We start from the raw sequence: 72,089 nt of genomic DNA, 5'->3' as shown, positions 1-72,089 counted from the left end.
ATTTTTATATATCTGATGGCCCAGATAATTATCTCTGGAGGCCAGAGTTAATCAGAAGCTGGGAGGATTGTTTGCCCGTGAGTCATTCCTCTTAGGAATAGTTTATCAGTGAGGATGCTTCCAGCTGCAAGTAATAGAAACCTCAACTCAAATGGCTTAAACAAGAAGAAAATTTATGATCTCCACATAAATGGAAGCCCTGCTTCAGAGCATGCTGTAGGGTCAATTGAGTTAGCAGATTGAGTCAACAGACACCCATGTTCTTTCCATCTCCCGCCTTGGCTATCCTCAGTATTTGCTTCATGCTCAGGCTGATGATAGAACAGCCTCCGATGATCTTTCTTGTGGCTCTCTCTTTGGAGAGGAAACTTCTCCCAGAGGTCCCTCAGCAGACAGCCGCTCACATTCCATTGGTGAGAACAGGGTCACATGTACAACCAATCAGACTGGGGGCTGGGATTATCCCAATGTCTTAGACTTATCATGGGGGTGGGATGGACATGGAGAAGTCCACTCCAAAGCTCCCCAGAGAAAGCCATGTAATTAAATGAAAAGTGTCAGCTTTCATTTACAAGCATGCTTTACATTACTAAATAGTAACAAGAGTTATAAACAGTGGAGATATGTGGCTGAACATACTGTTGGAGATTCAAGGTTAGAGGCAAGAAAGTAACTCTGTGATGAAAGAATAAATTGACTGCAGCAAAATAAACAGAGCAGCTTTTGCTCTTTCTCCTCTGAACGTCAATGATCCTTCCTGTCTGAATTGCCTCTTTGGGTACTGAATCATAAACTTGTTTTTGTTTTTTGTTTTTTTTTTTTTTGAGACAGAGTCTCGCTCTGTAGCCCAGCTGGAGTGCAGTGGCGTAATCTTGGCTCACTGCAACCTCTGCCTCCCGGGTTCAAGCGATGCTCCTGCCTCGGCCTCCCAAGTAGCTGGGATTACAGGCATCTGCCCAGAGAATTTTTGTATTTTTAGTAGAGATGGGGTTTCACTGTGTTGGTCAGCCTAGTCTCGAACACCTGATCTCGTGATCTGGCCCCTTCAGCCTCCAAAAGTCCTGAGATTACAGGCATGAGCCACTGCACCTGGCCATAAACATCTATTTTTTAAAATTATTGGGATAGTGTCTGTTACCAGTTGTGTTAAGAGTGTTAAGCATTGACATAATGTTTCAGTCCAATTTAGGACAAGCCCTACCTCTTCACAAGTCACATGATGACACGCAGTGTACAATGGGCATGTCATTTAAATGCTGCAAGGTGTGCAAGCCGTGGCTCCTCCAAAGAATCCAGGTCCCTTCACTTACCTTGATAATACCCAGTAGCCATTCAGTTGCCCTAGATGTTTGAATATTCTCTCACATTAAAAGCCCAATTTTTACAATTAAAAATTGCTACCATTAAAAGCACAGTGGTGGCCGGGCATGGTAGCTCATGCCTGTAATCCCAGCACTTTAAAAGACTGAGGTGGGTGGATCACCTGAGGTTAGGAGTTTGATAACAGCCTGACTGACTCGGTAAAACCCCACCTCTACTAAAAATACAAAAATCTGGTGGGCATGATGGCATGCATCTGTAGTTCCAGCTACTTGGGAGGTTGAGATGGGAGAATCACTTGAACCTGGGAGGCGGCGGTTGCGGTGAGCTGAGATCATGCTATTGCACTCCAGCCTGGGTAACAAGAGTGAAATTCCGTCTCAAAAAAAGGCACGGTGGCTCATGCTTATAACCTCAGCATTTTTGGAGGCCAAGGCAGGATTGCTTGAGCTCAGAAATTCGAGACCAACCTGGGAAACATAGAAAGACACCATCTATACAAAAAAATTTTGTTTAAATTAGCAGGTATGATGGTGCACATCTATAGTCACAGCTACTCACGAGACTGAGTCAGGAGGAGCGCTTGAGCCAAAGGTTTGAAGCTGCAGTGAGCTATGAATGCGCCACTGTACTCTAGCTTGGGTGAGAGTGAGATACTGTCTCTTAATAAATTAAAATTTAAAAATCAATTTTTTCTAAAGAATATTATAAATATGAGTCATATATGTATCAAATGAATCATGTCAATATTTAATAATTTAATAATACATGTATTAATATTTGACTTATTAAATACCTCAATATTTCATAAGTATATGTCAATATTTAATAAGTCAAACATTCATGAATGTATTACTATTTATATTCTCAAGGTAGCTGAGAATGTAACACACTTCCATCACTTTTTTTTTTGAGATGGAGTCTTGCTCTATTACTCAGGCTGGAGTACAGTGGTGTGATTTCAGTTCACTGAAACTTCTGCCCTCCTGAGTTTAAGCAATTCTCTTGCCTCAGCCTCCCGAGTAGCTGGGATCACAGGCATACACCACCATGCCTAGCTAATTTTTGTAGTTTTAGTAGAGATGAGATTTCACCATGTTGGCCAGGCTGACCTCATGTGATCCTCCTGCCTCCACCTCCCCACATGCTGGGATTACAGGCGTGAGCCACCATGCCCGGACCCCATCTCTTTTATCAATGTGCTAGTCACATATTATTTGAACACTAGATGAATTCCTGTTGGAAGAATCTGTCACCGAAGAAGATCTGGATAGGTAAGCTACACTCAGTAGTGAAAAGCGATCAAAACATTGATAGGTACAATAGTGATATTTTTGTGTTAAATGGTAACATGTATATATATATAGATGATAGGACAATTAGGTTTCAAAGATAAGGCATCATACTATATATGTGTGTGTGTACATACATAGATACCGATATCGATATCGATATGTTGTTGTTTTTTGAGATGGAGTCTCACCCTGTTGCCTAGGCTGGAGTGTAGTGCTGCGTTTTTGGCTCACTGCAACCTCTGCCTCCTGGGTTCAAGCAAGTCTCCTGCCTCAGCCAACAGAGTAGCTGGGATTACAGGCGCCCACCACCACACCCGGCTGATTTTTGTATTTTCAGTAGAGGTGGGGTTTCCCCATGTTGGCCAGATTGATCTTGAACTCCTGACCTCAGGGGATCTGACCCAGTTGGCTTCCAAAGTCCTCGGATTACAGGTGTGAGCCACTATGCCCAGCCAAGAGGTCTTTAAATAATCATTCACAGAAGATGAATACACAAACTGATATTATACTTACTATCAGCAAGAAAGGATGAATACCAGGGCAATTCCAATTGAAGGGTAAAAAGTTCAGCATATCCTTCAGAAAAATATTGACTGTGAAACTAACATTCCTGAGGAAGATTTTTTTTTTACAATTGTTTTTAAGATTTTAATTGCACTATATTTATAAGGCATTGTATCAGCACAAATATTATAAATGTTGTATCTAATAGGCAAAGTTCTAATATGAGAAGGTACAGCAATAATATTTGATTTTGATGGGCCTACCCCTACCCAAGTTTTAGAAAATGTATTCCTTTCTACAAAGTAAAAATATAATATATTGCCCAATTATCAAATATTTTGGTTGTTCTTATGATATGCAATAGCCATTCAGTATTCCCAGGATGTTTAAATTTTCATTCTTCTTAGAATTCCAATTCCTTTTCAAGAATAACATAAGAGTCCTATACATTTTGCTGTTCATTCTTATGTCAACCAGAAATGTATCTTTTATTTGTAACTCAATACTACTTTACTTTGCTTTTCAGTATAGGTCAGGCCTTCTTGAAAGAAGTTGAATATTTCATGATGTCAAGACCCAATATAGCCAAGCATCCTCTAATAAGGACCCTTAATGTTACAAAGAAGCCTCTGTTAATTTGTTCTATGGAGGTCAGATGAAGGTTGTAGAGATTTTAAAAGGGACGCTCTTTTCTACCATACCAGCAGAGTGGACATTTTTCACTTCTGTTTTGCTAAAACTACTCCCAGCCAAGCAATCCAATGGATTCTGAGTATCTTCTATGTGTAGGGCATTGCACTGTGAAATGGTTTGGCTCTGCATCCCCATCCAAATCCCATCTTGAATTGTACTCCTATAATTCCCAGGTATTGAGGGAGGGACCCAGTGGGAGATAACTGAATCATGGGGGTGGTCGCCCCATACTGTTGTTGTGGTAGTGAATAAATTTCAGGAGATCTGATGGTTTTATCAGGGGTTTCACTTTTTTTTTTTTTTTTTGAGACGGAGTTTCACTCTTATTACCCAGGCTGGAGTGCAATGGCGCGATCTCGGCTCACCGCCACCTCCACCTCCTGAGTTCAGGCAATTCTCCTGCCTCAGCCTCCTGAGTAGCTGGGATTACAGGCACGCGCCACCATGCCCAGCTAATTTTTTTGTATTTTTAGTAGAGACGGGGTTTCACCATGTTGACCAGGATGGTCTCGATCTCTTGACCTCGTGATCCACCCACCTCGGCCTCCCAAAGTGCTGGGATTACAGGCTTGAGCCACCGCGCCCAGCCCAGGTTTTCACTTTTGGGTCTTCCTCATTCTCTCTTTGCCTTCTGCCATCCATGTAAGACCTAACTTGCTCCTCCTTGCCTTCCACTATGATTGTGAGGCTTCCCCAGCTGCATGGAACTGTAAGTCCAACTAAACCTCTTTCTTTTGTAAATTGCCTAGTCTCGTGTATGTCTTTATCAGCAGTGTGAACATGGACTAATACACACTGGGATAGTGAAGGAACACAAAGTAAGAATACTGCCCAATCTCTGCCCTCAAGAGACTCCCAGTCTAGTTGGGAAGACTAACACAAAAACTATTCAGTGCCAAAGAATGACATGGCACATGTATGACAGGGACTCAGGGAAGGGAGAATTCAGTTGGAGTAGATGAGAGGGATGTGAGGTCTCATGGAGAACGTGGGACTTAGGCTGGTCTTTGAAGCCTGGATGTGACTTAGTTAGGCGGACATGGTAAATATGCTGCCTGTCTACTGCCACTCTCTTCATGCCAACATGGCTCCACTTTCTGCCAAGCTCAGATCCAACCCAGTGCTCTAGGCAACTCAGGCCCATCCACTGCAACCAGAATTCAAGACAAAACTCATTTGACAATAGAAATGGTTGGGAGTGGATGTTGGATATTGGCTCATGGAAAACAATGCTCAGAAGTACACGTGGTAGGAAAGAACATGGTGGGAGAAAAGACAATGGATGCAGCCGGTCAAAAGTAGGTTCTCTAGGTAATAAAATCTGATAGGTAGCATTGGGTCAAGTCATAGAAGATATTGAAAAACAGGCAGTTCTCAAAGAATGTTTAATAGAGAATAGCTTAGAGGCCAGGCACAGTGGCTAACACCTGTAATCCCAGCACTTTGGGAGGCCAAGGCGGGTGGATTACCTGACATCAGGGTTCAAGACCAGCCTGGCCAACATGGTGAAACCCTGTCTCTACTAAAAATACAAAAAATTAGCTGAGTGTGGTGGCAGGCGCCCGTGGTCCCAATTACTTGGGAGGCTGAGGCAGCAAAATCACCTGAAACCAGGAGGCAGAGGTTGCAGTGAGCCAAGATTGTGCCACTGCACTCCAGCCTGAGCAATAAAGCAAGACTCTGTCTCAAAAAAAGAAAAGAAAAGCTTGGAAGGAATATGAATAGCAAATACAGAAAACAGTATGGGTGCATCCACTTTTTAAAAACAATCTCAATTAGAAAAAACTCAAACCTCTGAACAGACTTAAGAGTGATAATTTGTAATTCTTATGAGCAAATTATTTCTTAAGTGATGGGATTACATTATTCATTTTAAAATATGTAGGCCAGGCACAGTGGCTCACGCCTGTAATCGGCACTTTGGGAGGCCGAGGCGGGTGGATCACGAGGTCAAGAGATCGAGACCATCCTGGTCAACATGGTGAAACCCCGTCTCTACTAAAAATACAAAAATTAGCTGGGCATGGTGGCGTGTGCCTGTAATCCCAGCTACTCAGGAGGCTGAGGCAGGAGAATTGCCTGAACCCAGGAGGCAGAGGTTGCGGTAAGCCAAGATCGCGCCATTGCACTCCAGCCTGGGTAACAAGAGCAAAACTCTGGCTAAAAAATAATAATAATAAAATAAAATAAAATATGTAAAGAATTATGTGACTAAAATGATTTCTACTTTCCAGATACCTGAGAAGAGGTACACAATATTGGATTTGGGATGCAAAACATCCAGTTCTGCAGTGAAATAGGCATTCTTAGATCTTGCTTGGTGGGACAGTAAATTGTGCCACTCTTAGAAAGTAGTTAGTAGAACAGAGACTTAACAATATACATATCCTTAGACTGGATAACTTCAGAGCAAGAAATTGATCCTAACAAAAAGGAAAGATGCATAGAAAAGGCTTTCAATGGTTTTTTTTACAATGTTGCTTATAATTTCTAGAAGTCTTATTCTCTGAATGTTCCTTTTCTTTTTCTTTGTCTTTTTTTTTTTGAGATGGAGTCTTGGTCTATCACACTACACTGTTGGAGTGCAATGGCGCAATCTCAGCTCACTGCAACCTCTACCTCCCAGATTCAAGTGATTCTCCTGCCTCAGCCTCCCAAGTAGCTGGGACTACAGGTACCCGCCACCATGCCTGGCTAATTTTTGTATTTTCAGTAGAGATAGGGGTTTCACCATGTTTGCCAGGCTGGTCTCAAACTCCTGACCTCAGGTGATCTGCCTGCCTCGGCCTCCCAAAGTGCTGGGATAACAGGTGTGAGCCACCATGCCTGGCCTGAATGTTCCTTTTCTAAAATACCATCCTATTGTATGCATGGAGACAATGTCATCTCTCATCTCTTTGACATTATCAGCTTGTTGTTTTGTTTTCCCCCCTTAAGTTTTCTTTCTGCATTTCATTTTTCTATTTTGTTTTTTTCTTTTTTCTATTTTATTTTGGTCTCTATCTTTCATGGGAAGGCTTTCCAAAAATGATTGATGGCCTTTGGCTATACATGTTTAGGCAAGTTACTCAAAAAATTTGGGGGCCGGGCACAGTGGCTCACACCTGTAATCCCAGACTTTGGGAGGCCTGAGGCAGGTGGATCACTTGAGGTCAGGAGTTCAAGCCCAGTTTGACCAAAATGGTGAAACACCATTTCTACTCAAAATATACAAAAAATCAGCCACATGTGGTGGCGGGAGCCTGTAATCCCAACTACTAGGGAGGCTGAGGCAGGAGGATCACTTGAACCCAGGAGGCAGAGGTTGCAGTGAGTCAAGATTGTGCCACTGCACTCCAGCCTGGATGACAGAGTGAGGCTTTGTCTCAAAAAAATAAAAATCAATTAATTAAATAAATACCTTTTGGGATGCTTTGCATTGGCAGAGCTTGTTGATTGAAGGATTTCGTTGAAGCATGACCATGGGAAGCCCCTAAATGTCAGTATCTGCAGATCTTTTTTCTTGAACTGGTCAGTTTCTCTAGAGGTGAATCTGCTTATCTCCTGCCTAGGGCAGTATAACCCTGGCTGTTGGTTTTCTAGGAGCCAAGGGGTAGGAGGTCTCAGTAATTAGTATGAATTTCCACCTGATCCTTACTTGTAACTCCATACTCACTACTGCCCTCAGCTTTGCCTGTAATCTCACATCAAGGTCCTCTTGGGTTCAATATCCCCCGGGATTAAACCTCCAGTTTTTGTCAAGAGAGGGAGAAGGGACTTGTCCACTTGTGCAGGATAAGCGTTAGCAATCAAGGTGAGTTGTGTGGGACAAAAGAAGTCTAACTTACTGTTTTCAAAGCTGGTGTGGAACATATACGCTCAGAAGTAAATAAATGGTGCTTCCCATTCATGAAATTTTCAAGACTCTGGTACATGACTTCATTTTTGTTGGCTCTTCCAGCTGTCGGCATTTTAATTTGTTTTCTACACTCTTCTAAGTTATATTGGCCTTCTGCCCTCCAAAAAAACTACTTTAAGATCGTTCGTCAACTGAGGGGCACACTCTCATTTTTGTCTTTGTAAATGTATACCTTTCCTTTTTTTTTTTTTTTTTCAATTGAGACCGAGTATCACTCTGTCATCCAGGCTGGAGTGCAGTAGCATGATCTTGGCTCACTGCAACCTCCACCTTCCCTGTTCAAGCAACTCTCCTGCTTCAGCCTCCTGAGTAGCTGGGACTACAGGCGCCCGCCGCCACACCAGGGTAATTTATAGTAGAGATGGAGTTTCATCATTTTGGCCAGGCTGGTCTTGAACTCCAGACCTCATCATCCACCTGCCTCCACTTCCCAAAGTGCTGGGATTACAGGCGTGAGCCACTGCACCCGATGTAAATGTATACCTTTTTATTCTGACTCTCACATTCTGTGGCTTTTGGAAACGAGTAGAGATAAGTAAGTTTGTTCAAACTGCTGTATTCAATCAGAAATCCCTTTCAGGTTTTCTTAGAGTCATCAAAAACAGCATAAATATTAGCCAGGTTTGGTGGCTCACACCTGGAATCCCAGAAATTTGGGAGGCCAAGGCGGGCAGATCAATTGAGATTAGGAGTTCGAGACCAGCCTGATCAACGCGAGGAAACCCGTTTCTACTAAAAATACAAAAATTAGCTAGGTGTGATGGCACATGCCTGTAATCCCAGCTTCTCAGGAGGCCGAGGCAGAAGAATTGCTTGAATGTGGGAGGCGGAGGTTGCAGTGAGCCGAGATCGTGCCACTGCACTCCAGCTTGGGCGACAGAGTGAAACTCTGAATAATAATTAAAAAAAAGGCCTGGTGCGGTGGCTCACGCCAGTAATCTCAACACTTTTGGAGGCCAAGGTGGGCAGATCACCCTAGGTCAGGAGCTCAAGACCAACCTGGTCAACATGATGAAACCCTGTCTCTACTAAAAATGCAAAAATTAGTTGGGCATGATGGTGCACGCCTGTGATCCCAGCTACTCCGGAGGCTGAGGCAGGAGGATTGCTTGAACCTAGAAGGTGGAAATTCAGTGAGCTGAAATCACTCCACTGCACTCTAGCCTGGGCAACAGAGCAAGACTCTGGTCTCAAAGAAAAAAAAGAAAGAAAAGAGATGGAAATGTTACATTCTCAGCTATCGTGAGAACATAAATATTAATACATATATCCACACATATGCTCATATTCATAATATTCTTTAGAAAAAAAATTAGATTTTAAAATTTTAATTTTAATTTACTAAGAGCATCTCATTCTTACCCAAGCTAGAGTATAATAGTGCATTCATAGCTCACTGTAGCTTCAAACTCCTGGGCTCAAGTGCTCCTGTCTCAAAAAAAAAGTATCAATCCACTATAAAATTCTGTGAAACTTGAGCGTTCTGTGGTGTGGTAGTATGTACCTATAGTCCCAGCTATTCAGGAGGCTGAGGAGGGAGGATCACTTCAAGGTCAGAAGTTCGAGGCTGCAGTGTGCAGTGATTGATTGTACCTGTGAATAGCCACTGCACTCTTGCCTGGGCAACCTAGTGAGACCCTGTCTCTAAAAACAAATATGTAGGCCAGGTGCAGTGGCTCACACCTGTAATCCCTGCACTTTGGGAGGATGAGGCAAGTGGATCACAAGGTCAGGAGTTCGAGACCAGTCTGACCAATATGGTGAAACCCCATCTCTACTAAAAATACAAAAATTAGCTGGGCACAGTGGCACATGCCTGTAATCTCAGCTGCTTGGGAGGCTGAGGCAGGAGAATCATTTGAACACAGGAGGCAGTGGTTGCAGTGAGCCAAGATCATGCCATTGCATTCCACCCTGGGCAACAAAGCAGGACTCTATCTCAATAATAATAATAAATAGAAAAAATCTATCCAGAAAAAGTCTAAGTAATTTCTGTAGACACTCCGCTCTCAGGGAGATGGAGCATAACTCTCCATTCCTTAAGCGTGGGCTGTGCAGTGACTTCCTTCCACAGTGTGGGACAATATGCAAAGTCCCTCCTAAAGGGTGACTAGACAGTGGAGGAACCTGATAAACACTACCTCAGCCAGGTAATCAAAGTCAACATTAGCCATCACAGATCACATTGATAGTATGTCCTCTGGAGATGATGTAATGAAAATGGCAATTTATAACCTCTGTCTAATCATGAGAAAAACATCTGACAAATTTTAACAGAGGGCATCCTACAATGTACCTGACTAGTACTCCTTACAACTGTAAGGTCATCAAAAACAAGGAGAGTCAGAGAAGCTGTAGCAGCAGAGAGGAACCTAAGGAGACATGATGGCTAAATGTAATGTGGAGTCCTGGGTGAGATCCTGCAACAGAAAAAAGACATCAGGCAAAAACTAAGGGACTAGCATCAAGTAAGAACTTTTTCTTTTTTTTTTTTTGAGTTGGAGTCTTGCTCTGTCACCCAGGCTGGAGTGCAGTGGCACGATCTCAGCTCACTGCAACCTCCACCTCCCAAGTTCAAGAGATTCTCCTGCCTCAGCCTCCTGAGTGGCTGGGACTACAGGTGTGCACCACTATGCCCAGCTAATTTTTGTATTTTTAGTAGAGATGGGGTTTTACCAGGTTGGCCAGGTTGGTCTTGAAATCCTGACTTCAAGTGATCCACCCGCCTCAGCCTCCCAAAGTACTGGGATTACAGGCATGAGCCACCACGCCCGGCCAGAAAGGAACTCTCACAAGGACATGTAGCACACACCTGTAGTCCCAGCTACTTGGGAGGTTGAGGAGACTTGAGCCGAGGAGTTTGAGGCTATAGTGAGCTATGATCACGCCACTGCTCTCCAGCAACAGAGTAAGACACTCTTTAAAAAAAACAAAAACTATTTCCATACATAATTCCAGGTTAAATTTTATCCAGGATCCTAGGCTGATGAAATTATGCATAGACTTCTCATCTATGCTGCTTAAGGATTTCATCAGTCGTCCTCAATTCTTGATCCTTTATAGGCTGCCTCTTAGGAAAAGTTGTTTCTAGCAATGTAGTTCAGATCTAAACTTTCATTAACTGGCTTCAAGAAACTGTTTTGCATGGGATTCAAGGGTCATTTCAAACTAGTCCTTAACTGAGGCAGGTTTAAAGCTTTACCTGGCTCTTAGGCCAGGGGCGGTGGCTCATACCTGTAATCCCAGCACTTTGGGAGTCCAAGGAGGGTGGATCACTTGTGACCAGTTCAAGACCAGCCTGGCCAACCTGGTGAAACCCCTTCTCTACAAAAAATACAAAAATCACTGGTTGTAGTGGTGCATGCCTGTAGTTCCAGCTATTTGGGAGGGTGAGTGAGATGACTGCTGGAGCCCACGAGATGGAGGTTGCAGTAAGCCAAGAATGCACCACTGTGCTCCAGGTCTAGGGGACAGAGTGAGACTCTGTCTCAAAACAAAACAAACAAAACCCCTGGCTCTCCTCTTAGCTCTGTGGTCAAGTCAGGCAGCACCGAGTCACCATAAAAATGTCCTTACAAGGTAGTCACTGTCTACATTGTAAGGACACTGTAAGCATCAGAAAGGTTTGTAAACCACATTGGATGGCACATATTAAGTATCTCAGAAACGAAAGCATTACAAGCGCATCCTCATGTTTCACCTGAAAAGCCACACTAGTCTCTCTCACTGCTTCAACAAATAATTTTGTTTTTAAAATGCTGATATTTATGTGATTAAGCTGAGTGGGCTTTGAAAATAATCTAGTTTGCTAATTAGCGTTAGATTTATGCTATCAATTACCAGCAGTTTAACAGATTGTGTGGGTATTTCTTCCCTTAAATTTACATAATTGGAATCACAATCTTCTACCTTAGGCTTTCATGAATCAGCAAGGATTTGTCAAGCACCTACCAACCAGTCAGCATCAGAGAGAGTACTGTGATAATAAATTCTTATTAGTATCGAAGATTAAACATTAAACTCAAACGCTGGCAACAAGAATGGGGGTATCCTTTCCTGTCAGTAATCCTCAGTTCCTGTGATAATGAAACAGCCAAGCCATAATGAACGATCTCACAACAGAAATCCAATGATGTTAGTAATGTTAGAAGGCTATCAGTATGTTTTAAAGGTAATTATAAAAATGGTTTATTTCCCTTGTTTTATTAACACAGTCACTAAACTTCAATCCCAGGGTTTAATTTTCCCCAACAGTTTAGCTATTTCCAAGAAAAACAATCATTTGAAGACTGGCACTGCAGATAACAAAACAGTATTGCCTGGTACTAGCTTCTCTTTCAGCAGGTAGTTTCAGTAAAAACAGAACCCCAAATCTGGCTCCCGGTTCCCACATCCATTAAAACACAGCCTTGCTTTTTGCATCTCACGGTTATCAAATGAGTGATTCACTTCACGAAAACAACAGTGAGAAGAATCCTGGAGAACCACGGAACTCCCGACCAGTTATGCTAAATACATCATTAGCACAGATGCAGGAGACTGTTAGGCTTTTCAAATCCTCCTCTTCCAGAACACCTGAGGATTACAAAGCCAGCACTTCTACTTAAAAAACATTTTTTTAATTAAAAAAAAAAAACTGTAGTCAGGGCAAGAAAAGGAAAACAGTGTCTTTATTGTGTGTAGTTCTAACAAACATTCACTGTGTGTGCATTCCAGCAGAGACAAAGATCTTTGTTCAAAATATTCTGAAATAAAATAGGTAAACATACTCCATTATTGAATATACAAAAGGAATGTTAATGTTTCTCATTCATAGTCAAAGGTGAAGTTAAAAAAAAAGAAAGTTAAATAACTAGTCTTGGTTTGCTCAAATGGCAAATGTAGGATCCAAGCGTGGGCAAAGAGCAGATACTGAAGCTCATGTGTAGGCTGCTGGATATAGGGTAGGTAACTTGACAAATGCCTCCCTGCTTCTTTGGAAACTTCTTCCTAGATCACCCCCACAAATTCCAAACCTGGCTCTTTCAGAGCACAACAGCCAAATGTGACTAAACTCCTCATTACTTCTGCGATATCTGGCAACGGAATGAGATAGTGAAAAAAAAAAAAACAATTTCTTGTTGAGACAAGACATGTCTGAATCCATTTCTCTTGGGGTAGGAGGAGGTAATGAACATTAACGTTCTGCATCTCAATCTCCTCAAGTGGAATTTAACCAGATAGGTATCGCTTGAGATTTTAAAGCAGGAGATACCATAAGTAATGATACTTCAGGCCTGCAAAGCATTTTTCATTGCCCCACATTGCAACTAAATGAATATAAACTCGACAGTGTTCTGATTTCACAACATATGCATTTATGACAACTGCTAAAAGAAGTTTACAGGCTCATATGATAGGTTCCAAGGGATGTTTGTTTTTGCTTAAGCAGTCTTGAGATCTAAACGCAAGATAAACTTTGACCCCACCCCCAACTCTCTTATCTTTACAAATGCAGAAGTCATTTGGAAACCAAAACCAATTGCTGAATAGGCGCTAAGGAATTTTGGAGAACGGGTACCAACACCCTGGTTATTTTTGAGACGGAGTTTCGGAGTTTTGCTCTTGTTGCCCAGGCTGGAATACAGTGGCACAGTCTCCACTCACTGCAACCTCCGCCTCCTGGGTTCAAGCGATTCCCCTCTCTTAGCCTCCCAAGTAACTGGGATTACAGGCACCTGCCACCGTGCCTGACTAATTTTTGTATTTTTAGTAGAGACGGGGCTTTAACATGTTGGCTAGGCTGGTCTGGAACTCCTGATCTCAGGCTATCTGCCCACCTTGGCCTCCCAAAGTGCTGGGATTACAAGCATGAGCCACCTCACCCAGCCACACCCTCTATTTTGGTGGCATGACACTTCCCTCACCTCCTCCATGTCCAGCAGCCATGATGTGTACAGTACAGTTTGCTGCAGCCGCAGCTAGTCTTCCTCAGGAATAAACAACCAAACCCCCAGAGACCAGCTTCAGGTGGCACCGTCAGCCAATGGGGACTGGCTCCACTTGCTCTCCAGAGGATTTTTCACCACCTACCCATACCAAGACTGTTTCAAGAAATCAAATCTACTTCCTAAAATGAAGCCCTTTTGGATGGATTTGGCTAGTGTGCTATACTACCTCATTGTTTAGAAAAACCTCTAAACTCTCACACAAGATTTACCTTTCACCTGGCTGTTTTGTAGGCAACTGAAAAATAGTAAATGGACCCAAAAGTGGTTTTCCTAATACAATGTGACATCATATCAGCAGTAGTTGAGAGGCCCTGGGTACTGGAGGGATTTCATGGGTGGGAGAGACAAAAGTCTAATTATCTTCTCCCTCTGGCTCTCAGTAAAAAAACAAGTCCAGATGTAAACAGGAAAAGAAAATCAACGGTAAGTAGAAAAACATATCTTTTGCATTGGCATTTACCTTAAAAATAACAAAAACACCAATTTTACTTAAGATGATAGTTCTTTCACATTTCTTATAAGCCAGATGTTTTTAATTCAATTTTTGGACATCGGCAACACACTTTTACAACTGATTCAAGTTATCCTCAGGCTTGGTTTTAGCTTGAATGTTCCCTTTTGAGCTCAATACTCCTTTGTTCTTTACTTTCACCCAATGTACTCCAAAAGTCACATAATTTATTTATTATAATCATATACCAATCCTTCCTTGCCTTTATATAGAGAAGTATCAAGTCATACCACTTTTGTTAAATAATAACCAAAGGTTTTTTCTAATATTGTTTTAAAAGCAGCATCTTATCATATAAACATTTTTCTAAAGATAAAAGTTTTACTAAACCCATATCCCTGATAATAAAAGTCAGCCAGAAATCTCCTAAAATTACTCCAAAATATATCCAAGTGTGCAAGTACAAGGTTAATAATATTTTGATGAATTCTGTATTCATTCAACTGCTAAATCACAGGATACAAGACCTGGGTTGAACTTTTTCTTAAACAGTTTGCATGGGCAGACACTGGTTTGCTGGGCAGCTTCCTGTCTCAAGTCCCTGGCAAGCTTGGAGGGAGGGAGGAGATGCTGAGCAGCCTCTATGGTCCTTCTTGAACCAAGCTGCTCCCTGCTGGATATGACAATGGCTCAGAAGCAGACTGGCAATTCTCAAAGGACAGGGAGAAAAATCACCACAATCGCCGGCAGAAAAGAGCCAGTGTACTATTTCCTCAGGTACTTCCATGGGGGAAAAATAAACTCTAATATGCCAGAGAAATCATCACTGAACCAGTAAGACACAGTAACATAATTCTAGTAACCTACTTCTCAATGAACACACATCCGAGAAAAAAACTGCCAGTATTTTATTCTCATGGAAAAACTGAACAAACCCACAAGTTGGAGTCATGGAGGTAAAATACAGATGAAATGGATAACAGTCTCTTGTCAGGAACTCTCACTTTCAAATACCATTTTATATGGAAGTTATTTTACTTGCAGGGGCAAACAGAAGGCCAACTTGGAGTCTTTCAACTTTGGAAAATGGAGAATCAAAAATTTGCTAATCAATAAACCAAAAAAGCAGGGAAAATCCCTGGTAAAGCTCTATAGACATAATTATACATTTATGTTTTACCAATAAAAGATAGCTAAGGGAGAAAAAACAGATGGCTAGAAACTGGTGCCAAACCAAAGTGAAAGCTTTGGTGCTTTCTCTCAATGCCTATCCTGAAGTGGTGATATGCAGTATTTTTCTAAAGAAAGATTACTCTGAATTGACCAGGGTTCTATCACCCCAATCCATCCCTCCCTTTCCATCCCCAAGACGTAAAAGGGCAACGTAGTTTTTTGTCCAGCACCACTTGGGAAGGGGCTGGGCTCAGGGAGTGGGAAGAGCTACCTGCTGCCCTAGCTTGAAAGGGAGGAGATGACCATATCATTCTTTGTAGTTTTATCACACACATAAAAGGAACAAAAATCATTTGGCAATTTTAAGTTTAATAAAGTACATACCTTTACTTCAGGAATCAAACCCCTTATGATAAATAACAGAATTAAATCAGATTAAAAAAAAAATACAGATGAAGGTCTCACTATGTTGCCTAGGCTGGTCTCAAACTCCTAGTCTCAAGCGATCTTCCCACCTTGGCCTCCCAAACTGCTAGGATTACAGGCATGCCCGCAACTAGCCCTAAATCAGAATTTTTTAAAAAAAATTTTACTTAAAAGAAAAATGGAAAAAGAAAGACTTCAACACTAGAGTGCTGCCCTGTTAAGAAAGTCTAATGTGCGATCAAAGTATTGGAAAGCAGGCATTTTTACCAAAGAGCAATGTCACTGTAACATATGAACTGTAATTATGAACAGAAAGTTCTAAAATATAAGGGCACTCATGGAAACCAGTGAAGAGAAGAAAGACTGGCAAATGTTTGACACAGAACAGTGAGCAGGTACTCTGGGAGTAAGGCTCTGAGAAATGGAGGACACTGGGCCCAGATCTGTAGTGGACGTCCGGCCAACCGTCTTGGCTCCAAGGGGGAAGAATGCAACTGGCAGGATTCAAGAAGAGGGCACTTCCGCAGCCCCCAAACAAGTCTCTAGTTTTCACTCCAATGTGGATGAGCTTTCCAGGCTTCAGCAAGGCCTCCTCAGGAGGATTTGCTTTCCGATGTGTAGTAGCGGTACAGGAAACCTAAGAGAACAGCACCTACGATGGGTAAAATCCAATATGCCCAGCAACTAGGGGTAGGGGGAAAAAGCAATAAAGTTGTTAATATTTCAAGCCAAATGTTCACTGTCTTTCAGCTTTTACATGTTTTAATATGGGCAAGGAGTTTTAATTTGGGAAGTTTAATTGCTTTTATCGCAAAGTAGTTGGGGAAAAAATATTTGGATTGGAGTGACAATTTTAAAAAGTAATTTTATAAAAGGCTAAAAACAAAACCAACTGTATGCTATCAAATAAGATATATATATGCCTTTATATGTGTTTCTACAAAGTCATATAATGGTTATTTCTGATTATGGTTAGGGATTGTGGATAGTCTCACATATTCTTCTTTGTGCTTTTGCTTTACACATATTCTACAATTAACGTTTTTAAACACGAAAAAATGCCATTATGTGCCATTTCATATATGTATAAAAATATATATCCATCCTAATATAAATTGGAAGCAATAATGTCTAATATAACTACCAGAAATATCCTATCTGCTTCATATGTATTTTAAAGATTTAATCCTTACAACAGCCTGTGAAATAGGGTTAGTATTCTCATCTCATACAAGGGTAAACAGAAGCTTTGCAGCCCAAATCACAAGGCTAGTAAGGGAATCAGGCAGTCTGATTCCAAACCCTTCCTCTTAATCTCTAATTAAGTTTGGACACTAATAAGGATACACATACACACAAAGCATATATAGTTCTACTAGGGTGAAGCAAGTGGCAGCTTAAAAAGTACTGCAAGAGACTTTCCTTAGGAGCTTCAGAACAGTACTCATTCTCCTTAACATAATAATTATTTAACAGAACTTATTAGCACACTAGTTTTAAAGTATAATTCTTCCATGATCCAAATGACCTGGCTGCTCTTCTACTTAAGACAGATGAGTCTTTGTATTAAAAGGTTTTGAAGTCAATAAAACAAGCTGAAGTTCATAGGAAAAATGATTATCTTTGCCTAAATACACCTAGCACTCTGTATGCTTACATATGTCAGAAAGCTACTCTGGACTAGTTTAGAATGTCAGCCAGGTAGCTTTGTTGAAAAAACGAAGCAAGATGGCATGTACAACAGCAATATGCACATGAGAACTCTGAAGTAATCTCCTGTTAAGAATAATGAACTGAGATTCCTTGAAGGGCAACCACAAAAGACTAAAGAATCCAAAAGTAGGATCCTTGAGAAAACACTGAAGAAGAGAATTTTTTTAGTACAGAAGATTGAGAATGATTGACCACCAATCTTCACATAATCTTTCCTAATACTAAACTGCCACTGAGGAGAAAACCAAAGGAAACACATTTATACTGCATCAAAGGAGATTCAGGTTCAACAATAACTTCCTGTCATAAGACAGATTTTTCTTCTTGGAGAGTCATCCAGACTACGACGGATTTGTGATTCATTTATTTTTACTGTTTTGTAGTATTCCATTGTACGAATATACCACAATTTATTAGGGTTGTTTCCAATGTTTGAATATCTCAAATAATGCTGCTATGAACATTCTTGTACATATTTCTGGGTGTACCTGTGCACACATTTCTATCAAGTATATCATTAGAAATGGAATTGCTGGCACAAAAATTAATTCATCCTATCAAATTTACTAGATAATGCCAAACTTGTTTTCCAAAGTGATTATATTCATTTACATTACCCTAAGAGTGCTTAAAGAGTCAGGGGATAAACTTTCCAACCAATTCTTATTTGCACAATTTTAAATTTTTGTTTGTTTGTTTGTTTGAGATGGAGTCTCACTCTGTCACCCAGGCTGGAGTGCAATGGTGCAACCTCATCTCACTGCAACCTCCACCTCTCAGGTAAAGGCGATTCTCCTGCCTCAGCCTCTGGAGTAGCTGGGATTACAGGCACGTGCCACCATACCCGGCTAGTTTTTTTTGTATTTTTAGTAGAGATAGGGTTTCACCATATTGGTCATGCTGGACTCAGACTCCTGACCTCATGATCCACCTGCCTCGGCCTCCCAAAAAGCTGGGATTACAGGCATGAGTCACTGCACCCGGCCAGAATTTTTACCAATCTGGTTAAGTATGAAATATACCTATGATTTTAATTCACATATCACTAATGTTGAATGAGATTAAACCTTATTTCCATATGCTTACATTTGTATTTCCTTTTCTGTAAAGTACTTAAATCTTTTTCTCATATTCTACTGAGGTTTTAAAAAAACTGATTTATAAGAATTCTTTATATATTCTGCCTAATAATTCTTAATCAGTTTTATATTTAGCATTAAATCCAAGCTTTATAGCATAAACATAAGTTTTATGTTTAAAGTCTGTAAGTCTGTGGCTTGTATTTTCAAAATTTTTATGCAGTATTTAGCTGACCCTAAGCCCTAAATATTAAGGAAACTAAATTTACTAATTGTTTGTACTTTTTTATACTACATCCATTACATCAAATAAAAGATCTGATATTTTATGGGAGAAAAAGACATATTTTCTCTTTCTCTGAAATACTTTGAGATGCCAAAGATAAAATGGCTAGCTCTATATAATCTCCACAAAGATACTATACAAGCCAAGGATTCCACAGTCATTTTAGATAGAGGTTCTTAAGGGAAGGCAGCTTATAACTTTCAGAGCGAATACTAATGAATTACTAATACTAATGCCAAGAAATATATTGTAAGAAACTTGAGAAAACCCAAATTCCTAAATATGGCTATAATATTTTTTTCTCCTTTAAATGTAACAATTGCACCTACCTTACAGAATGGTTGTGACAAGTAAATGAGATTAAGTTTTAAGTAGAATCATGTAGCTGGGTTGAACTGCAGGGACTGAAGGCTGACCCAATAGCAGCTACCTGTTCATGCATACTGGACTCTTAACTATGATTCCAATTTATGTCACAATAAGATTAAAAAATTACTCAAGGCATGAACCTTTTAGATTATTCAAAATGGCTGAAACTGTAAAAATTAATTTTGCTAATGTCAAAGAACAACTGAATTTGCAATGATTTGGGCCAAAAAAAGAGTTGTCAAATTGCACCCACAGTTATGTTTCATACACATACTTATGGAATAGTCGCTTGCCAGACATTACGTTGAACATAAGGAAATCTGTTCCTTGTTAGTATAGAAGTAAAAAAAAAAAGGATTTAAAAAAATAAAGAAGGAAATCTGTTAAGGAGATACTAACCTTTTGCATGTATCATTTTTTGAAGGGTCCTGAAAATGACACATATTCAAAAAAAAAAAAAAAAGAAGATTAACATAGCACATATAAATTTTCTTGAAAAGCTACATAAGCCCTGTAACTGATACCAGAACTTCATCTTTCATGCATTTTGGCGTTTATAAATACATAAGCAATGGATGGAGTGGGAATTTTATTTCTGATAACATACTGGCACTTTGCTAGGCTCCTTCCTAGTCAAGAATCACTAATGAAAGCATAGAAATGACCTGAACTTTTTTAGATGTTAATAAATATTAATGATACAAACTATATTGAAATGGACTACTTTGCAATCACAATGATGTGCCTTGTTCAGCTGGGCTTGCCATTGGCAGTAGCTAACATCACACTTTCTAAAAACATTTTTTAAAGCCCATGAAGCCTTCTAACATATAGCTCAACTGTGAAATTCTCTAGATCATACAGATGATAGCTTTGTAGATCCCAAAACTAAACTGGTTAATTCTTTGATATCACAATAATTATGACGAGCGACCTTAGAATTGATTTTACAGTGAAGGGAGAAAAAATGGAGTCAAGGGAAAGAAAACAACAAAACAATCTTAAAAAACAAATCTTGGCACTAAAAAGTACTGAAGTACTGATATATGCTACAACCTTGAAAGCATTATGCTAAATGAAAGAAAGCAGACACAAAAGACTACATATTATATAAATCTGTTTATATAAAATGTTCAGAAAAGGACAATCAATAGAGGTAGAAGTAGATTAGTAGTTGCCTAGGGCTGTCCTGAGGAGAAAGAGTTGTCGGGAAATGGAAAACAACTGCTAATGGGTATGGGGTTTCTTCTTGAAGTGAGGAAATTGCTCTAGAACAGACTGCACAGCTCTGTAAATACACCAAAAAGCACGGACTTGTATATTTAACTGGCTAAACTGTATGGTATGTGAATTGTATTGCAATAAAGCTGTTATTAAAATTTTTGTGCTCAATTCAAGTAAGTATCAAATGAGTTACTGATTCCATTAACCAGCTGTGTAGTATAAAAGGGTGGCTAACTTACTGCCAGAGGACAATAACCCTTTAGGATAGGTTGCTGCTGCCCAAAATACCATCTTTGCAAAATGTAGAAGTATATCAGGGTATGAACATGGAATATTAGCTCTGCTTAACCACTGTTTTCAATAATTAATCTCCAAGAATTTCCAGAAACCAATCAATTGGCCCCAATACACTTTGGAGCAGTTCATGAAATGAGTTTTAATTTCATATATCCCAAACACTGTCATGCAATGAATACATGCCCCAAACCTGAAAGAAATTAGCCTATAGGCAAGAAAAATGTCAAATGAAAGGTTTTAAAGAAACCATATTAATACATAACATACTTCTTGAAGACTTTAATGATTATCATTATCTGGGACATTTTAGCTAGTCTAGTAAGGATCTGATTAATTAAAATGGGTTACAAGTCAATCTTTGGAAAATACAACAAATGTTACTATATACCTTAGAGATTCAGAAGGTGGCAGTGGTAGCCATAGTAGTGTGTTAATTTATCAAGTTAATTTATAATGTTGCCTTTTAAAATAAATATTCCACCACAATAGCCGAGAAATAATTGAATTCCATCAAGAAAATGTTCATGGTCTTTTACGCTTTAGTTATATAAATACCAATAATTTGCAGACAAAAAAATGTAGTTACTATTTTTAAAAGGAATAATTTGAAAGGCTTATATGAGAGCAACACAGCATAATATATATATTATGATGTTTAATCTATAGAGTAAAAGTCATATACTTCATATAAATGGATTGTCTAGATATCAAAGCTTTTAGCCCCTATAACAATCAAAAGCCTTGATGCCTCCTAAGTAGGGTAAGCCTTTTAAAAAGGTAATAAGCAACTGAAGAAGAGAAAGCAGAGACAGCCAAAACTGTACTATGCTGAAATGTAAAAATTTCTAAACCTTAAATAATTTAAAGAACTAAGTATTACAAAGTGTACCTGTTTTAAGATCAATCCATCCCTGGGGACAACAAAAAAAAGACTAACTTGTCTAACCCACTAAAAGAAAGAGAAGAGAAAGAAGCATACAATCCCTTTAGGATACCGACAGCCAAGTAGAGGCAAACCATAGTGACTCCACTTTTAATCAAATACATAATCATCAAAGAGATGTTGAAGGCACAGCTCTTAGCAGCCAAGACTCTCAGCCAAATGTGGAAATAAGCCAATCAGTTATTTTTAAACTGAAATGAAAAAAGTTCTATTAACACATAACCTCCCTTCCCCTATGCACAGTTCCCCGATCCTCATTTCCACAGCTAAGCACTGGGTTAAATCTAATGGATGCTTAAGTGAAATTCCTACATTTTATAGCTGACTTTAATTTATCCCTTCAGGTGTTGAGGCATTATCTGGCTGGTTATATCCATGCCCAGATTTTAATGCTCTCAACCTCTGGCATGGAAAGTAATAACTGCAATATTATGATTTTAGTTACAAGAGAGCAGATCAAATCCAAAGTTCTTCCAGCATAACCCCTACCAAGAAAGTAATATACATCCCTCTTTTTCTTCAAAAAGCTTAGGCTACACTGGCAAATAACAAAATTGCTGTACGTTTTGGTATTATAGGTTCTAAAAAAAAATTGTTAAGTCTACTCAGACTTTAGTTCAAAACTCATGGAAATTAACTATTTAAATAAAATTGGTGACTAAAGGCTTTAATTCCCCACTAAAATAAATAAGTAGGGGCTGGGTGCTTTGGTTCACACCTGTAATCCCAACACTTTGTGGAGGATTAGGCAGGAGGACAGGAGGAATGCTCGAGCCCAGGGTTCAAGGCTGTAGTGAGCTATGATTATGCCACTGTACTCCAGCCTGGGCAACAGAGCAAGACCCTGTTTCAAAAATAAATACATCAATATATTTATATACATATAAACACTAGAGGCGGACTTTAGGGAAAAAGGAAATATTTCATAAAACCTGAATCTAATTTTTATAAAACGGCTCATAACTAAAATCATATCTAAATACCTTTACCTTCAAGCCCAATGTTACAAATTAGTTTCCTCATTTGTAAAATGAAAGGCTCAGATCAGATAAATGTGAATTATAATGTCATATTCAATTATCTCAACACAAGTTCTGAGCCAAGGACATTGTGGCGAAACCTACAGGAAGGAGCAGCCTTCTAAAGGGTAGAGAGAAAACACCATTCTTTCATGTCTAGGAAGATTGAAGAAGCACTACCACAGGTAGATTTTTCTCTCTTCCACCAGAGTGTTTTCCCAGATACTCATCCAAGAGGCACTACTGCACCATAAGCACTAACCCAATTTGATAAGATTAAGAGAATGACAAAGAAACATCACAACAGGCAACCACACAGAAAGATATGGAGGTCAATGAGGATGGATTTCATTATGAACTTTGTTTATGAGAAAACATGAGAAAAGAGCACATACTTAAGGAATGGAGTGTACTCTGTCCTCAGGACATAAATGTAGGAAAGAATGAACCATCATCGTGATTATGATGTATTAAGACAGACTGGGCATTATACCTTCCGCCTATATAGCTTACATTTAGGCTTTCAAAAGCCAAGGGCTGGGTGCGCAGTGGCTCATGTCTGTAATCCCAGCACTTTGGGAGGCTAAGGCGGGCAGATCACCTGAGGTTGGGAGTTTGAGACCAGCCTGCCAACATAGAGAAACCCCATCTCTGCTAAAAATACAAAATTAGCTGGACATGGTGGTGCATGCCTGTAATCCCAGCTACTCGGGAGGCTGAGGCAGGAGAATTGCTTGAACCTGGGAGGTGGAGGTTGCAGTGAGCTGAAACCGTGCCATTGCTCTCCAGCCTGGGCAACAAGCGCAAAACTCCATCTCCAAAAAAAAAGGAACCGCTTAAAGGACAAATATAAGGTATATAAAGACCTTATGTTTTAATTCCTACATTGCTATTCCATAAGGATTCTAAGTCCTTAAAATTGGAAAAAGCAGATTTTAAGCTATAGGACACCTTCGGCAAATTTAATAGGTATTTAGGCGGTATGACAGAGATTGTGTAGCTTTGAATTTGAATTTAAAACATTTTGGTATCTCTGCAGCGAGTAACTTATGAAAAACAAGTTGGTAACTTCTGGCTTCAAATAATAAATTGGAAATATGATTTTTTTTTTTTTTTTTAGGAAGGGAGGGATGAAGGCAGGGATGAAGCGGGGAGGGCGGGAGGGAGGGAAGAGAAAGAAGGAATTCAAGCAATGAGAGAGACATTGCCGACCTGGATCTAGAGGTTTACAAGTTGATCTCTTTTTTTTTGAGTGAAGGAAAGACGAAAAAAATGAGTAAAGGAGAGGGAGAAAGAGGGAGAGTGAGTGGAAATATTGCTTTATTCTTAAAAAAAATGGGTATTAATAATGGCCAATCAATGTTTCATTTAAACCTATGAGTACGTGTGATGTGGTATTGACTAGAATGTTTATTTTGTGTATTTGAAGTGGAGAGCTCTATAAATATTTATTAAGTTTACTTGTTCCGGATCTGAGTTCGAGACCTTGATATCCTTATTAATTTTCTGTCTCATTGTGTCTAAGTTTCTATGTATCTGGGTGTTAGAATCGTTAGCTCTTGTTGTTGCCTTGATCCTTTTACCACTATATCTCTGTTGCTTTAAAATCTATTTTATCTGATACGAGAATTGCAACTCCTGCTTTTTATTTATTTATTTATTTTTGCTCTCCATTTGGTTGGTAAATCTTTCTCCATCCCTTTGTTTTGAGTCTTTGTGTATCCTTGCATGTGAAACAGGTCTGGATGTAACATGCCATTGGGTTTTGGCTGCGTCTTTTGATTAGGGGAGTTAGTCGATTTAAATTTAGGGTTACTGCCATTTGATGTTAACTGGCTGTTTGATCCATTCGTTGGTGTAAATTCTTCTTTATGTTGGTGCTGTTTACTTTTTGGTATATTTTTAGAAGGGCTGATACTGGTTGTTTCTTTCTGTGTATAATGCTTCTTTCAGAAGCTCTTGTAAAGCAGACCTGGTGGTAATAAAATCTCTGAGTTCTTGCTTGTTCATAAAAGATTTTATTTTTCCTTCAGTTGTGAAGCTTAGTTTGGCTGGATATGAAATTCTGGGCTGAAGGTTCTGTTCTTTGAGGATGTTGAATATTGGCCCCCACTCTCTTCTGGCTTGTAGAGTTTCTGCTGAGAGATCTGCTGTAAGTCTGATTGGCTTGCCTTTGTGGGTAACCTGACCTTTCTCTCTGGCTGCCCTTAGTATTTTCTCCTTCGTTTCAGCTCTAGTGAATCTAACGATTATGTGCCTTGGGGTTGCTCTTCTTGAGGAATATCTTTGTGGTGTTCTCTGTATTACCTGGGGTTGAATACTGACCTGCTTTGCTAGTTTAGGAAAATTTTCCTGAATAATTTCCTGAAGGGTATTTTCCATCTTGGACTCATTCTCTCCGTTGCATTCAGGTACACCTATCAAACGCAGATTTGGTCTTTTCACATAGTCCCACATTTCTTGGAGACTTTGCTCATTCCTTTTTATCCTTTTTTCTCTAATCTTTTCTTCGCGTTTTATTTCATTAAGTTGGACTTTGACCTCTGATATCCCTTCTTCTGCTTGAACAATTCTAGCATTTAAACCTGTGCAAACTTCTCGGAGTTCCTGTATTGTATTCTTCAGTTCCATTATTTCACTCATACTCCTCTCTAAGTTGTCTATTCTCAATAGGATTTCATCAAACTTTTTTTCAAAGTTCCTAGTTTCTTTATGTTGGGCTACAACATGTGCTTTTAACTCACCGAAGTTTGTTATTATCCATTCCTTGAAGAGTACTTCTGTCACTGGGATGCGCTCGTTCTCCATCAAGCCTTGTTCCATTGTTGATGTGGAACTGTGATCATCTTTAGAGGGAGAGGCATTCTGACTTTGAGTATTCTCAGTTTTTTTATGCTGGTTTCTTCCTGTCATTGTAAGTTTATCCTCCTGTGGTCTTTGGATTTACCAACTTTCAGATTAGGCCTCTTGAGTTGTTAGTTCCCAGGGCCAGAGCAGCGGTGTTAAAACTGATGGTGCTTTTCTGCCCAGGATTCTCTTGTCTGGCTTCCTTCTTGTGTCCGTAGTGGGTGACTCTGCCTTCCCGGGGCTCCAAACCTCAGTCAGAAGGGGAGCCAGTCCCGTTTACTCTGCGCCGAGCACTGCCGCGCCGAGGTGCCGTTACAGCCGCTGCGCCGGGCTCTGGTGTTTTATCCATTTGTTGGGGGCCCTTGTGGGTCCTCGGAACCGGTTTACTCTGCTCCAAGAGTTGCTGCACCAACGCACTGGCAGAACCGCTGCGCCGGCCACGAAAGTCGCGCTGGCGACCCGTGTGATTCCTCCACTGGGGATCTTCTGCTCCGTGAGCGACCAGAATTTGTCTGAAAGTGTGGCGTCGTCTAGTTCTCCGCGCCTTCACTGAGAGCTGCAGTCCCGAGATGTTAGCGATCGGCCATCTTGGATTGGTCGGAAATATGAATTTTAATATTAGGTTCATTTTACCACCTAAAATGTTTGAGTATTGAAGGTATATGATTTCAGCATTTTTTCAGTCCCAACTATGACAGTCATGTGGTATGGATCTTGAGGACAGCCTTCTCATGAAGCTCCAATGTACTAAAATGGTCAACAAGAACCATTTCTTTCTGGATGTGAGTATAGTTTAACAATTACTGCCTTGCAAAGCATGTATCCCTAGAACCAAACTGTTATATATAAAAAAAAAATTTCCCTGTAGATAGGGCAAAATTCAAAGATGAAAAACAGCCCCTAAAACAAATTGCTATACAACTCTTTTAAGAACTCAATGTGATAAAATATATAACACCTCACTCAAGGAAAAAAATTAACACTCACAGATGATCTCTATCGGGACCTAAGAAGTGAAAAATTTGTTATAACATTGGAGGGCTAATTTGAAAAGACTATTTCCTTGCCCTTCTGATCCCTTGTTTTGCAAAACTATACAACATTTCTAAGGAGAGCTTTATCAATAGAAGACATTAGTCCTTGAGAACCCTCAGCAAAGGGTATTTTGTCTTTCAAGAGTAATTTTGTCATTACATTCTATGCTTTCTTTCAAAAGATGATGTTACAAAATATAAGTGTTATACAAAAACAGGAAACAGGCAGGGCACGTAATCTCATCACCTTGGGAGGCTAAGGTAGGCAGACTACCTGAGGTCAGCAGTTTGAGACCAGCCTGGCCAACATGGTGAAACCTCGTCTCTACTGAAAATACAAAAATTAGCCAGGTGTGGTTGGTGGTGGGCATCTGTAATCCCAGCTACTCAGGAGGCTGAGACAGGAGAATCTCTTGAACCCAGGAGGCAGAAGATGTAGACATGATATCATGCCACTGCACTCCAACCTGGGTGACAGAGCAACTCTCCATCCCCTACCAAAAAGAAACAAACAAACAAGAAAACCACAGGAAATCAGGAAATAACCAGACAAAATTCTTTGGTAAACAGCAATCACCACTTGTCTAAAGGGTATCAGCATCCCATTCTAAACTTTAAGAAGTTAGGTTGTAGGTATGGTAGGGATATTAAATAATTCTTAAAAGTAAAAACATTTTTTGTTTTGGTGAGACAGAGTCTCACACTGTCACCCTAGCTGGAGTGCAGTGGCTCACTGCAACCTCCACCTCCTGGGTTCAAGCGATCCTCCTGCCTCAGCCTCCCAAATAGCTGGGATTACGGGCGCCTGCCACCACACCCAGCTCATCTTTTTATATTTTTAGTAGAGACAGGGTTTCACTATGTTGATCAGGCTGGTCTCAAACTCCTGACCTTGGATCCACCCAACTCAGCCTCCAAAGTGCTGGGATTACAGGTGTAAGCCACCACGTCTGACCTAAAAGTAAAATTTTTAATCAACTAACTATATATCATAATTATAAACAATATATTTTTAGTTTCTCTCCCATAAAAGACATAAACTGTATATTACATAATATATTATATAACAGGAAACTGTATGTATAATAAAATTTAGTAACATCTGGGAGAAAAAATGTAACTTTAAATGCAATTAATAGACTGCTTCTAACACATAAAATTTACTAGATTTCAAAAGTTAAACTTCTTAAGTTAAAAATGAAGTTTAAAAAACACGTTAAGCCTCTAAGGAGACAATTTTATTTGTTTCAAAAAGCAGATCAAATCCTTTGAAAGCAAATGTCATCCCATCAATACTTTCATCTATGGAATACTAAATATCTACTTAAAAGAATGAGAAAGAGCTTTTTTTTTTTTGAGATGGAATCTCACTCTGTTGCCAGGCTGGAGTGCAGTGGCACGATCTCAGCTCACTGCAACCTCCGCCTCCCGGATTCAAGCAATCCTCCTGCCTCAGCATCCTGAGTAGCTGAGACTACAGGCACGTGCCACAATGCCCAATTAATTTTTGTAATTTTAGTAGAGACGGGGTTTCACCATGTTGGCCAGGATGGTCTCAATCTCTTGACCTCATGATTCACCTACCTTGGCCTCCCAAAGTGCTGGTATTACAGGCATGAACCACCATATCCTCTCATAAACTGACAAGAAATAATGAATTAAAAAAATAAATTTTTTTTAAGACAGGGTCTCGTTCTGTCACCCAAGCTATAGTGCAGTGGCACAATCTTAGCTCACTACAACCTCTGCTTCCCAGGTTCAACCTCAGCCATTTTCCTGTCTCAGCCTCCCAAACAGCTGGGACACCACCATGCCCAGCTAATTTTTGTATTTTTAGTAGAGACGGGGTTTCGTCATGTTGGCCAGGCTGGTCTCGAACTCCTGGCCTCATGTGATCTGTCTGCCTCAGCCTCCCAAAGTACTGGGACTACAGGGACGAGCCACACCACTGGTCAACAAATAAAATTTTTAAGTAAAGAGAAGCAAGGTGAAGAATAGTATATATGAGTTTTTCTACTTTTTTAAAGGAAATGATGGTTGGTTGTTCTATCCATCCATCCATCCATCCATCTATCTGAATGCATGGAATCTTTGGAAGAGTAAACAGTAAAAAAATGATGGCTGGTTACTTCCAGGGAAGGGGAAGAATCTGAGAGCTAAAGATAGGAGGGAATTTTTTTATAGTATACTGTTTTGAACTATTTAAATTTTTTTTTTACCATGTACATTTTATACTACACCAAAAAAAATTTAATGGGGAACTGGTCAAGTTACTGGATCTATTTGACTACAAGATTTGACTAGTAAAGCAGTTGAACTATAATCTACATAATATCTGTTGAATAAATGAATGAAATGGTGCCCACTTTTTCAGTCAGGTTAGGATTTGTATGTACTATATCTCTTGAATTTATGGCAGATTAAGTGATAAAACCAAAATACATCAACAAAAGAGAGAATTCATGGACATGAATGTTTACAGGTTATTTGCTAAACAGCAGGCAAGCAAGTAGGCAAACTGGCACAGAGAGCCCTAAATCTGTTTCTAAGGTCAATTTCTATAACCAAAAACAGACCAGAAAAATGTTAAGTCAAATGTAAGTAGAAGACTGACAGCTTTCGGCATGAGAGTTAACCCAGCAAGAAAGAGATTCACAAAAACAAATGGTTTTTAATTCTAGTTAGTTATTGTTGATTGAAGTGGGTAAGAAAAACATCTGTTGCTAGATCTTTAAGTTTTTAAGCCTTTAAGTTTTAGTATAATAATGCTGGGCCTTCATCTCGGGTACTCTCCATCTAACAATAAAACAATGGTGACCATTAATTATTTACCTGTGTTATAAAATGGAAATGAAAACTCTCTCCCATAGGCTGAAGATACCTTTTAATTAGACTTTAAAAAATCACTTCTTCATAGAGATTCAGAAACCCTGGGCCAAGAGAAAGGAAGGTAACCAATGAAATGAATTCCACTTCCATTTCTGAATGATGAATGTTTAAACCAGAGATAAAATATGAAGAAAAGAGACACCTACATCCTAGACACCAAGTGCCTATTTAAACCTCTGTAAGAAATATATCTGAGAGAGCAAGAATTTCTTCCTGGAACTGAAGTCAGGTTGGAATATAGCTCTATAAAAACCTATGTAGGTGGTCTTGAAAATGTTCCAAAAGGCTTTTCTTGCCTGATCTGCCTGAAGTAGAGCACAGTGACTAGTAACACAATAGCCAAACTCTCTACTTAATGAAGACATATCCCTTGAGAACAGCAACATGAGGAAAACAGGATTGAAAACACACTGCCTTTAGTTACTTTTTAACCCAGATAGGAACTAAACTACATTTGGAGACCTCCAAATTATTACAGAACTTGGTGAGCTTAAGTGCTTTCTTATTCTACATTTCTTACAAAAAATCTAAGGCTTAATAGTTTTTTTGGGTTTTTTTTCTTTTTCTTTTTTTTGAGATGGGGTCATGTTGTGTTACCCAGACAGAAGTGCAATGGTGTGACCATAGCTCACTGCAGCCTCAAATTCCTGGGCTCAAGCTATCCTCCAGCCTCAGCCTCCCCAGTAGTTGGGACTACAGGCACATACTACCATGCCCAGCTAATTTTATGATTTGTATAAAAATAGAGACAGGGGACAGAATCTCCCCATGTTGGCCAGGCAGTCTCCAACTGCCGGGCTCAAGTGATCCTCCCACCTCAGCCTCCCAAGTATAGGGATAACAGGCATGAGCCACTGTACCTGGATGGCTCAATCGTTTTAATTCAGCTAAGAAATCTCTAATTCTTTGGCCTATAGAAGGCAGACAATGCTTACCACAGAAGAGTATTAAATTTTCCTGTTTTTGAATGAAAATATGGTCATATCATTCAGCAAAAAGTTTGTGCTTAGCTACCTATTTATCACCTAGATTACTTAAATTGCAAATTCTGAAAACCTATCTCCAGAGATTCCAAATCAGCAGGAGTTGAAGCCCAAGAAATAAATATTTCATATATATTTTAATGTACATGCCAAGGGATTCCAATTGAGGTGACACAAGAACAGAACTTTGGGAACACTGTTCTACATTCCTAAGAATGGTCCTAACTATACTACCAGGAAAGAAAAACAGCAACAAGAAGCAATTTGTAGAGTTCTAGACACTGTAATTACAAAAATCTTTTTTCTATTGTTTTAATATCAAAGATGCTCTCCTAGTTGCTGTGCAGAAATGAGTTATGGCTCCTTATCCCTTGAATCAGATGTTGACCTCTGGGTGTAGTATTTTCTGGACATGTTCAATATACTAATCAAGGCCATGCTTAGTTCAAATTTTACCTTAATAACACAAGTTATTAAGAGTAAACAACAACAAAAAATGATGGCTGGTTACCTCCAGGGAAGAGGAACTAAGAGACTGAGAACTGCAGATAGGAGGAAATTTTTTTTTTTTTTAACAAGATATGGTTCTAAACTATTTTTTTTTTTTAAGGATTCAAGAATGGATAGTACATGTGTTAGGAGAAGAGGTCAAACAACCAACAGCTTACACAAGTTTAAAGAACCATTTCATTCCCCCTTTCAGAAAGAATTCAATAGTTCAGAGTAGCAGTCTAGCAAGATGGAAGAGTTAATTTACACAAACACTCTGGATTGCAGGGCAACAGATGGCAGACACTGTTAAGCAAGCAATCTCTTGAGTTGATAGAATTCTTGTGTCTAGGCCAACTTTAATCGCTGTGTCAAACCTATTCAGTAATTCCAGCTCAGCGAGGAATGAAAGCAAGCAGCAAAGAGGAGGAAGAGGGGAGGGAGGCAGCATCACTTTCATATGTTCTAGGTAGCACCTAAACTGTTGTCCCTTTACAACAGTTTAACAGCTATCTGTGTAACAGCTACCTGAAGGACAGAAGTTAAGGAAACTTGTTAGGGAATAAGTGAGATGAACCACCTAGCATGTGGGAGGCAGAAAATGGTTCCATATTTTCTTCCTCATATATAGTGTAGTACACATTAAAGTTTTCAAACACTCAAATAATTAGTCTTTTGTTTTCACTGTATTACTAAGTAACTGGGAAGGGTATGGGCCTATTTGATCCTATAGGATAAAAGAATTAAATTTGGAAAATAAGGACAGAAAGACCTCTGTATTACAGGTAAAGATAACCTATGAGAAACAAAATAACTTTGCAATTATTTTTTTCCAACACAGAAACAATTATTATCACCTGTTGTATATAATGTAAAAGTAAGATATTTTGCTACAACTGAACCCATAAACTAATTTCTTTCAAAATCATACAGAGCATGGTTTTGGAGTTTCAATTTTTTAAAAAAAGCATATAGAAGTGTTAGCAAAATGTTTCCTACTGTTCAAGATTCAGCTATTCTTTTTTTTCCTGAAATGATACTGAGTCCAAATTCCTGAAAAATAGGATTTTTGCTTGGGGAAAAAGTAAATACTTTTACTTTTTCGTAACCCGTGTTAAGAAAAATGTTTCAAAAAGCAGTTCTACTTGAATAAACAGAAATATAAAAACACAAGACAAACCAATGACTTCTTACCTTGCTACCATTTTCAGGTTTAAGATCATTCTATTAAAAAGAGAAAAACAAATATTTTAAGATATATCCAAATGAACTCCTACTATATGCTTGCTTCTAACTTTGAAACATGAGACTATATTCTGGTGATAGTGAATTTCCCTGGGAGACATAAGGATCTATAAAAAGATACTGACCCCTACTCTGAGCATATCAGGGTCCCTTGTTAGAAAGGCATATATGGATAGTTTTAAAGTCTATAATTACTACCTTTAGCAGGGAGCTTGCAAAAGCAAACCACTATTTTAGGTAGAGGTGTTATTAACTGCATTACAAAAATGAATCAATGCATAAAATCCAAAATCAGTTCCCTTAGCTTTTTAGAGATATTACATGTGCTACCTGGCAAAGAAGCTATATCCTAGCAAAGTTAAGACTAGACAATTTTAGAGAAAATTTACCCTGATGGCTAGGTTGAATGAATTTTCATTTCAATAATTCATTTTTTTTTTTTTGAAATGGAGTCTTGTTCTGTCACCCAAGCTGGAGTGCAGTGGTGTGATCTTTGCTCACCTCAACCTCCACCTCCCAGGTTCAAGCAACTCTCGTGCCTCAGCCTCCAAATAGCTGGAATTACAATGTGTACTACCACATCCAGCTAATTCTTTTATTTTTTAGTAGAGGTGGGGTTTCACCATGTTGGCCAGGCTGGGCTCAAACTTCTGACCTCAAGTGATCTGCCTGCCTCAGCCTCCCAAAGTGCTGGGATTACAGGTGTGAGCTACCACACACTGCCAATAATTCATTTCTTCATCCTGTTCCACAGCTGTTCAGTAGTTTTCTCTGCATAAGGGCTCCTAGCTGTGATAGTTCTTACCGGATGGATATCACCAATATAGTACTGCTTTAGCATTTCTCTGGCATCAGAGGAGTGTCCTACATCTTCAAAGCTCTCACTTGCATCTACACCAGCTTGTTCCAGCAGAACCTCTTCTCCTCCAGGGTGCTACAAGGAAAAGATACTCACTAAACCAAGGGTTCTCTGAAAAGCAAACCATCAAGTTACTTTCCCATACCCCTTTTTTCCTTTAATAGAAATAATGGAACAAATTAACATTAGGTGCTGTCTGATAGGATGCAATGGGAAGAACAAAGCATAACTTCTGGGGTACTGTGGTCAAAAATGCCTAATATGGGGGTAACTGTGAGGAAATATGGACAACCACAAATTTAGAAATATTCTACAAAATCTCTCTGGACAGTTCTGGCCCATGATCTCCAAAGATACCATGGTCATGAAAATCAAATAAAGAGTGAAGAAACTGTTTCATATTGAAGGAGGCTAGAGAGACATGACAACTGGGAACAATGTGTGATCCTAGGGTGGTTCCTTTGCCAATATTATTGAGATAGCTGCTTCTGCTATCTCAATACCTGACTGAGGAATCCAGGCAAAGGGCATATGTAATTCTTTATTCTATTCTTGCAACTTTTCTGTAAGTATGAAATTCTTTCAAATTAAAAAGGTAACCAGGCCAGGCACAGTGGCTCATGTCTACAATCCTAGCACTTCAGGAGGCTGAGGCAGGCAGATCACTTGAGGTCAGGATTTTGAAATCAGCCTGGCCAACTTGGTGAAACCCTGCCTGTACTAAAAATACAAAAAGTGGTGGGTGTGGTGGGGCACACCTGTAGTCCCAGCTACTCAGGAGGCTGAGGCAGGAGAATCACTTAAACCTGGGAAGGGGAGGTTGCAGTGAGCCAAGATCACACCACTGCACTCCAGCCTGGGCAAAAGAGCAAGACTCTGACTCAAAATAAATGAATAAATAAGTGAACTAAATAAATAAGTAGTTCCTCAGGAAGTACATTCTATAACTATCAGCTATGTGACCCTGTACAAGTTATTCAGAAATTCAAATGTCTTCATTTCCATACTTGTAAAATGGGAATATTAATAAGAGTACCTGTCATGACAACTATTGTACATGTTAAAGGAGATAAGCATATAAAACACTTTGTACTCCAGAAAAGCAAGGTAAAGTAGGCATAATATAATACCATCTATGATTTTTAAATGAAGATACATATATGCTTACAAATGCATAAAATATCTCGGGAAATGGTGGCTGGGAGGCAGGGTAGAAGGAACTTTACCACATACTCTTCTGAAATTGTTTTGCCCAAGTAAAGCATTACCTACTCAGAAAATAAATCATTTTGTAAAATTATATTTAGTAGTCTTTGACTTAAATACTCAAAAAACATTTACTTACAATTAGCAAATTTATATTTATATTATCTAAATTTGTATTTTTGAAATATTAATGCTTTTTACTTACTTTTTATAAAAATTTCAGCAGAAATAAATTATCATTCCTATTTTAAATAAATATTAATTCAACTGAAGTATAAAAACTCTTAAGTGTTACTACCTAGTGATAGTCATTTGCCTATGAGCTCCTTGAGGATAAGGATAACTTCTATTTTTCTCTCCCAAAAGGTCTCCACCCAGTGAATGGGTCTCACATCCCAGTATTTAAGCATGCTATTTTAAAGCAAGAGTAAGACAGCCACTATTCATTTGTTATTATATCTGAAGCCTCTCAGATGTGTTCTTTGTTGTGGAACTAAGTCATCAGTTCTGGAATTATGGCCCAATTTGTTCTATGTATCTAAACTATGGAAGATTTTTTTTTCCTTTTGACACATCCCAACTACTGTGCTGCCCTTCAGAGTAAAAGGACAACAAAACTCCTTAGAAGCTTAGGACATTTCAGGGAATGACTGAATTTATGACTTGCTACACAGTTCTTTCTACAAAGTACTTTCACTTTCATCAATCTCTCACTGCTTATAAACAAGAGAAAGCACAACTTTTAAAAAACATTAAGTAAAAATTATGTATTCACTGTGGTGAATAATAGAATAGAATAATACGAAAAAGAATAATCAACTAGAGTCTCTGGAACAGAAATAAGTGCAGTTAACAATTTGGTGTGTAAAACTTCATTTTTCCTATGTATTCTTTCAATCATTTCAGCCATTAGTCTATAATTTTTTATTGAATCCTTACTATTTTGTGTGGTAGGCAGTGACAAATAAAAACTTTTTGTGTTTCACAAAGTGAATTCCTATGCACCTAATGTATTATTATACCCTGCTTTTTTTTCACTGAAGCAAGTGGACATCAGAGTGATCAAACAAAATCCTTTGATTTAACAACTTTCATTCTAAAATGTAATCTTAATAGAGATGGCTTACAACAAGCAAAAAGACATCAGGGAGCTCTTAGTTTCTGTTTAGAACTCTGTAGTCTTCAGATACCATTAGTGAAAAGTCGAATGGATGCAGGGCTGCAGCGGGCCACGGACAGTGCAGCTGGAGGAGCTGGAAGCAGTCCACTAAGCCTAAGGCTGTAGCAGGGTCTTAGCTAGTCCTAGGCCAAGATAATGCCCAGGATGAGGGGCATGAGAAGACCTCGAGGAGAACCCAAAGAAGAGCCCCAGCACCCCAGGAGAGGAAGCCAGACCAGCTCTCTGACCAGAGGGTAGGAGCTACTGTTCAACTCATCAGCCTCCGGATGGTCCTGCCCATATTTATCATCTGCTTCTTCTCAGACATGATCTGCCACTACATGTTCATCCTGCTACAGAGCAACAAGAAGCTCACAGGAGCAAGGATCTGACAGTTATGTCCTAATTTTAAGCAGAGTCTTAAGGGAAAATGGAAATTACACTCCCAAAAAGTCTTTTCTTGACATAAAAATATTACATCAACAACCCAGAGGATAAAAATATCACCACTTTCTCCCACTATGCTCTCAGACATGATGAAAGGAAATATAACAAATATCATCCCTGTGATTCTTACCGGTAGATGGATCAACATAACATACTCAGGCATTGTTGCAACCAAGGTCCTATTTCCAGGGACCCTCTGATTTGTTGTTTCTGTTTGTTTATGAGACAATCTTGCTGTGTCACCCAGGCTGGAGTGCAATGGTGCTATCCCGGCTCACTGCAACCTCCATCTCCTGGGTTCAAAAGATTCTCCTGCCTCAGGCTCCCAAGTGGTTGGGATTACAGGCGCCCGCCACCGTGTCTGGCTAATTTTTGTGCTTTTAGTAGAGATGGGATTTCACCATGTTGGCCACGCTGGTCTCGAACTCCTGACCTCAGGTGATCCTCCTGGCTCAGCCTTCCAAAGTGCTGGGATTACAAGTATGACCCACTGTACCCAGCTGACCCTCTAGTTTTAAGCCTATGCTGCAGCAAGTTACCAAACTTCTCACATTAGATGCACCCTGAATGAGCTCTGCATCCTGGTATTTCCTCAATGTATTTGGGCTTCAGAGAATTTACTGTGATTCTGGGTCAAGATAATGGCAACTAACCAATAAACAGTGAGGCCTGAACGGATGACCAGAGCAGCCATGGCCATTCCAACAGACACCAGCAAAGCTTCCAAGAAAAAGTAGAAAGTTTTGGAGCTAATGGGTCACCAGCGGACACTAGATGATGTCAAAGAAAAGCTCATGGTCAAAGACCTTCACTTTGAAGGTATGTTAAACAGGAGTTACAAGGCCAAGTACAGTGTCTCATGCCTATAATCCCAGCATTTTGGGAAGCCAAAGAGGGTGGATCACTTAAGACTAGGAGTCTGAGACCAGCCTGGCCAACACTGTAAAACCCTGTCTCCACTACAAGTACAAAAACTAGCCAGGCATGGTGGCACTCGCCTGTAATCCCAGCTACTGGGAAAAACCACTTGAACCTGGGAGGCAAAGGCTGCAGTGAGCCAAGACTGTACCATTGCATTCCAGCCTGGGTGACAGAGCAAGGCCCTGTCTCAAAAAAAAAAAAGTTACAAATTTCTATTTTTGAAGACCAAGCAATAAAGATTAGCTCTACCAGAACTTGGAGTGGCCTTTAACCTGCTAACTTATGTTTGAGCTGGAGCCTCTTAGAACTTAAAAAAAAAAAAAAAAAAAAAAAAGGATGGCTAGGCACACTGGCTCACCTGTAATCCCAACACTTTGGGAGGCCAAGGCAGGAAGATTGCTTGAGGCCAGGAATTCAAGACCAACCTAGGCAACCAAGCAAGACCCCATTCTCCACAAAAAAATTAAAAAACTATCCAGACATGGTGGCTCATGCCTATAGTCTTGGCTACTGAAGAAGCTGAATTAGGAGGACCAACCAGGAGCCAAGGAATTCAAGGCTGTGGCGCCACTGCACTGCAGCCTGGGCAACAAAGACCCTGACTCTAAAAAAATTAAAAATAAGTATTTAAAAATAAAAAATAATAGTAATTTTAAAAAGAAAGATACATGAGCCACTGAGCATGCAGCAAGGATCACTCTTATCTGAGCTGAGTTTCCCTTTATGCCTGAAACTAGAAAAAATGAAGAGTATGTGCTTGATGATTTACAGGGAAAGAGCCCTTTAAAAAATGTTTTATATTTTCCTTCTGGTGACTCTAGAAATGAGAGGCAGAGAAAAAGGAAAACTTAAGCAAACAATAACATAAACGTTTACCTAAAATTCAATCTTTGAAAAAGCATTATTTTCTAAAAGATTTCATGTAAACAAAAAAAAAAAGAAAAAGCATTATTAATTATAACTAATTATGTGCAGTCTTTTAATCATAGTAAGCACCTATTTTCTTGAGATTCAAGTACCCTGCATTTTTATATTTAATTCTGTTAGTATTTTTATAACTTTCTTTACAAAAGTAATAATTTTCATTACCAAAAATTTAGAAACGATAGATGAGCAAAATGAATCTCCCTGTATTGCTCATTTCGAGTCTACAGAATGACATAAAGAGCAAATGTGTGAAAACTTCATTCACACAAACTGTTTCAGACTTATTATCCAGGGCCAGGAGACATAGCAAACCTTCTATATATTTTAATATTATCCAGGGAAAATTAGCGACCATGACATACTGCTTAGATCTATTTTCCATCAAGGGAACTTTCAGGATCATCAAAGACAGGTTAAGTAATGGGAAATTCTTGATATGGAGTTGAGAAAATTATCAAACCCATTGAAGAAAATGAGTTTCTATATTGTATGTGTCCAGTCAGTTGAACTAAAGCCCCCAGATATCCTGGATAAGAGTTTACATAACTTTTTAAGAAGGCAGAGAGAGCAACTTCTGGCAGACATGTAAGTAAGGCTGCACAGGAATTTTTCTGTCTGGAGCAAATGTCCCGGGAAGTGGCAGGGCGCCATTTCTCTATCGACAGGCAGACGAAATTTGCATAATGAGCACTGTAATCAAGAAGAAATCACTTCTAACTACAAATTAAACCATTTTATTTTCTCTTTAAGAAACAAATCAAAGAGAAGTAAAACTGGAGAAATCAGAATAATATCTGTCGACTGTATTACTGTCAATACCCTGGTTATGATATCATACTAATGTCTTGCAAAATGTTACAACTGGGAGAAGAGTACAGAGGATCTCTATCATTACTTACAATTACTTATGAATCTACAAGTATCTCAATAAAAAATTTCCACTAAAAAAATCAAATAAGGAAAAAAAAAATCAAACGAGGGCCAGGCACAGTGGCTTATGCCTGTAATCCCAGTACTTTGGGAGGCTGAGGTGGAAGGATTGCTTGAGCTCAGGAGTTCATGACCAGCCTGGACAACATAGTGAGATGCTATCTCTTTAAAAAAAAATCAAATGAGATCTCCTAAAAATATACTCAAATGTGTAATAAATACATGTATTTACACACATACGGCCATAGCAGCATTATTCATTGCAGTCCCAAACTGGAAATAGCTCAATTGTCTACAGTAGAGTATGTATAAACTGAGATATAATCATACAACGAAATCCTTATCTGCAATGAAAGAGAATGAACTGCAATGAAAAAGAATGCCACATACACAACACAGAAGAATGCAACATGTTGAAGAAACTAGACACAAAAGAATATATACTGTGAAATTTCCATTTATTAAAAAGTTCAAACAGGCTGTGCATGGTGGCTCATGCCTGTAATCCCAGCACTTTGGGAGGCTGAGGTGGGTGGATCACCTGAGGTCAGGAGTTCAAGACCAGCCTGGCCAACATGGTCAAACCCGGTATCTACTAAAAATAGAAAAAATTAGCTGACTGTGGTGTCACATGCCTGTAATCCCAGCTACTCAGGAGGCTGAGGTGGGAGAATCACTTGAACCCTGGAGGCAGAGGTTGCAGTGAGCCAAGATAGCATCACTGCACTCCAGCTTGGGCAACAAGAGCGAAACTCTGTCTCAAAAAAAAAAAGTTTAAGATGGACGAGGTGCAGTGGCTCGAGCCTATAATCCCCAGACTTTGGCAGGCTGAGGCAGGAGAATCACTAGAGGCCAGGAGTTGGAGGCCAGCCTGGGCAACATGGGGAGACCCCCACCTCTATTAAAAATAAAGAAATCCAGATGTGGTGGTGCACACCTGTGTAAGGCCGGTTGCCTCGCCAGGAGGTTGGACACACTCACCTCTGCCCCCGGCACCAGGCTCTGCACTTGGCACCTAGCTCTGCCGCATGGCTCCCCTGGAAGGCTCCAGCTGATGCAAGGCTCCTGGCTGGCTCTCCCACCGGAAAACCCGCCCAACAACCCGCTAACCAGCGGCCTACCCCATCTTAATCCCACTTCCCTGGAGTTAATCAGAGCACCCAGCTGTTGCTCGTTCCTTCTAGTCATAAAAACCCCACGCCCCAGGAATTTGGCGCCACTTCCCTGGCCCCTTTCCCTGGGACCATGGAACCTCGCCCGGGAGCTGAATAAATTGGATTTTCATTTTCTTATACTGGCCTCAGTTTCCTCATTTTAAACTCGGCAATAAACCTTACAACCTGTAGTAAAGAAATCCAGGTGTGGTGGTGCACACCTGTAGTCCCAGCTACTTGGGAGGCTGAGGCAGGAAGACTGCTTGAGCCCAGGAGTTTGAGGCTACAATGAGCTACGATCCACCACTACACTCCAGCCTGAGTGACAGAGCAAGACCCTGTCTTTAAAAAAAGCGTTTAAAATGGTAGATTTCAGCTCACAACTGTAATCCCAGCTCTTTGGGAGGCCCAGGCGGGCAGATCACTTGAGATTAGGAGTTAGAGACCAGCCTGGCCAACATGGCAAAATCTCATCTCTACCGAAAATACAAAAATTAGCTGGGTGTGGTGGTATGCACCTGTAATTCCAGCTACTCAGGAGGCTGGGGCAAGAAAATCACTTGAACCCAGGAGGCGGAGATTATAGTGAACAGAGATCACACCACTCCACTCCAGCCTGGGTGACGGAGTGAGAATGTCTAAAAATAAAAATACAGATTTCATGCTATGTTTTTACCACAATATAAATGTTTAAGCAAATACAATTAAAAATAGAAATATAATATTTATATATACATACTTTTTAGGAATATATCTAGATACTATAAAACTAGGAAAAGGATGGAAATAATCAATCAAGAGTGATGGTTATTTTGGGGGGCAGGAAGTAGGAAAGAGGCTAGAGAAAATCATAGGTAAAAGACCATTTGATTAGATCCAGGTTATGGTTACGGTCTTGTTTTTCTTGAGACACAGTTTCACTCTGTCACCCAGGCTGGAGTGCAATGGCACAATTTCTGCTCTCTGCAACCTCCAACTCCCGGGATCAAGTGATTTTTATGCCTCAGCCTCCTGAGTAGCTGGGAATACAGGCACGCACCACCATGCCTGGCTAATTTTTGTATTATTAGTAGTGACAGGGTTTCGCCATGTTGGCCAAGCTGGTCTCAAACTCCTGACCTCAAGTGATTCACCTGCCTTGGCCTCTGAAGGTGCTGGGATTACAGGTGTAAGCCACCGCGCCAGGCCTTATGGTTAAGGTCTTAATTTTCATTTTGGATAGTGAGTTAACAGGTGCTTGTTACATTTAAAATAATTAACTAAATATATTCATAAATACATATATATATAAGAAGTGTATTACGTACGCAGTATATTATGCAAAACAGGCATTTAGAGTTAGAAGTCAGGATAGTTACCTTGGGGAAGCGAGGGGTCTTGATTGGGAAGGAGCATTTCTAGGGTCCTAGCACTATTCTTTCTCAACTTGGATGGTGGTTTCACAAATGTGTTGACTTAGTCAAAGTTGGTTGAAATTGCTTTGAGGCTTGGTATATTTTTCTACTACAGTTTTAAAAAATGTATTTCTTAAAAATCATGCAATTAACATTTGTAAAGAAGAGATACCTGAAAACGTAATCAGTAAGATTAGACACAAGGCAGACTTTTCAAATTGTTCTAGCTGCAGCATACCTTCTTCAAGCAATATTTTGGATGGAAGTCCAATTCACACAATCAAGTAATGTGCTTAAAAGTGGACAGCAGTCTTCAAGAATCAGTTTAAGGCCAGGTGTGGTGGCTCATGCCTATAATCCCAACACTTTAGGAGGCTAAAGCAGGATCACTTAAGGCCATGAGTTCAAGGACAGCCTGGGCAACATAGTGAGGCCCCATCTCTACAAAAAATAAAATAAAAAATAAACCTAACCAGGCATGGTGGTGCACAACCATAATCCCAGCTACTTGAGAGCTAAGGTGGAAGGATTGCTTGAGCCCAGGTCAAGGCTGCAGTGAGCCGTGTAATCTGCATTCTGGTCTGGGTGACAGAGCATGACCCTCTCTCAAAACAAAACAAAAAACCCCAACACCCTTTCACAATTAAAAAAAAAAAAAAAAAACTCAGAGCCTGGGTACAGTGGCTCATGCCTATAATCTCAGCACTTTGGGAGGCCAAGGTGGATGGATCACTTGAGTCCGGGAGGCATAGGGTCTTGCTACATTGCGCAAGCAGGAGTGCAGTGGCTATTCACAGGCATAATTATTGCACACTACAGTATCCAACTGATGGCCTGAAGCAATCCTTTGGCGTCACCCACCTGAGTAGCTGGGACTACAGGTGCTCAACATCACGCCCAGTTCCCAGTTGATTTTTCACAAGGATGCCAAGTCCATTCAGTGGAGGAAAGAACAGTCTTTTCAAGAAATGATGCTGGGAAACTGGATTTTCACATGCAAAAGAAAGAAGCTGAACTCCTACCCCATACCATATTAAAAACAATTAACTCAAAATGGATCAACAACCTAAATATAAAAGTTAAAATCATAAAATTCTTAGAGAAAACATAAGGGTAAATGTTCATGACCTTGAGATTGGCAATGGATTCTTAGATATGATACCACAAAAGCATAGGCAACAACAACAAAAAAAGATACACTGGACTCCATCAAAATGAAAACTTTTTAACATCACAGGACATCAAGAGTAAAAACACAATTTACAGAATGTGAGAAAATATCTGCAAATCATATATCTGATCAAGGATTAATATCTAGACTATATAAAGAACTGTAATCTAACAACAAAGATGATCCAACTTAAAAGTGGGCAAAGAGCTCTCTCTCTCTCTCTCTCCTTCTCACATTCAAATTTTTAAAAAGGCAAAGAACTCTAGTAGACATTTCTCCAAAGAATATATACAAATAACCAATAAGATGAAAAAGTGTGCAGTATCAGTAGTCATTAAGGAAATGAATTATGTCAGAAAGGGACACCCCACACCAACAAAAAAAGCAAGTAACAGTCAAACCATAACGAGACACCACTTTACACCTGCTAGGATGGCTACAATAAAAAATATATATGAAAAAATGGGATCTTTGTACATTGCTGGTGGGAATATAAAATAGTGTAGATACTGTGGGAAACAGTTTGGAGGTTCCTCAAAAAGCCAAGCATAATGACCCAACAATTCCACTCTTAGATATGTCCAAATGAATTAAAAACAGATTCAAACAGACTTGTACGCCAATGCACACTGCAGCATTGTTCACAATAGCCAAATGGTAGACAACCCATGCCCATTATCAGATGAATAGATAGGCAAAATGTGGTATATACATAAAATATTATTCAGCCTTAAAAATGAACGAAATTGCCAGGCATGGCAGCTCACACCTGTAATCCCAGCAATTTGGAGGGCCGAGGCATGAGGATCACCTGAGGTCAAGAGTTCGAGACCAGCCTGATCAACATGGAGAAACCCCGTCTCTACCAAAAATACAAAATTAGCCAGGCATGGTGGTGCATGCCTATAATCTCAGCTACTCGGGAGGCTGAAGCAGGAGAATCACTTGAACCTGCAAGACAGAGGTTGCAGTGAGCTGAGATTGCGTGCCATTGCACTCCAGGCTGGGAAACGAGTGAAACTCTGTCTCAAAAAGAAAAAAAAAGAGAGAGAGTAAAACTAGGTTTATATATCTATAATTAATATAAACTAAAAATGTGCTTTTGTCTGAGTCATAACAAAACAAGACAGAAGCGTACGGGGGATTATGCTCAGTAATCTAGTTGTTTATACTATTCAAATCAATTAAACACTCAAAAATTCCTCCCTACTTTTTATTAAGTAAGCCTAATAAGACAGTAGATATTTCCCATTTTTTTCCTAGGATTTGCTTTGTATTTAAATCTCACATGAATTTGAAAAAAAAAAAAAAAAAAGGTTCATCCAACCTGAATAGCCTTTGTACTTTAATACTAATGGATTCTGTGTCTACTTAATATTATGTATGCAGTTACACAATATTACAAATGAAATGTTTCAAATAAACTATACTGCAACCAAGATTATAAACTGCCAAAAGAGATGAAACAATGATTCGCATCTATTCATTTCTATCTAAGTCAAGCAATAATAATCAAGTTGAAATATGTTACAGCTACTATGGAAATTTCGTAATGTCCTCTTGTGAAAAATTTTATCCAGTTCAACTGTCCAAAGAATATGTCATAGGAGCAGGAGAAATCGACTGACTTTTCCTTAGTTTTGTTTACTTTAGTAAGTTTACTGGAGAGCAGACAGAAGATCTATATTTTAACAGAAGAAAGAGGACAAATTCCATATGGAAAGTAATGCTTCCAGATTACTAATTCTATGGAAATAGGGGATTTATGGGCAGAAAAGAGGAGAATATGAAGAATGACAGTTACAGAATAAAAATCTTATTGGGAAAAAAAAAATTAAACAAATTTTCTGTGGGTGGAAATTCCATACTGCTGTAATAAAAAATGTAACAATGGAGATATACTAGAGAGCGCATGACTTGGAAAAGGAAATCTAGAAACATTAAGATTGAGGAAGTGCAAAATTAGGCCTGGTGATGAAAAGAGGGTCCTCTAGCCAAACACATTACCTCATCAAAATAAAACATGGAGGCTTAGCCGGGAGTGGTGGCTCACCCCTGTAATCCCAGCACTTTGGGAGGCCGAGGCAGGTGGATCACAAGGTCAAGAGTTCGAGACCATCCTGGTCAACAAGGTGAAACACCGTCTCTACTAAAAATGTAAAAATTAGCTGGGCATGGTGGCGCACGCCTGTAGTCCCAGCCACTCAGGAGGCTGAGGCAAGAGAATTGCTTGAACCCAGGAGGCGGAGGTTGCGGTGAGCCGAGATCACGCCATTGCACTCCAGCCTGGGTAACAAGAGCAACTCCGTCTCAAAAAAAAAAAAAAAAAAAAAAAAAACCATGGAGGCTAAAATTTCGGAGAAGACAAAAACTACTTCCTAAAAAAAGCAGTCTGCAGGGCAGAGAAAGATACAGACCTAGGGGGTGAACTGGAGGAAATGGTACAGGTCTATAGGTACTTGCATTTGGATTAGAATGAGCCTGATAAGAAAAGGCTGTCACCCGCCGGCTGGGCACAGTGGCTCGGTGGTTCATGCCTGTAATCCTAGCACTTTAGGAGGCTCAGGTAGGTGGATCACAAGGTCAGGAGTTCAAGACCAGCCTGGCCAATATGGTGAAACCCTGTCTCTACTAAAAATACGAAAAAAATTAGCCAGGTATGGTGGCGTGCACCTGTAATCTCAGCTACTCAGGAGGCTGAGGTGGGAGAATCGCTTGAACCTGGACGTTGCAGTGAGCTGAGATTGTGCCACTGCACTCTAGCCTGGGTGACAGAACAAGACTGTCTCAAAAAAAAGAAAGAATGAAAAAAAGAAAAGGCTGTAGCCTAAGAGAGACAAACTAGCAGGCTACCAAGAATGGTATAACCCTTAGCAGTGTCTGAAGTTCAGGTCTGTAGATCTAAACATAACTTCACATCCTTATCCCCACCAATCAGGTCCCACTGCATTGATTCTCACAACTCCATAGGTACCTTCATGGTATTTATGTATTACAATTGCAATTATTTATGTAATTATTTATGTAATATCTTTCTTCTCTATCAGACTAGATAAATTCCATTGGGAATAGAGACCACATCTGTCCCATTCATGGCTGTTTTAGAACACAGCATGGTGCCTGGAACATAACGGGACCTAGGGAGTGAGCACACAAACTGCTCACAAGTGCAAACACAAGTGTGAGTGCATACCATGCCCCTGTGCAAAATGAATAAATAAATGAAAGTGCTAGAAGTTAAATTCTGCCTCATCTTATCTCTCACCTTCCCTAGAACTAACCACTTGGAACCACTCTTGGCAGAGAGCATTATTTCTATAAAATTATAATGTTAGGCCAGGTGCAGTGGCTCACTCCTGTAATCCCAGCACTTTGGGAGGCTGAGACTGGAGGATCACCTGAGATCAGGAGTTCGAGACTAGCCTGACCAACATAGTAAAACCCTGTCTCTATTAGAAACACAAAAAAACTAGCCGGGCGTGGTGGTGGGTGCCCGTAATCCCAGCCACTTGGGAAGTTGAGGCAGGAGAATTGCTTGAACCCGGGAGGCAGAGGTTGTAATTAGCTGAGACTGCACCACTGCACTCCAGCCTGGGAGAGAGCGAGGCTCCATCTCAAAAATTAGTTAATTAATTTAATTGTAACGTTAATTCCACTGGGCAAGCAACAATCAAACTGAACTTGCTTTTGACGAGCCTTGGAGAAATCCAGTAGGAATTATTAGTCAAACTCCAAAGCTTTCAAGAAATACCCTAGGATTGTATCAAGTAGAGCCTGCATTCTCAGCAGTCTTAAGGCCAGGCCACTCTTTACCTCACACAACAATTACTTGTGCACAGATCTTCCCTGCAAATCCAAGTCATCTAATTTACCTTTCAATCCTTCAAAGCCCTTGCCACTTGGCATTCAAAAGATGCTGCAGGAAACAATGCAATTTTGTTTTAAAAACAAAAATAATCACTAACGTTTACTGAGTTATTTAGGCCAGGAAATATGACATAATAAGTCTATATATGAACTATTTAAATTACTTGTCACTACCCTGTGATGAGAAAGGGCCTTTACAGAGCTTACTTCCACAAGGTTCCACAACTATTAAGTGGTAAAGTAGAAACCTCAGCCAGACACTCGGACCTCAAAGCCAACATCCAGCCACTAGAAAAAATGCTTTCAAGTCAATAATAACAACCCAATTTTTAAAAGGGCAAAACTAAACAGATACTTCACAAAAAGACATATGTAAAGGGCCAATAAGCCCATGGAAAGATACAACATCATTAGTCATCAGGAAAATGCAAGTTAAAACCACAATTATATACCATTCCACATCCATTACAATGGCTATTTTTTTTTTTTTTTTTTTTTGAGGCAGAGTCTTGCTCTGTCACCCAGGCTGGCATGCAGCAGCACAATCTCAGCTCACTGCAACCTCCACCTCCCAGGTTCAAGCAATTCTCCTGCCTCAGCCTCCCGAGTAGCTAAGACACGCCACCACACCCAGCTAATTTTTGTATTTTTAGAAGAGACGAGGTTTCTCCATGTTGGCCAGGCTGGCCTCGAACTCTTGACCTCAGTTGATCCACCCACCTCAGCCTCCCAAAGTGCTGGGATTAGAGGCCTCTGCCACTGCGCCTGGCCAACACACACCCATTAGAATGGCTAAAAGTAAAAAGACTAACAATTACAATGTATCAATGAAGATGTGGAAAAACTGGAAAACCTACACTGTGGTGGGAGTATAAAATAATATAAACACTTCCGGAAATGCTCTGGCAGTAGCTTAAAAAGTTAAATAGACATAAAACCTAGTAATCTCACTCCTAGCAACTTTACTACTAGGTATTTGCCCAGGAGGAATACATACCTAGGTCCACATAAAGATTTGTTCATGAAAGTTCCCAGCAGTTTTATTCATAATAGCCCCAAACTGGAGACAACCCAAATGTCAATCAACAGGTGAATGGACACACAAATATTGGTATATTCACACAATGAAATTAGAAGTTACAAATCACTGATAACAGAAAAAAACAGCTGAATCTCACAGATCTATTGAGCAAAATAAGCTAGACAGAAGAGTACACACTATAGTGTTAAAAATAAAATCAGTGTGAATGGGGACAACACTGGTAGAAATGTTCTATAGAGTCATGTGCCACATATGGTCAACAACGGACCATATGTATGATAGTGGTCCCATAAGATTATAAATACCATATTTTTATTGTACCTTTTCTGTGTTTAGATGCACAAATACTTGCTACTGTGTCACAACTGCCTGCAGGTTTATACAGATTTATAGCCTAGGAACAAGAGGCTGTATCACACAGCTTAGGTGGGTAGTAAACTATACCACCTAGGTTTGTGTAAGTACACTCTTATCATATTCGTAAAGGGATAAAATCACCTAATGATGCAGTTCTCAGAATGTGTCCCCATTGTGAAGTGACCCATGACTGTATATTGATTGTGATGGTGATTATACAGATGAAATATTTATTTGTCAAAACTCATTAAACTCTACATTCAAAATCTGTGCATTTTATTGTCCCTACATTTGATTTCGATTAAGTTGATTTAGAGAAAAAAATGTGACAGCAAAATACTGATAAATCCAAATGTTTATCAATAGGATAGTACTTAAATAAATTATGATCCATATAATAAATTCTATGCAGCTGTGGTGAAGGAGGAGGAGGGATGCCAGTTATTGCTATGGAAAGATTGCTGAGATATACAGTTAGGTGAAAAAAGCAAGACACAGATCAGTGTGCATAGTATGCTACCTTTTGTGTAAAAAAAAAGTAACTACATTCACTTTGGCTTGTATATGCAAAAAGAAACTGAATCAATCAAGAAGAAATTTGGAGAAAATAAACCACAAATGAAAAACATTATTTTCTTTTTTTTTTAATTTTCCTTTTCTTGAGACGCAGTCTTGCTGTGTTGTCCAGGCTGGAGTGCAGTGGCGCCATCTCAGCTCACTGCAGCCTCCACCTGCCAGGTTCAAGCTATTCTCCTACCTCAGCTGGGATTACAGGAACCATCATGCCTGGCTAATTTTCATATATTTAGCAGAGATGAGGTTTTGTCATGTTGCCCAGGCTGGTCTCGAACTCCTGACCTCAGGTGATCCACCCACCTCTGCCTCCCAAAAATGCTGGGATTACAGGCATAAACCACTGCGCCCAGCTGGAAAAACATGACTTTCTACCCATTATGAACCAGGCTTTAGCATAAAACTTATTACGAAGCAAGTACTAGAAGTCATAGCTAAGGCTAGAATTTTGAAGTAATGCTACGCCAACAAGAGAAATCAAGGGATCTGTCAAATCTGCTATCAATTGTATGATCAGGATCTCTCCGAACCTGTTACTTGTACCTCTGTTAAAAATCACTACTATCAAAGTCACCCTTGACTAGTGTTTTGAAGATGAAATAATGGGAAAGCACTTTTAAAAGCATAAAATGCCATACACCATACAAATGCAAGAAGTTACTAAATTTTGAGTTGTTAAATTATTGTCCACTAGTAAGACTGATTAAAAATGATGTTCTTGCTGGGTATGGTGGCTCACGCCTGTAATCCCAGCACTTTGGGAGGCCAAGATGGACTGATCACGAGGTCAGGAGTTTGAAACCAGCCTGACCAACATGGGGAAACCCTGTCGCTACTAAAAACACAAAAAAAAATTAGCCAGGCATGGCAGTATGCGACTGTAAGCAATCCCAGCTACTCAGGAGGGTGAGGCAGGAGAATCGCTTGAACCCAGGAGACGGAGGTTGCAGTGAACCAAGATTGCACCACTGCACTCCCGCCTGGGCACACAAGACTCTGTCTCAAAATAATAATAATAATGTTCTTTAGAGGAAACTTTTAAATTTTAAAAGTTTTTGGAATTAAAAATCAGGATGCAGACTTAGGCCTCATATTCACTGAAAAAATACTTCACTAGTATATTTGCTTCAGAGAAATAGAAATGAACTTTTACAAAATCATTAATCTATTGCTCAAAATAAATTGATCAGACATACAAAAACAAGGAAAAAAAAATCAAAGCTTCAAACCAATCTTTAGTGGCTGCATATCACTAGCTGCCTGGGGTTGGGGAGAGAATGACTGTAAAGGGAAAGGAAGCTTTTTAGAGTGATGAAAATGCTCTATGTCTTCACATGGAAGAATACTTCAAAACTCATCGAAATGTACATTTTAGATGGGTACAATTTATGTGTGTACATTACACCTCAATAAATTTAGTTTAAAATGTTTTAAAAAGTCTATCCTGTTTCCTTAATTAAAAAAAAAATTAGTTGCACCATGATCTGAAAGATAATTTTTAAAATGAGATCTAATACAACAGGCTTGAAGATTAAATAAAACAGGCTTGAAGAGTTAAGAGGGTGACAAAACAATGAGTCAATGACAAAAAAGGGGGGGTCACTTTATGACCTTCTGGCCTCAAGGTCAACTCAGATTACGGGGGAAAAAAAAAAACAATGGAGACATAATCAAGGTTGGGGGAGGGGTACGGAGAGAAATCTCAGCTTCTAGTCAGGACGACAAAAACCAAAAGCGGTATTACTTCAGAAGGCACGTTGGAAAAAGCACAGATGTGGGTGCACTTCAGACCCAGATTCAATGGACCTAGGCCGTTAAGTGTATGACCTTGAGTTCTCAACCCGAGCCTCAGTTTCCCTTTCTCTAAAATGGAGATAATGGTGGCTTAGAGTTTAGCCGAGCACCCAGCAAGTGCTCAACACATAATAGATGATCTTATGTAAGGCACCAGAACTCGGAGCTGACTGGAAATGTATGCAGACTAAAGACCTCTCCCCCAATCCCACCCCAGTTTCCCTCTGAGAGTCCTGGTCCCTTTTCTACGCCTTATCGCCCCTAGTCAGGCCTCCCTTCCTTCCCAAATACCCTCCACACAGCCCTTTCACCCCTCGCCCCGGCAGCTCCAGAAGCCTCCCACCTCCCGGGCCCCACCTCATTGAGGAAGCGGGTGACATCGTAGACTCGCCCATGGATTACAAGCCACAGTTCCTTCAAGGAGTTGCGCTTCGCCACCTCCTCCAACCGGTAATAGGTGGCTGAGGTGTCTACCTCCTGCTCTTTCCCATCGCTGCCGCTAGCTTCCGCAGTCGCCATTGAACCGGACATACCGCCTCTCCACAGCTAACTGGGATTCCGCTACTACCTTCCTTAAGAGCCCGCGCTCAGCTTTCCTCGGCTTCCGTAGCTAGGGCCCATAAGACCTTGGGAAAGTTCCTAGCAACAGCCAATCACGCTTCCGAAAACAAGGGGGCTCAGTTCGAAATCCCGCCCACTCCTCGCCATCTCCAGGTGAAAGTGTGGTTCGAGGTCCAACTAACCAATCAGGATAGTTCAACCTCCAACCTCACCAATCAGATGCCTTGATTTTTAGAATGGCGCCGAAAAGAGGAGTGCTGACAGGTGTCACCTCAGGAGAGGTTCCTTCGCTCAGCCTGCGGGCCTGTAGGGTCTCCAGTGCTCCGCTTCCCCTCCCTTCGCTGTAACTTTCTGCTGAGTCTCAGGAAGCTCGTTTCCCCCACACTACCGGCGCAGTCTGTATCCCAACCCTGATTTTACATCTTTGCTGCCTCCAGTCCGTGATCTGACCAATCCTGTCTTTCTAATGCTCAGTTTCCCCATCAGTAAAATGGACTTGATAAGCTCTCTCTTACAAAGGAGTTTGCCTTTTTTTCTTTTTTTTTTTCTGAGACAGGGTCTCGCTCTGCCCCTTAGGCTGGAGTGCCGCGGTGTGATCTCGGCTCACTGCAACCTCCACCTCCCAGGTTCAAGTGATTCTCCTGCCTCAGCCTCCCGAGTAGCTGGGATTACAGACATCCGCCACCACGCCCCGCTAATTTTTGTATTTTTAGTAGAGATAGGGTTTCACCCTGTTGGCCAGACTGGTCTAGAACTCCTAATCTCAGGTGATCCGCCCACCTCGGCTTCCCAAAGCTCTGGGATTACAGGCGTGAGCCACCGTGCCCGGCCGTGTTTGCCCATTTAAATGAGTGCCCGTAAAGCGCTTGGCGCATAGTAATCGCTAAATATGGTAGCCGATCAGAAAGGCAATTGCTTTCCCGTGTTGGGACAGCAATTGAGAGTAGAGTGTGGAGTACCCCACGTTTCTACCACCATTCAGAATCCGATTTTCAAACGAATTCTGTGATGATCAGGATCAATCTGCACTATTTTAGTCTCTACGTGATCTAAAATAGAATTGAATTCAACTGCTCCCCGCTAGAGGTCTTGGCACTTTGGAATTTCAAGTTTGATTAATGCGTTGTGCACCACTTTTTAACTGCCATTGTAACTGACAGATTGCTCTTCCTATAATGTCATTTTCATCCTGTCACTCTCGCAGTCTACCATTCAGGGCTTTCCACAATCCATTCGCAACCTCTTTCACTAACATATAATATTTTCCACCATTCCCTTTATAAGCCTGTTGCACCAGCCCCGACTCCGAAACCTGCTGGTGTAAAACCACACCAGTGGTCATCTCAAGTCCACCAAGTTAAGGATATTCTCTTCCTTCCAATGCCCAATGCCCTTTCAAGTTCCTCTTCAGTTTCTTCCTTTTTCGCAAACTCTTCTCCTACGGCTCTGAGCTCCAGTGGTTCCATCCCTTTGTAGTACATAACGAAGTGTATTACTGTTTTGGGAAACCTGCTACCTCCATAAATTTTAACTTTAGGCAGGGCACAGTGGCTCACATCTGTAATCCCAGCACTTTGGGAGGCCAAGATGGGAGGATCACAAGGTCAGGAGATCCAGACCATCTTGGCCATGGTGAAACCACATCTCTACCAAAATATTTAAAAAAAAAAAAAAAATTAGACGGGTGTGGTGGCGTGTGCCTGTAGTCTCAGCTACTCAGGAGACTGAGGTAGGGGAATCGCTTGAATCTAAAAGACAGAGGTGGCAGTGAGCTGAGATTGCACCCCTGCACTCCAGCCTGGCAACAGAGCAAGACTTTATTTTAAAAAATAAAAATTAACTTTACATATTTTGCTTCCCTAGTTAGACAGACACTATGAATCTGTCTCACAAGATTCTTAGGATCCTCCACAAACTCTAGATTCAAATATTTACATTTATTCCAGACATTTACTGTTTACTGTTACAAGTCTTAATGATAGGCCGTAAGAAACAAAATCTCTGAAAGAAAGAAAAACATTTACAGGCGGAACGCAGCGGCTCAAGCCTGTAATCATAGCACTTTGGGAAGCCGAGGTGGGCAGACTACTTGAATCCAGGAGTCAAGACCAGGCTGGGCAACATAGTGAGACTCTTTGTCTCTACAAAAATTAGCTGGGCATGGTGGCACACACCTATAATCCTGGTTATTTGAGAGGCTGAGATCTGAGGGAGCCTTGAGCCTAGGAAGTTGAGGCTGCAGTAAACTATGATCACACCATTGTACTCCGGCCTGGGTAACAGAGCAAAATCCTGTCTCAAAAAATAATAATAAATGAATTAAAATTTAAAAATTTACAAATTCTAGCACTTAAGTGACATTTTATTTGAATTTTTTTTTTTTTTTTTTAGAATTTCAAACAGGTAAGTTGCAAGAATAATAAAATGGATGACTGTATACTTTTTTTTTTTTTGAGACAGAGTTTCGCTGTTGTTACCCAGACTGGAGTGCAATGGCACAATCTCGGCTCACCACAACCTTCGCCTTCTGGGTTCAAGAAATTCTCCTGCCTCAGCCTCCCAAGTAGCTGGGACTACAGGCGTGCACCACCATGCCCAGCTAATTTTTGTATTTTTAGTAGAGACGGGGTTTCACCTTGTTGACCAGGATGGTCTCGATCTCTTGACCTCGTGATCCACCCGCCTCGGCCTCCCAAAGTGCTGGGATTACAGGCTTGAGCCACCGTGCCCAGCCGACTGTATACTTTTAACTTAGGTTTACCAATTGTTAATATTTTTCAATATTTTATTTCTTCCATATATATTTTGATCTTTGTTTGATCATTGTTGTTAATAGTGCTGAACTAGTTCAGATATCACCACCCTTTACAGCCAAATAATTCTACATGTATCTTCTAAAAATAAGAATATACTGTTACATAACTACAGTATGATTTTCAAATTCAGAGAATTTAACATTCACACAAAACTATTATCTCATATACTCTCCATATTACTTTCCATTATTGCATTCATGTTCCTTGTAGAATTTTAGTGTGTCTGTACGATCCAGGATCTGATTCAGGATCATTTATTGCACTTATCTGTGTCTCTTGAGTCTCCTTTAATCTGGAACATTTTGTTAACCTTGCTTTTTCTTTCATGACATTGACATTTTTAAATAGTATAGCCTCAAACTGAATTTTTTTTTATTTTTTTTTGAGACAGAGTTTTGCTCTGTAGCCCAGGCTGGAGTACCATGGCAAGATCTAGGCTTACCACAACCTCTGCCTCCTACATTCAAGCAATTCTCTTGCCTCAGCCCCCAGAGAGATTACATGCATGCACCACCACACCTGGTTAATTTTTGGTATTTTTGGTAGAGATGGGGTTTCTCCATGCTGGTCAGTCTGGTCTAGAAATCCCGATCTCAGGTGATCCACCCACCTTGGCCTCCCAAAGTGGGATTACAGGAGCGAGCCACTGTGCCCGGCCTCAAATCGAATTTTATACTGAAAAATTATTGTGGCCTACATGTTTTGGTTATAAATTCGTATTCACCATTTATAGCACATGTTAGCCAGAAAGTCTGGCTTGAAATATTTGTCCCTGCCACTCGCAAACTTGGTGACCTTGGGCAGGTTTCTCAGCTTCTTTTTTTCCATGGGGTCACCCACTTGTTCCAGCACCATTTGATAAAAACATAATTCCCCCTTGAATTGTTTTCCTGTCTTTGTCAAAAATTGATCATATTAAATATAGTTCTCTTTCAGCTGAAGTTTCTATTCTGTTCCAATGACTTATTTGTTTATCCTTATGCCAATTCCATAGTCTTAATTATTATAACTTTTGTAGTAAGGCATTAAATCAGGTAATATAAGTCTTATAGCTTTGTTCTCAACTTTTTTTTTATATATGAAGTCTTGCTCTGTCACCCAGGCTGGAGTACAATGGCACCATTTCAGCTCACTGCAACCTCTGCCTCCTGGGTTCAAGCAATTCTCCTGCCTCAGCCTCCCAAGTAGCTGGGACTATAGGCACCCACCACCAAGCGCGGCTAATTTTTTGTATTTTTAGTAGAGACGGGGTTTCACTGTGTTAGCCAGGATGGTCTCGATCTCTTGACCTTGTGATCTGCCTGCCTCGGCCTACCAAAGTGCTGTGATTATAGGGGTGAGCCACCCCAGCCGGCATCAACTTTTGAAAATTATTTTTGCTATTCTAGATCCTTTGATTTTCCACATACTTTTTTTTCCCCACTTTTGTCACCCAGATTGGAGTGCAATGGCATAATCTCAGCTCACTGCAACCTATGCCTCCCGGATTCAAGAGATTCTCCTGTCTCAGGAGTACCTGGGATTCAAGAGATTCTCCTGTCTCCCAGTACCTGGGATTACAGCCCCACCACCACTACCACATTCAGCTAATTTTTGTATTTTTAGTAGAGATGGGGTTTCACCATGTTGGTCAGGCTGGTCTTGAACTCCTAACCTCAGGTTATCCACCAACCTCAGCTTCCAAAAGTGTTGGGATTACAGGCGTGAGATACCGTGCCCAGCCCCACATACATTCTAAAATTAGCTTGTTGACCAAGTGACCAAATTAAAACATCTCCATAATAAATCATGGTGACAGCATGTACCCCCTGGTGTGATGTGATGAAAAGGGCTTGTTGTCACTGTGGCATTCTTCCACAAAACCCATAATCATAGTCCAAGCATGGGAAAAACATCAGGTAAACCCAAACTAAGGGACATTCTACATAATGCCTGACCAGTACTCCTCCAAACTGTCAGGCTCATTAAAAAAAAATATATATATATATATATATATAAAGGAAAGACTGAGAAATTGTCATAGACTCAAGTAAACGAGGAAGACATGCCAGTTCAATACAGTGTAGTATCTTGGACTGGATCCTAGAACAGAAAAAGGGCACTAGAGAAAAGCTAGTGAAATCCAAATAAGACAGTAAGGTACCAGTGTTGATTTCTTACTTCTGATGAATGTATTATGATAACATAAAATGTTAACATTATGGGAAATTGAGAGAGTATACAGAAACTCACTGTATGATTTTTGCAACTTTTCTGTAAGTCTAAAATTATTATAAAAATAAAGGTTATTAGGGATATGAAATCTTACCATGTATATCATAGATGACTAAAATAAAATAAAATAAAGGTTATTTTGGGCAGGGCGTGGTGGCTTACACCTGTAATCCAACCACTTTGGAGGCCGAGGCGGGTGGATCACGAGGTCGAGCGATCGAGACCAACCTCGTCAACATGGTGAAACCCCGTCTCTACTAAAAATACAAAAAATTAGCTGGGCATGGGGGCGCGTGCCTGTAATCCCAGCTACTCAGGAGGCTGAGGCAGGAGAATTGCCTGAACCCAGGAGGCGGAGGTTGCAGTGAGCCGAGATTGTGCCATTGCACTCCAGCCTGGGTAACAAGAGTGAAACTCTGTCTCAAAAAATAATAATAATAATAATAATAAATAAAGGTTTTTGGTTGTTTTTTTTTTGCTGGGCATAGTGGCTCATGTCTGTAATCTCAGCGCTCTGGAGGTTGAGATAGAAGGATTGCTTGAGCTCAGGAGATCAAGACCAACCTGGGTGACATAGCAAGACCTCATCTCTAAAAAAAAATGTAAAAATTAGCTGAGCATGGTGGTGGGCACCTATAGTCCCAGCTCCTTGGGAGGCTGAGGCAGGATTGCTTGAACATAGTAGTTGGAGGCTACAGTGAGCTATGATTGTGCCACTGCACTCCAGCCCAGGTGGCACAGTGAGACCCTGTTTCTAAAAAAAAAAATTAGCTTCTTAATTTTTACAAAAGGGCTTATAAATGAATTTACAGAGAACAGACATCTTAAAAACCTTACTTTTCATAAACCATTTATTTCAGTCTTTTTTTAATTTGTAGTTTTCAATGTAGACATCTTTAGTATATTTTGTTAAATGTATTTCTAAATAGTTTGGGATTTTCTTATGGTTGTTTTTTTTTTTTTGAGACAGAGTCTTGCACTGTAACCCAGGCTGTAGTGCAGTGTCGTGATCTTGGCTCACTGCAATCTCCACCTCCTGGGTTCAAGCAATTCTCCTGCCTCAACCTCTGGAGTAGCTGGGACTGCAGGCGTGCGCCACCCCACCCAACTAATTTTTTTGTATTTTTAGTAGAGATTTCACCATGTTGCCCAGGATGGTCTTGATCTCCTGATCTTGTGATCTGACCGCCTCAGCCTCCCAAAGTGCTGGAATTACAGATGTAAGCCACCGCGACCAACCCAATACTTCAATTTTGAATGCTCCTATAAATGAATTTTCCAATTGTTTGCTGCCAGTCTAGATAAACATAATTGATTTTGTACATTGACTTAGTATCTTATATCTTGCCAAATTCACTTATAGTTCTAGTAAGTATTTTGTTGATTTCTTAGATTTATCTATGTAACAATTATGTCATCTGCTAATGGAGATGGCTTTGTTTCCATTTTCTTTCCAATCTGTATGCCTTTTTTCCTTGCCTTATTGCACTGGCTGGGACTTTCAGTACAACGTTGAATAGAAATGGTGAAGTGAGCATCCCTGTCTTGTTCCTAATCTTAGGAGGAAAGCATTCAGTCTTCCACAATTAAATATAATTTTCAGTAGATGCCTTTTATCACCTTGAGGATCTTAAGGATATAGTTTCCTGAGTTTGTTTTATTTTTATTTTGTTTTTATTAAGAAAAGATGTTGAATCCTGTTGAATATTTTCTTTTCTTCTTTCTTTTTTTTTTTTTTTTTTTGAGACAGGGTTTTGCTTTGTGGCCCAGGCTGGATTGTAGTGGCATCATCAAGGTTCATTACAGTCTTGACCTCCTGGGTTCACAAGCAATCCTTCCACCTCAGCCTCCCAAGTAGCTAAGACCACAGGCTCACACCACCACAGCCAGCTAAATTTTATATTTTTTATAGAGACAGGGTTTTTCCATGTTGCTCAGGCTGGTCTCAAACTCCTGAGCTCATGTGATCCACTCACCTCAGCCTCCCAAAGTGCTGGGATTACAGGCATGAGCCACTGTTCCTGGCCTGTTGAATATGTTTTCTACATCTATCGGAATGATCATATTATTTTTCTCCTTTATTCTGTTAACATGGTGAATTACACCGAATGGTTTTCAAAAACTTAACCATCTTTGCATTCCTAAGATAAATCGAGCCTGATTATGATGTTAATCTTTTTTATTGAATTCAGTTTTCTAATATTTTAAAAAGATCTTTGCATTTATATTCAGGAAGAATATTGGTCTGTGATTTTCTCTTCTTGAAGGTCTTTGATAGTTTTTTTCAAGCTCTTTGACAAATATTTACTGGGTAGCTACAGTAAAGCATTGTGTCGCAGTGAGAAACAAACTTTTTAGCACACTACCTGTCACAGAGAGTCCCCCCATAAATGCTGACTCTTTTGGGGGGTTATTATTTCTAGATGCTGAAAACCGAAACCCAGTTCTTAAGGAAAATTATGAGGAAGATAGCACTTACCATATAAAACAATTTTAACATGAACATTATACTATTGCTGTTTTTACAAGTTAGAAAATCCTTTCCCCAGGCTGGATGATAATCAGTGTGTATTCTATAGTTTATCTCAGATAACAGTATTTAGCAGGCCGGACACTGCTTCAGGGTAGTTGTTATTTACCTTTCAAGCTCATTCTACTGCTTTTGTACAAACAGGAAATGGTCAAGGCAAACACTATGCATGCTCCTTGAGAACACAGCAAGAAGCAAGGATGCTGTCGCAGTTTTTGCAGCCATAAGGCTTGCCCTGTGTTCTCAGACCCTTTTGAGGGGGCAGCGGTGAGGAGTGTTCCCTTTTCCTCTTCCAAGAATGAAATACAATGAGGTAGCACTCCAATCCGTTCTTGCCCTTCTCAAGATATTACGTTCCTTGGCAACATACTCTCTGCCCCTGCCAGAGGGAAGACAAACTTCTAAAGTCGCCGCAGTCCAGCACTCTCTTTCCCTTCCCAGAGCCAGGCCTGAGTCATCTAGTGTTTGGGAGGCTTCAGAAAGTCAGTGCAAAGTTAGGAACCTGTATTCTCCAGGGAATAGCTTCAGGGGCTGTCTGATTGTCAGCTTTCTGTGGTAGATTCCCACCCCCAGGTCAGCCAGAACTTCCTGGCCTGTTAGTGGCCTCTTCTGGAGTTTCACCCAAGACCATTCAGTCAGTCTTATGCCAGTGAGGCCCAACTCCCACCAGCCCAGCCCAGCTTCTCCAAGTGAAAGAAACTACAGGCTGATGCAAACAGCCATTGGCAAGGATGCTTTCCACCCTGGGTTGGTTTCCCAGGTTTCAGAACACTCACAGTTCCTCCTTTCAGTGTTTGTTAGTTTATTTTTAATAGATAATAAATACAGTTCACTTTTATTTATCCTCTCCACAGCTCTTCCCTTTTTTTTTTGAGACGGAGTTTCGCTCTTGTTACCCAGGCTGGAGTGCAATGGAGTGATCTCGGCTCACCGCAACCTCCGCCTCCTGGGTTCAGGCAATTCTCCTGCCTCAGCCTCCTGAGTAGCTGGGATTACAGGCACGCGCCACCATGCCCAGCTAAATTTTGTATTTTTAGTAGAGACGGGGTTTCACCATGTTGACCAGGATGGTCTGGATCTCTTGACCTCGTGATCCACCCGCCTCGGCCTCCCAAAGTGCTGGGATTACAGGCGTGAGCCACTGGGCCCAGCCGCTCTTCCCTTTTTATACAAAGCATAGCTTATTATAGATAAACTGTTTTGCTTTATTTCTTGCTTTATTCGCTTAACAATTTTTCTTCAAGGTCATTCCACATTTTTGTTTGTTTATTTATTTATTTATTGAGACAAGAGTTTCACCCTGTCACCCAGGTTGGAGTGTAGTGGCACAATCTTGGCTCACTGCAACCTCTACCTCCTAGGTTCAAGTGATTCTCCTGCTTCAGCCTCCTAAGTAGCAGGAATTACAAGCACATGCCACCATGTCTGGCTAATTTTTAAAATTTTAGTAGAGACAGGGTTTCACCATGGTGGCCAGGCTGGTCTTGAACTTCTTGCCTCAAGTGATCTGCCTTCCTTGGCCTCCCAAAGTGCAGAGATTACAGACTTAATATTATTTTTTCCTTTTATTATTTTAATTATTTTTTTATTTTTGAGACAGAGTCTCTGTCGCCAAGGCAGGAGTGCAATGGCGCAATCTCAGCTCACTATAACCTCAGCCTCCCAGGTTCAAGCCATTCTCCTGCCTAAGCCTCCCAAGTAGCTGGGATTACAGGCACACTCCACCATGTCCACCTAATTTTTGTATTTTTAGTAGAGATGGCATTTCACCATGTTGGCCAGGCTGGTCTCAAACTCCTGACTTCAGTTGATCTGCCCCCCTTGGCCTCCCAAAGTTCTGAAATTACAGATGTGAGCCACCATGCCTGGCCTCAATATCATTTTAAAGAGAAGTTCCAGGGCCAGGCATGGTGGCGCACACCTGTAATCCTAGCACTTTGGGAGGCCAAGCCCAGTGGATCACCAGAGGTCGGGAGTTCGAGACCAGCCTGACCAACATGGAGAAACCTTGTCTCTACTTAAAATACAAAATTAGCCAGGTATGGTGGCACATGCCTGTAATCCCAGCTACTCAGGAGACTGAGGCAGGAGAATTGCTTGAACCCAAGAGGTGGAATTGCTTGAACTGCGGCAAGCCGAAATTGCGCCATTGCACTCCAGCCTGAGCAACAAAAGTGAAATTCCATCTCAAAAAAATAAAAATAAAAAAATAAAGAGAAGTTCCTCATTCTCTTGTACAACCACATGGTATTCCATTTAGAGTTGTACCATAGCTTATTTTATCAGTATTCTATTAGCATATATTTGCATTGGTTCCAGCCTTTTGTCGTTACCTTCAATACTTCAGTGAATAACTATGTACACTTGCCCTTTGGCTCCTGTGCGATTCTATCTGTAGGATATATTACCATAAGTGGGAATAGCTGAATCAAAGAGTATGTGCTTTTATACTTGTAACAGATATTTCAACTTGCCCTTCCTATGGAATGTATTAATTTATACACCCACCCACAATGCGTAAGAATCCCTGCTTTCATAAAGTCTTACCAACAATGTGTGTGATCCATAGACCAGTGAAACAAAAGAGAAAGCCCTAAAATACACAACCAAGAATAGAAGATATGCCAGGCAGAGTGGCTCACACCTGTAATCCTGACTCTTTGGGCAACCACTTAGCTTGAAGGATTGCTTGAGCACAGTACTGAGCTTGAGCTCAGTTCAAGACAAACCTGAGCAACATAGCAAGACCCCCCCTCTTAAAAAATAAAAATAGGCTGGGCGTGGTGGCTCATGCCTGTAATCCCAGCACTTTGGGAGGCCAAGGCAGGAGGATCACGAGGTCAGTAGATCGAGACCATCCTGGCCAATATGGTGAAACCCCATCTCTAAAAATAATAATAATAATAAAATAAAATAAAAATAAGGCAGGGTGCAGTGGCTCAGGCCTGTGATCCCAGCACTTTGGGAGGCCAAGGTGGGTGGATCATGAGGTCAGCAGTTCGAGACCAGCCTGAACAATATGGTGAAACCCTGTCTCTACTAAAAATACAAAAATTAGACAGATGTGGTGGTACACACCTGTAATCCCAGCTATGTGGGAGGCTGAGGCAGGAAAATCGTTTGAACCTGGGAGGCGGAGGTTGCAGTGAGCTGAGATCCTGCCATTGCACTCCAGCCGAGGCAACAAGAGCAAAAATCCATCTCAAAAAAAAAAAAATGAAAGTGAAAAGAGGGGCTGGACAGAGTGGCTCCTGCCTATAATCCCAGCACTTTGGGAGGCCAAGGCAGGAAAATTGCTTGAGGTCAGGAGTTTGACTGGGTAACATAGGGAGATCCTGTCTCTATTTGAAAAAAAAAAAAAAAGACAAATAACCTAGTTTTAAATGGGCAAATAAATTGAAATGGACATTTTCCGAAGAAGATATACAAATGGCCAATAAGCACGTGAAAGATGCTCAACATCATTAGTCATTAAGGAAATGCAACTCAAAACCACAACAAGATTTCACTTCACACCCACTAGGATGGCTACAATCAAAAAAGACCGTAAGAAGTGTTGACGAGGATTCAGAAGAATTGGTACACTTATACACTACTAGTGGGAATGTAAAATGGAACAGCTGCTGTGGAAAACAGTTGGGCATTCCTTGCAAAGTTAAACATAGAGTGACCTTTAGCCCAGCAATTTCACTCCTAGGTATATTCAAGATAACTGAAAACATGTTCACACAAAAATTTGCAGCCAGGCATGGTGGCTCATGCCTGTAATCTCAGCACTTTGATAGACTGAGGTGGGCGGATTGCTTGAGGTCAGGAGTTCAAGACCAGCCTAGCCAACATGGTGAAACTTCATCTCTACCAAAAATACAAAAAAAATTAGCTGGGCATTGTGGCACATGCCTGTAGTCCTACCTACTCAGGTGGCTGAGGCAGGAGAATCGCTTGAACCCATGAGGCAGAGATTTCAGTGAGCCAAGATCACCCCACCGCACTCCAGCCTGAGTGACAGCGCAAAACTCCATCTCAAAAAAACCAAACCAAACAAAAGAAAAAACAGGCCGAGCAAGGTGGCTCAGGCCTGTAATATCAGCCCTTTGGGAGGCCAAGGCGGGCAGATCAGGTCAGGAGTTAGAGACCAGCCTGGGCAACATGGTGAAATCCTGTCTCTACTAAAAATACAAAATTAGCCGGGCTTGTGGCCCATGCTGTGATCGCAGCTACTCCTGAGGCTGAAGCAGGAGAATCACTTGAACCTGGGAGGCGGAGGTTATGGTGAGCTGAGATGGAGCCATTGCATTCCAACCTGGGCAACAAAAGCAAACTCCATCTCAAAAAAAAAAAAAAACTTGCTCACAAATATAATATCATTATTAATAATAGCCAAAAAAATACAAACAATCTAAATATTCAATTAATGCATGGATAAATAAAATGTGGTTGTATCCTTAAAATGGAATAGTATTCAGCAACAAAAATAACATGCCAAAACATGGTGAAAACATCATGCTAAGTGAAAGAAGCCAGTCACAAAAGATCACATTCTGTATGATTTTATTTATAGGGCATTTCTAAAAGAGGCACATCTCTAGAAAAAGGTAGTAGATGTAGTGGTTGCCTAGGACCAAGAGTGTTGGGGGGAATGGGGAGTGACTGCTAATGGGTAAGAAAAGGTGAACATGTTCTAAAACTAAATTGAATCTCGTTAAAATTATTATGTATCAAAAAATAAGATAAAATTAGATTGTAATAATGATTGCACAACCCTGTGTCTATACTAAAAAATATTCAATTTTGGCAGGGCACGGTGGCTTACGCCTGTGATCCCAGCACTTTGGGAGGCCAAGGCGGGTGGATCACAAGGTCAGGAGATTATGAGGTCAGGAGATCGAGACCATCCTGGCTAACACGGTGAAACCCTGTCTCTACTAAAAATACAAAACATTAGCCAGGCATGGTGGCAGGCACCTGTAGTCCTGGCTACTCAGGAGGCCGAGGCAGGAGAATCGTTTGAACCCGGGAGGCAGAGGTTGCAATGAGTGGAGATTGAGTCACTGCATGCAGCCTGGGCAACAGAGTGAGATTCCATCACAAAATAATAATAATAATAATTCAATTTTACAAGTTAAATGGGTGAATTGTATGGTATGTGAGTTACATCTCAATAAAGCTGTTAAAATCACAAATGCAACCCAGATGTAGTATTAGAAGTCTGGATTCAGTGTTATGCAAAAGTCATGAAGAGGAGGAGGGAGGGTGATTTAAACATATTAAAAGGCTGCAATCCCTGCCAGGTGCAGAGCCAATGAGCAAATGGATGTGAAAAGACTTTAAAATTGTCAAGCTCTTTATAATAATAGCTTCTTTTTGCTTTTCTTTTCTTTTTGTTTTTTTTGAGACACAGTCTTACTCTGTTGCCCTGGAGTGCAGTGGCATGGTCACAGCTCACTGCAATCTCGAACTCCTGGGTTCAAGCTATTCTCTTGCCTCAGCCTCCCACGTAGCTGGGTCCTCAGGCATGTGCCACCATGCCCAGGTAATTTATTTTATTTTTAGTAGAGACAGAGTCTTCCCATGTTGCCTAGGCTGGTCTCAAACTTCTAGGCCCAAGTGATCCTCCTGCCTTGACCTCCCAAAGTGCTGCCACCTCCCAGGCTTACGCAATTCTTTCTCCTGGCTCAGCCTCCCAAGTAGCTGGAACTACAGGCACACACCATCATGCCCAACTAACTTTTGTATTTTTAGTAGAGAAGGGGTTTCACCATGTTGGCCAGGCTAGTCTCGAACTCCTGACCCCAGGTAGTCCACCCTCCTCAGCCTCCCAGAGTGCTGGGATTACAGGCATGAGCCACCACACCTGGTCATTTACTGTATTTTTTTAATCAGCTTTATTAAGATATCATTTTTTGGCTGGTTGCAGTGCCTCACGCCTGTAATTCCAGCACTTTGGGAGGGTAAGGCAGGTGAATCACCTGAGGTCGGGGTTCAAGACCAGCCTGACCAACATGGTGAAACCCCATCTCTAATAAATACAAAAAATTAGCTGGGCATGGTGGTGCATGCCTGTGGTCCCAGCTACTCAGGAGGCTGAGGCCCAGGAGAATCACTTGAACCTGGGAGGTGAAGATTGCAGTGAGCCGAGATTACACTCCAGCCTGGGCAACAAGAGTGAAACTCTGTCTCAAAAAAAAAAAAAAAGATATCATTTTTTTGCACTATTGCACTTTTTATTAACCATCATCCACGTTTATGCAAGGAGAAACCACAAGGGTGTTGCTGGAGGAATGAAAGTGGCTATGGATTATGTAATAAGTTATTGGAGTGGTAGAGGAAACAGTTTTTAAATGTTTAATTTTTTGAATACATAATACATTCACATAGTACAAAACTTCAAAAAAAAATCAAAAGCCATACTATAAAGTGTCTCTTACCCACCTTTTCTGCCCTGTTTCCATCCCCTTTCACTCATCCCTCCCAGGTAATCACTTCTATTATTTTTTTCTATATTCTTCTGAGTTGCTTTCTGCAAATGCAAGTAAATGTAAATGTGCTTATTATTATTAATTACTTTTGAGACAGAGTTTCGCTCTTGTCACCCAGGCTGGAATGCAATGCCTCAATCTTGGGTCACTGCAACCTCTGACCCCTGGGTGCAAGCGATTCTCCTGCCTCAGCCTCCTGAGTAGCTGGGATTACGAGAGCATGCCACCATGCCCAGCTAATTTTTGTATGTTTACTAGAGATGGGGTTTCGCCATGTTGTCCAGGTTAGTCTCGAACTCCTGACCTCAGGTGATCTACTCACCTTGGCCTCCCAAAGTGTTGGGATTACAGGTGGGAGCCACCTCACCAGGCTGTAAATGTGCTTATTTTATCCCCTTTTAATATAAAAGGTAGCAAACAACACACAGTCGTATATCCTCTGTATTTTACTTAATGACATATCTTAGACATTTTTAGATATCCATACAAAGAGGAATCCCTCATTCATTTTTGCAATTGCATAGCTTTCCACAGTTTAGTATTCACAATTTGGTGTGAATGTACCATAATTTAGCTCAACTCTGACTGATGGAGATTTAGGTTGTTTCCAGTCTTTTGCATTTACAAACAACACTGTAATTAATAATCTTGAACTTACATTATTAGTCACATGTACAAGAAGAAATACAACTTCTAGGTGTTTTTTTGATAGTGTTAGCAATGGCACCAGTTTATATTCTCACTGGCAATGTGTTTAAGTGCCAGTTTACCCAGCCCAATACATAGAGTGGGTTATCAAAGCTTCCAAGTCATTCTAATCTTACATTTTAAAAGCTTGTATTGCAATGTAGTTTTAATTTCCATTTATCTTCTCGTTGTTTTTTTTTTTTTCCTCACTGTCACCCAGGCTGGAGTGCAGTGGCATGATCTTGACCCACTCCAACCTCTGTATCCCAGGTTCAAGTGATTCTCCTGCCTCAGTTTCCCAAGTACCTGCGATTACAGGCGCCCGCCATCACGCCCAGCTAAATTTTGTATTTTTAGCAGAGATGGGGTTTCACCATGTTGCCCAGGCTGGTCTGCAACTCCTGACCTCAAGTGTTCTGCCCGCCTCAGCCTCCCAAAGTGCTGAGGTTACAGGGGTGAGTCACTGCGCCCAGCCTCCATTTCTCTTCTTATGCTTGACATTAAACATCGATTTCTTTTTTGTCGTTGTTAGAGACAAAGTCTCGCTCTATCACCCAGGCTGCAGTGCAGTGATACAAACAGCTTGCTGCAATCTCGAACACCTGGGCTCAAGAGATCCTCCTCCCTTGGCTTCCTGAGTAGCTGGGACTACAGTCCTGTGTCACCATGCCTGGCTAATTTTTTAAATTTCTGTAGAGATGGGATCTTGCTATGTTGTTTAGGCTGGTCTCAAACTCTTGATCCTCCCACCTCAGCCTCCCAAAGTGCTGGGATTGTTAAGTGTGAGCCACCATGCTTGGCCTGATCATTTATTTTCATGGTTTAGAGTCAGAAAGGAATTTTTCAATCTTCTACCCATATCAAGTCTTGACATTCATCCTAATTGCCAAAAATTTCTTTTGAGTTGAAATGGCTTAATTTTTTAAATAGAGTTTTCTATTTTTAATATTTGGTTAAACAAAATACATCTTTTATAAACAAACCGAGCACTAGGCAAACAAAAAAAAGCGGGGGGAATAAAAGCAAGAGAAACAAAAAGCCTAGGGGTGCCCCTTATTTGGACATGAGAGTCAGGCCTGCTCCCTTCCTTAAAGGAAGAGGGCTTTTTGCCCTTGGGCATCAACATGGGTTCCTGTTCCTAAGCACCAGAAATGGGTATGAACAGAGATTCATCTTTGCACAACCCATTGGTTCAGCAATTCCAAGTGTATGGGGATTCTTTGATGTGCCCTTTTCACAGGCAAAAGCAGATTTGTGTTTTTTGGGGTTTTCTTAGATGGAGTCTTGCTCTGTCACCCAGACTGGAGTGCAGTGGCACAATCTCAGCTCACTAAGCCTCCATCTCCTGGGCTCAAGAGATTCTCCTGCCTTGGCCTCCCAAGTAGCTGGGGTTACAGGGGCATGCCATCACACTTGGCTAATTTTTGTATTTTTAGTAGAGACAGGGTTTCACCATGTTGGCCAGGCTGGTCTTGAACTCCTGACTTCAAGTGAACTGTCCACCTCAGCTTCCCAGAGTGCTGGGATTATAGGTGTGACCCACCACACCCACCCCCTCTACAGATTTGTGAAGAGGAATTTCTTCCACTTCCCAGTATATGGCTTACTACCACTGACAGTACCAGTGGCCCCAAGGTCCTGCCTGTGCAATCAGCCAGGTTGACTATGTCTTCCAGCTGGTGGTGGTTGGAATGTCATTGTGCAGGGGCAAAGAGATCTCTGTGGTGCTAAACAGGTCTGGTATAGAAGACAATATGGAAGGCCAGGCGGCCAGGCTCACGCCTGTAATCCCAACACCCTGGGAGGCCGAGGCAGGTGGATCACAAGGTCAGGAGATCGAGACCATCCTGGTTAACATGGTGAAAACCTGTCTCTAATAAAAATACAAGATATTAGCCAGGCATGGTGGTATGCGCCTATAGTCCCAGCTACTCCGGAGGCTGAGGCAAAAGAATCACTTGAAACTGTGAGGCAGAGGTTGCAATGAACCGAGATCATGCCACCGCACTCCAGCCTGGGCAATGGAGCAAGACTCCATCTCAAAAAAAAAGAAAAAGAGAAAGAAAGAAAAAATAGTGCAGAAAAGATTGTGGTAGCTGCTGAGGGGGCGTAATGCAGTAGCTGCTTGATGGGCTATTACTCTGCTTAAAAAAGGCCTTGCTGGATTGAAGATATAAGTGCAGAAAAAGTCCTGGTGTAAGCATGCACTCCCCTCACAGTGGGGAGGAAGCCTCAGCTTCATCCCATTAAGCCTGAATCCACATGCAAGTTCCGGGGTGGCTTTGCTGCTGGAAAGAAGTCTGGCCCACCGAGACCATTGATCTTCGAGGGCCAGCAGGTCATCCCCGCCTGCCCACCTGCCTTGAGGCAACCGCAACCATGTTGGCAACCTGTGGATGGCATTCATATGACACTTATTTCCTCTCTTTTTTTGTTTTCCAAAGTTACAGGGGAAAGTGGCCCACAACTATTTCAAGAAGGAGGGGCAGGTCGATCCTCAGTTGATTTGTAAAGATGAAAAACCATGTCCTTTATCACTGCACATAGCACCCAACTCGAGGGCTCTGTTTGTCACTACGGGAACTCAGCCTCCCTGCCTAGGATTTCTATCGATTCTAGCTGCTCTTAACTTCTGAGAAGCTTCTCTTCACAGTACTTTCCTTACCCAACTCTGTCCCAAACGAGTGGAATTTTTTTTTTTTTTTTTTTGAGACAAGGTCTCCACTCTGTCGCCCAGGCTGGAGTGCAGTAGCGCAATCACGGCCCATTATAGTCTCAGCCTCAGGGCTCATGCAATCCTTTCACCTCAGCCTCCCAAAATGCTGGAACCCAGACGAAACGGGTGGAATTTGATGTCAAAGACAAATTTTTTTTTTTTTTTTTTTGAGACGGAGTTTTGCTCTTGTTATCCAGGCTGGAGTGCAATGGCTCGGCTCACCACAACCTCCGCCTCCTGGGTTCAGGCAATTCTTCTGCCTCGGCCTCCCGAGTAGCTGGGATTACAGGCACGCGCCACCATGCCCAGCTAATTTCTTGTATTTTTAGTAGAGACGGGGTTTCACCATGTTGACCAGGATGGTCTCGATCTCTTGACCTCGTGATCCACCTGCCTCGGCCTCCCAAAGTGCCGGGATTACAGGCTTGAGGCACCGTGCCCGGCCTGATTTTGCCAGAGTGGGCCAATTGGGAAAACTGCTCCTCTGCTTGTCTTTTGCCCCAGAGCCTCCTAATCGATGAGGTGAAATGGTAGGGACAAAACTGGAATTAAGAAAGCAAGCAGCCCCATGACTGCTCCAGTTTGGCATTAGCCACATCCTCTTACGGACCAATCTGTCATGTGGATTCAACTACACAGCTTGCAATAATTAGAGAGCATTTTCATTATAAAACTCCAGGCCAGGTGCAGTGGCTCATGCCTGTAATCCCAGCACTTTGGGAGGCTGAGGTGGGCAGATCAACTGAGGTCAGATGTTCGAGACTAGCCTGACCAACATGGAGAAAGCAACCTCTACTGAAAATACAAAATTAGCCAGGCATGGTGGTGCATGCCTGTAAACCCAGCTACTCAGGAGGATGCGGCAGGAGAATCACTTGAATCTGGGAGGAAGAGGTTGTGATAAGCCGCGATCTCACCACTCACTTCAGCCTGAGCAATAAGAGCAAAACTCCGTCCCCCCATCTCCCCTCCAAAAAAAGTTGGAGGCAGTCTGTTGTACCACTGTGAGGTTTTTTCTGAGAGTCCCTTAAGGCAATGGATCTTTCAAACCAGTCACATGGGCTTTGTATGTACTATGTCAAGCAGAACCTGCATCAGGTACTCGTAGAAAAGGGAAAATAAGGCCGGGTGCAATGGCTCACGCCTGTAATCCCAGCACTCTGGGAGGCTGAGGCAGGTGGATCATGAGGTCGGGAGTTCAAGACTAGCCTGGCCAAGATGGTAGAACCCTGTCTCTACTAAAAATTACAAAATAATTAGCCCAGCACGGTGATAGGTGCCTGTAATTCCAGCTACTCAGGAGGCTGAAGCAGGAGAATCGCTTAAACCCGGGAGGCGGAGGTTGCAGTGAGTGAGCTGAGATCGTGCCATTGCACTCCAGCCCGGGCAACATAGCAAGACTCTATCTCAAAAAAAGAAAAGGGAAAATAAGCTAGGACCTCCCCTTTTGTTTTTTCTCCTCTCCCTTTAAATAAAACAAGGAGGTGAGTATGGTGGCTCATGCCTATAATCCCAGCACTTTGGAAAGCCAAAGCAAGATCGCTTGGGTTCAGGAGTTCAAGACCAGTCTGGGCAACACGGAGAGAATCCATCTCTACAAAAATTTTAAGAATTTGTCGAGTGTGGTGGCACACGCCAGTGGTCCCAGCTACTTGGGGGGCTGTGGCAGGAGGATTGCTTGAGCCTAAGAGGTTGAGGCTACAGTGAGCCATGTTCATGGTATGCATTCCAGCCTGGGCAACAGAGCGAGAACTTGTCTCAAAACAAAAAAACAACAACACAAAAAAAACAAGGGTTTGCGAACACTGGCCTTAAGTGCGCAGAGCGCCTACCTTCCTTTCCCAGAAACGAAACACTGAGTGGTTTTTTAACAGTCTACACATCTAACCTTTTGCACTGTCAGATCCAAAGGGGAAAAAGCTGATGAGTTCTGATGAGTTGTTTGGGAAAGTGGCAAGGGCAGACCACTCACTGTAGAGGCCCCAGCATATCATAGAGGACTGAAAGGGCCAAGGCGAGGGGAATGTTGGGCAGAAATGTGTTACACATCAGTCCCCCAACTCTGGTGAGCCTCCTCCTCTTCTGGAACCACCAGCAGAATGTCGCAGTCCTTTCCTTGCAAATAATATTGTAGAAATTTCCTGCCAGATGTGGTGCCTCACTCTGTAATCCCAGCACTTTGGGAGGCTGAGGCAAGAGGATCTTGAGGCCGGTAGTTCAAGACCAGCCTGGGCAACAGGATGAGATGATTTTTTTTGCCATCTCTACAAAAAAAATAAAAATTAGCCAGGCATGGTGGCAGTTGCCTGTGGTCCCAGCTACTCAGGAGGCTGAGGCAGGAGGATTGCTTGAGATCCCTTGAATCCAGGAGGTTGAGACTGCAGTGAGCTGTGATCATGCCTCTGCACTCCAGCCTGGGCAACAGAACAAGACCTTGTCTCAAAAAAAAAAGGAAAAGCAAAAGAAATTAACTTCTGGAGCTCACTCCCGCCTCCAATCCACCCAGGCATCTTGAGTTTGGAGTCGAGGTTATAGTAGGCCCCACCCCCTCTGGAGCACAGATCTGGTGCAGCCTTTTGAGAGGCATCTTCAGTGCTCCTGTACCACTGAAGTCCATACCCATGGAGCCCATACCGCTAGTGAGCTCAATCAATGGCACCTGCAGCCCTGCGCAAACACTTCATAGCCTTTTGTTTGAAGTGCTGCCATAATGACGTTCACATGATTGCAATTGGGATGATTCAGATATGGCCTTGTCTCCATTCCAACGCACACAACTCGTGTTTTTCATTTTAGGTTCCAGGGAGGTCTAGAAACATCCCCCTCTTCCCTCCTGAGGAAGAAAGTAAGCTTCGCGGTATTTTCTGAGGTTCATCTTATTCTCTAGCATCCATGTTTTATATTTTGTCAGTGGTAGAAAAGGTTGGAAACAAAAGGGAATGAAACCCACCTCCACTTTCTTCTCAATAGAAAAACAACTTTGGGATTAGTTTATTTTGCCATCACTGTCAACGTGCAGAGTTTTGGAAAGTCATAGAAAACATGAAGCTTTGTTTCCTTTGTCTTACTCTCCCCTCCGACCTTCCTCCAAAAAAATACAATTTTGCCATATTTTCCTCTAGGAAAATGCCAACCAGGCCTCGAGGTAGGAGGTCCAAACAGAATTGGTCACGTCGCTCCTTTTCTTCCATTTCTTTCAAATTTCTATGACACCAACTTAAGAGACAGGGCCTGGGTGTTCTCTTAAAATGCAATATTTGCAGCCAGGCTCGGTGGCTCACATCTGTAATCCCAGCATTTTGGGAGGCTGAGGTGGGCGAATTATGAGGTCAGAAGTTTAAGACCAGCCTGGCCAACATGGTGAAACCTTCATCTCACTGCCGTTAGAATAAATACGAGGATTGAAAAAAAGAAAAGAAAAGAAAAAAAAGAAACCCCCGTCTCTACAAAAAAAAAAAAAAAATACAAGGCCGGGCATGGCGGCTCACACCTGTAATCCCAGCACTGTGGGAAGCCAAGGTGGGTGGATCACAAGGTCAAGAGATTGAGACCATCTGGCCAACATGGTGAAACCCTGTCTCTACTAAAAATTCAAAAAAAAAAAATTAGCTGGGCGTGGTGGCACATGCCTGTGGTCCCAGCTACTTGAGAGGCTGAGGCGGAAGAATCACTTGAACCCAGGAGGCGGAGGTTGCAGTGAGCTGAGATCTGGCCACTGCACTCCAACCTGGTGACAGAGCAAGACTCCATCTCAAAAAAACAAAAACAAAAAAATTAACCGGGCATGGTGGTGGGCACTTGTGATCCCAGCTCCTTGGAGGCGGAGGCAGGAGAATTTTTTTAAAATGCAATATTTGAGCAGCTATCAAGGGGTGCTGGGATGGTGGGCCATGCTGGGGCCTCGGGGGCAGCCCTCCATGCCCTTGAGTGCAGTGGAGCCCCATGCAGCTCTGGCCAAGGTGGGCACAGCTCCTTCAGAAAGTGAGGACACCTGTCTCCTTAGGCTGAGCCTGAGATCGGCAGCTGTCACCCAGCCAGCATATGTGTCTCCAAGATGGCTTAATTTCTTTTCTTTTTTTTTTTTTTTCGAGACGGAGTTTTGAAGACGGAGTTGCCCA

The 72,089-nt window shown here is 41.1% G+C and overlaps 1 protein-coding gene across 2 annotated transcripts; it reads right to left on the bottom strand.

Annotated features, from left to right (window-relative positions):
* Positions 1-12,362: 12,362 nt before the first annotated feature.
* Positions 12,363-50,520, bottom strand: CYB5B (cytochrome b5 type B). 2 transcript variants are annotated; one of them, XM_002761110.7, is made up of 5 exons: positions 50,326-50,520; positions 32,973-33,101; positions 32,117-32,146; positions 19,597-19,625; positions 12,363-16,434 (listed from the first exon to the last, which is right to left on the bottom strand). In XM_002761110.7, the coding sequence occupies exons 1-5, from the start codon at positions 50,497-50,499 to the stop codon at positions 16,344-16,346; spliced, it is 453 nt and encodes a 150-aa protein (XP_002761156.1). In that variant the 5' UTR covers positions 50,500-50,520; the 3' UTR covers positions 12,363-16,343. The 2 variants fall into 2 exon arrangements, with proteins under 2 accessions (XP_002761156.1, XP_008984394.1); XM_008986146.5 differs by lacking the exon at positions 19,597-19,625.
* Positions 50,521-72,089: the final 21,569 nt, after the last annotated feature.

This window comes from Callithrix jacchus, chromosome 20, assembly GCF_049354715.1.
Source record: "Callithrix jacchus isolate 240 chromosome 20, calJac240_pri, whole genome shotgun sequence".
NCBI lineage: Eukaryota > Metazoa > Chordata > Mammalia > Primates > Cebidae > Callithrix > Callithrix jacchus.
Note: the sequence above shows the minus strand (reverse complement) of the source record. Positions and strands in the feature narration are given on the sequence as shown.

Excerpts from the sequence above, each read along its gene's own strand:
- CYB5B (XM_002761110.7), bottom strand. The coding sequence starts at position 50,499 with ATGTCCGGTTCAATGGCGACTGCGGAAGCTAGCGGCAGCGATGGGAAA. Across the intron at positions 33,102-50,325 it reads TCACCCGCTTCCTCAATGAG|CACCCTGGAGGAGAAGAGGT; the intron begins GTGGGGCCCGGG and ends TTTTCCTTGTAG. Across the intron at positions 19,626-32,116 it reads AACCTGAAAATGGTAGCAAG|GACCCTTCAAAAAATGATAC; the intron begins GTAAGAAGTCAT and ends TGTCATTTTCAG.